Raw genomic sequence first — 72,089 nt, forward strand, 5'->3', positions numbered from 1 at the left:
CTAATTAATTATTATTTTATATTTTCTAATAATTACGCCTACCAGTTAATAATTATTATAGTTCCTTCATTTAGTCGTGTCCCAGGTAGTTATCATTTATTTTTTCCATTAATCATGTCTTAATTAATTCTCACTTCTGCATTTTATATTCTCTTTAAAAATCAACTAGTCATTTACCATAAATTATATCTACTAGTTAACAGTAATTGTAGGTTCTTCAGTATTTATGTTTTAGCAATTATGCATTCCTGTACCATATTAATTCCCCGGTTAATCATAATTTAAATGTTACATATACGACACCATAATTAATCCGTATCAGTTTCTTTATTAGTTATATATTAATTAATTACCTTAGTTCCCAGTTATCTATATTCGTATATTATATCTTATATCCAAGGTATTTTAATATTGTATGCTAATCATGTCCTTTTAATTAACATTACAATCAATTTGTGTTAATATCTCAATGTCATTCATTGTTGATTATTATTTAAATCTTCATGTATGATACCAGAAGTTGAATACAGTGAATGCTGGTGTTATCGAATTTCTTTTATGTAATATTTTGTGTTCTTACCAGACTTAGATAATTTACAGCCTAGCAATCTGCGGGTCGCGGGTTCGAGCTCCCTTCACCAAACATGTTTGCCCTTTCAGCTGTGAAGGCATTATAAAATTACATTCAAACCCACTGTTCTCTAATAAAAAAAAGTAGCCCAAGCGTTGGCAGTGGTGATGTTGATTGGCTGCTCTCGCTCTAGTGTTTTACTGCTAAATTAAGGACGGCTAACGTGGATAGCCCGCGTGTAACTTTACGCGATATTCAAAACAAACCAAACCAGAGAACCTGCTTCATTTAGTACAACAAAATTCAGTAGAATAATAAAAAAATGTTTGTCACCAAAGAAAAAAAGGTTGTTGACATTTGTTGCTTTCTCAAAAGCAGCACTTTATACAACAAACATATTACACAGCCAGGTTAAAGATCTATAAGGTTCAGGCATAGAGGTCCTTTATTTTTAACAACTAACCAGAAGAAAGGTAACCAGTCAGCAGCACTTGTCACTTGAACGAATACGTTTAACCGAATAGCAGGATCCAGTGTCACTTTTGTAATACCCCACGACTTACAGTGCTCAGCAATATATTGCTGGCTCGAACTTCGGAGTTTTCGATAAACAGTACTCTAACTAGTAAGCCATACCCAGCCCAAAGCTGTTGGATTTCTTTTAGTGGAGGAAAACCCAGAATTCTCTGACTTAAAACAGCTTAAAGCAAGAAATATGAGCGATACATTGCTATGACGGCCCGGCATGGCCACGTGGGGTAAGGCGTTCGACTCCTAACGTGAGGGTCGCGGGCTCGAATCCCCGTCACACTAAACATGCTCGCCCTTTCAGCCGTGAGGGCGTTATAGTGTGACGGCCAATCCCACTATTCGTTGGTAAAAGAGTAGCTCAAGAGTTGGTGTTGGGTGGTGATGACAAGCTGCCTTTCCTCTAGTCTTACACTGCTAAATTAGGGACGGCTAGCGCAGATAGCCCTCGAGTATCTTTGCGCGAAATTCAAAACAAACAAACCAATCATAATAATCGGTGTCGCAGAAAGTCGCCTGACCGTACTATTACATAACACTTACTGTTAATTGTCTTGGCGATGAGATCGCTTAACTCCAAATCTGCGGACCCCGTGTTCGAATTCCATTATCGAACATGGTCGCTCAACCCCACTTTTTGCTAGAAAAAAGACTAGCCCGAGAGATAGTGAAAGTTGACGTTGACTAGCTGCCTTCCCTCTAGTTTATCTTTTCTAAATGAAAAGTGGATACCTGAGATAACCCTCAACCAGCTTTGCGCGGAATTCAACAGACAAACTCTCAATAATTATCTCCTGTGTGCATTCCTTTATTTAATTTCGGTTCGAATTGCTTCTCACCTTTAGTACTGATATCTGTTAAGAGCATTTTCGGTTTTTGTCCTTTTAAATAATCTTACATTTGATTTGGTTGACACAAACCGTATCTACAGTATATTCTTACTTCACTTTCAGCTGAAACTCATCAAAATAGAAAATCTTTACTCGAGAACTAGTTTGAACGTTTTACAGTGTGTAATTCAGTGTACTGATCGTGTAACAAAAGTAAGACTACATGAAAGAATTGTCAGTTAAAAGGTTTGATTTAAAAACGAATTTTGATAAATATTTATTGATAAGTGACCTGTATGATTGTGTGAAAAACAGAAAAGAGCGTGGAGAATTTTATTATTAATTCCACATTGACTATTCAACTTTTGGATACCTTTGTTTTTAAATAATGGCTGTTCTCACGTTTTTAATACTCTCCAAAGAAAATTTTCTCTTCTGTATTAAATTATGAAATAGTTTAAGTATTGCCGCATGCCAGAAAGCCATCTAGTGCTTAAGATGAGATTTAATTATTGTTTGCTTAAGAATCGCTGGTCATATTAAATAGAATATTTTATTATTGAGCTTTAAATGCACTCTAGATAAGATTTAAAATTATAAGGTATTTAATATTTTAATAATTGATTAATGTTATAGTTTAGAAGGAAATGTTTTTATCTCGATGTTTTGTAGCACCTTATTTAAATTTCTAAAAGCCGTTTTTGTATGTGTGTAAAATTATTTTATAACATAATTGTGAGGAAACAATTATGAAGCTAGTTTTTGTTGGATTTAAGCAACAAACTAAATCTAATAGATGAATTAAGCTTAACCACATTTACGCTAGACAAATTCAGTCTCTATATAAGTTTATACATTTTGAAGATTTTCTATTGTTCCAGCGTGTTTTCCCTCTCAGCTATCCTATTCTCCACCCTACTGCTTTGCACGCGCTCCCACGCCTCCCAGCGTCCTGTAGTGTTTCCGACTCCCAGATTCTTTGTGGTAGGGGAGTTGGAAAGACTATGATTTAAGAGCTGTCAAAATACTGGCGTCGCACCCTTGTTTCAGAAAAGTGACGCTTTAGAGAAACATGCTGGGGTTTTGGATAGTTTATGGTATCTTTATGCAGATGCTAGTTGAAGGCAGACACCTGTGAAATAAAAGACTGTGGAAAATCTGGCGAGTGGGCATTGTTCGAGCTAGAATAACATCCTGGTACAAGTTCCTTCTTCCTGCCGTTTTATCACTAAAGACACATCATAAACTGATGCTCTGTTGTATACAGAGTGGTCATACGATGCTTAAACTATACGGAATAAATATTATTTCGGTAGATACTGAAGGCGTAACTAGTGGGGTGTCAGGCTGCAACATTCCGCACACATTGTTGTGTATTCTAGATACTCTCTAAGAAGCCCTTGTATTGTTGATTTTAGGGCTACAATAACTCATTAAAAATCACTGTGTTAGACGTAATGGCATGTATTACTTTATTTTAAGGAGTTAGTCTGTTTTTGTCTGAAAGAATTTGTGTATGCCGTAAAGAGCAGGTCTTTACTGACTGTTTTCATTCTGTTTTTCAGGGGAAGATGGAGATGGCGGGAAAATGGAGGTTGCTGGAGATGATAGTTCTTCCTCCGGATGTGATATAGCTGAAGAGCACGACACTGACGAGGATCTCATCAAACAACCCGTCAGAGGGAGCCAGTCCACGCACACCAATGACGTCACTCTTCCTCCCGTACAGGCAGGCCGGAACACTCCTTATGAGCTTAGTCAGAATGAATCCAACATTGTTGCATACTCGTCCACAACAAGAAATCTAGATCGCACTCCGCCCTTGAATAGTGAGTCCAAAATTTCCACTATTGACGGAAACTGTTTGGAGACTGAGCCAATGGCAGAAGACGGACCGATTGACTTTAGTCTCCGAAGTCAAAACCAATATCATACTTTATCTTCAAGTTTATCTCCTGGCCTCCCAATCAATGGAGTTTCCTCTGGGTCACAAAATGAACCTCTTGATCTGTCCGTCCCTAATAGGAGAAAGAGCACAGAAAACTGTGTAAGAGAAATTAAATTGGCTCGTGTAGAAACCCCCTCCCCAATATCTCCTTCAGCGTGGAGTTATTCGCCACGGACATCATCTTCAGAAGTTATAACTTGGAATGGAAAAATGTCATCTTTAGAAAGTTCAAAAAATGTAGGGATTAGTTCTGCAAGATCTTACAGTCAACTATCCAGTTCTTTGCAACAAAAAACAACTGTTCAAAACCAGTTACTTAATTCTAGCCTCGTTACTTCCAATATGATCACTGCTCTTGATAAAATGAACACGTTGTCTCATACAGTAACCAAAATGCAAGGGTATAGAACAGGAAGCAGGCAGAATCCCTGGCAGAACCAGTGGATTAATAAAAGTGGGGAACAAGCAAAAGACGTCTTCACTTGTGTTTGGTGTAAGGAATCTTTCAAAAGTCTTGCTGATATGACAATCCATATGCAGCAGAGTCCTAAGTGTGGTATGGCAGGGATGCAATCATCTGTGTCATCGTCGTCCACGAACACCAACGTTCTTTCAGAATCTTCACCTTCAGTCTCCAAATGCTCAACATCTAACAGTGGCAGCAACGTGTTAATGAAAGAAAGTGTACCGCTTCCACGAAAACTGGTGAGAGGACAAGATGTTTGGTTAGGTAAAGGGGCGGAACAAACTCGTCAGATTTTGAAGTGTATGTGGTGTGGACAGTCTTTCAAGACGTTGGCAGATATGACTAATCATATGCGCGTTACTCAGCACTACAATAATATCATTAGTCAAGAACAAATCATATCCTGGAAAGTACCAGTTGATAAGATGACTTCACAGTCACAGATAAATGCCGTCTTGACTTGCAAAGTTTGCAACCAGGTATTTGGTAGTCTCAAAGAACTTAGTTATCATATGATGAAGAATGCTCATTACAAGGAACATATCTTACGTTCCATCACTGAAAGTGGTGGAAGACGCAGACAAACTAGGGAAAGAAGGAAAAAATCCTTACCAGTTAGAAAACTTCTTGAGTTAGAAAGAATGGAAATGAGTAAATTAAGCGTATCAAAAGAACGAGCTGAGCGATCCATGTCCAAAACTGAAAACGTTGGTGGCAAGATCACGTGTGAAGAATGTGCTGAGAAAGTAGAAGCCAAAGATTTCGTAACACATATAAAAAATTGTACTCAGAACCCCAAATCTCAGTACATTCTGAAAAATACTCTTCTTGCAGAGTCGTTTGAGAATGATATGAAAAAAGAATCAAAATTAGAATGTGTTGTAAAAGCTGAGCCAGATGAAGCTACACCTAAAGCTAGAAAGTCAAAGGTAACTGAATCACCAACATCTGAAACTTCTAGACAAGAATTTTCTAAAGAACGAGCTCTTGATGTTCATTCAAATAATGGAATGGATAAAGGAAACGAGGCTACATCTGTTTTAAGTGCAATTGAGAAACTGATCGAAAAAAGTTTCGAAAGTAGAAGTAAAAGTGGCAAAAATGGTTCTACAGGTATTTTGCAAAGATTAGGTATCGATGAAGAAGTCTATCCACCGTGGCATCCTCCTGGAAAAAATGAGCAAAGTTCGGCAACTAAATCTCGAGCGTCAACCATGGGAAGCTCGTCAACTGGTTATACGGTCAAGAATATGATTGACATAAAAGATGGTTCTGTCAGATCACAATCTATTCCTGGTTTTAACGTTATAAATAATACCTTGCGAAAAAATAGGTTTTCGGTAAAACAATCTGAGCTTACCCCTTCCAACAACAGAGAACACGCATCTCCCCACTCTTTTACGACAGAAACTAAAATTAATTCAAGTGTAACAAATGTCTCCAAACTAGGATCAACGTCATTTCAAGAGTCATTAGACGAAGATGTTCCAGACGATTTAAGTCGTTGTTCAACAAGGGGACAAACTGAAAGTCCTTTGGGTTCTGCAAGATCAAAAAGTCCTATCACCGATCATGCTGAAGATTCTTTTGAGGCTTATTCTGAAGTAGATGAATCAAATGGTGAATATAGTGGTCATGAAATGGTCGAAGAATTGTGTGATGAAGGCCATTTTCAGTGCCAAATTGGCAATGCCACCTGGTCAAGAGAAGCCGAGTCACCAAATGATTCCCTTGAAGACAAGGGTAAATTAAGTCCTTCTTCTTTAAGCAATTCATCAAAATTCTCTTTGACAGATCTTAATCAAGAAACAGAAAAAAGTCACACGCAGAATTCCGAAGATGTTGAAAAGCCAACTGCAGGCCATCCTCTTCGAGAACTTCAAAAACTGTTGGATAAAACAGACGTTAAGGTTTCACGTTCCGGTGTCCAGACGCCACCAGGATCCATTTTGGCTTTTAGTTGGGCATGCAGTGATGCCACAACATCAGACTCCTTAATGAAGTGTGCCTTTTGTGACACTCATTTCATTTCTAAAGGTGCTTACAGACACCATTTAAGTAAAATGCACTTTGTGAAAGACTCAAATATCCCCGATAATTCCACTTTGAAAGCTTCTTCGCCTTCTGGTGGAAAATTAGCAAATGAACCTGGTTCAATGACGAAAGAATCGCCACCACTTACAGGAATAGCTGCAGAAGAAAGTCCTCATTCGAAGTTCTTAAAATACACTGAACTAGCTAAACAGTTATCTAGTAAATACGTGTGACGTGAAGGCTTGTCATTCCTTCTGTAAATAGAACCATGTTCAGAAATATTTAAATCATATAAATACGTAATGTAAATGTTTGGGGGTTTTCCAGTTCCTTGAAACTGCTAATATGATAGTATTTAGTTAAATCGTCTCTTGATATTTATGATGATATGCTTTTCAAACCTCTTTTCTTTTTCATTTTATAAAATATGTACAAAAACTAACTAAATGTAAGCGTCACTAAAGTTTCTCGAGAAGTATACTCAAAGTTTTTCTCTTTTTTCTTGTAAATTTATGGATCTGTGTTGCCGATATTTTTTCTGATAAAAGCATTTCCCAGGCGTATTTTATGTATTTTGATTTTTGAGAAAGAGAAATTGTCTTAAGTCGGTGAATTATTTGTTAAGGCAAAAACGTTTAGAAACCTAAACTAAGCGAAGATGTTAATAATAAGTTGATTGTTGGTAGTTTTCTGCAATACGTTGTTGAAGCAAAACTTAACAAATGTTTGATTTTTCCAAGATAAATTTTTACTTGAACTCAGGTTTACTGAATACAGTGTTAAAAGTAATTCAGTATTCTATTCAGTGTGTATGAGAATGTAAAAGTTGTTTGAAGCCTTAAAGAAGGCTTCATTTTTAGTTCACATGTTACGTATATTCAGAAGTCATTATACTGGCTTCTCAGGAAATTCAAACAGGCTCAATTACTGTGAATAGATGTAATTTCTTCCCATTAAGCCAAATACTGTGCCTTTCTTTACCCTTATGGCTAATCAGTGGAAATTAGCATGACTTCCATAATAATAAACATATAACAAATAAATTATAAAAAATATTCTTTTTTTTACCTTCTCTATAAATTGTGAAGAACAAAGAGCTAGAAGTATCCATTTAGTTTCTAAATTAACGAGTCTGGCATTCAACATTAAAATATTTATGTTAAATAATAGTTGTTACTAGTCAATAGAGGTTTCATTCGTAACTTTTATCATGTTTCGTTTATGTTTTGATTGCTCTTAAACACATTTAGAACTTATATCGACGTTCTTTAATTCAAAATGTGCGTAGTTTGTTCAAACTTGTCAAAATTATCAGTCCCTCAATAACTAGTGTAACAACACATGTACTATAAAATAGAATAACTCCTTATTTCTACTGAAAAACCGTATGATGTCAAAGATGCATGTTGTTTTATCACGTATTAGTTTCTGTATTGCAAGAGGTAAAAGCTTTAGAACCAGTCCTTCAAACTATATTTCAGTGTGTCGAATGTTAAGCTACTGTTTTGGTATTTTACCAACTTGCTGAAGGAAAAAAAATTACTTTCGTATATTGATTACCGCTTCTCTCTACAGATATAAGCATTCTAGCCTGTATGCTAACACTATGTAAAACAAATTTTGTTCCTGGATAGTATGTGTTATTTCGTAATTGCTTATGTTGTAAAAGTACAGAAAATGGCCATTATTCCCTTCAAACTTTGCTTTTGTGACCTGGATAATGAAATTTAGAAATTAACTTATTTTCTATGTAAAAACGGGCAAATTTTACTTTTTTACTTAGATAAGGTCAATATAAAACAACATATGAATCAAGATTTTACAAAAATGCACAACAATGTTTAGAAGTTAGTAGTTTTTCGAGATTTGTGACTGTAATGTAAATCACTTTCATGTATCAGCCCCCAAATATGGTTTCCCATCATGTTTTCGTTATACGCTCCTTGGTAGCGGCGTTCTATATCCAGTATATCTTGGTGGAAGTGCTCACCTTGCTCCTCTGAGTATGCTCTGATGTTCTCCTTGAATTTATCAAGATGAGCGTCAAGGATATGGACTTTCAAGGACATCTTGCAGCCCATTTTGCCGTACTTCTTCACTAGAGCCTCAACCAATTTCACATAAGCTTCGACCGTGTGATTGCCCAAGAAGCCTCGAACCACTGCGACAAAGCTGCCCCAAGCTCTTTTTTTTCTTTCCTACCGAGGTTCTTGGGGAATTCTATGCAATCCAGGATCTTCTTTATTTGTGGTCCAACGAAGACACCAGCTTTGACCTTTGCCTCAGACAGCTTATGGAAGAAGTCTCGAAGGCACTTAAAGGCTGCAGACTCCTTATCAAGAGCTCTGACAAATTGTTTCATAAAACCAAATTTTATGTGCAATGGTGGGAACAACACCTTCTGGAGGTCACCTAGTGGCTCACACTTGACATTGTGCCACCCCGTTGTGGCCAGTGCTTCCTGTTGTAGTGCGCTGCGGTAAATCTGCTGTCCCAAAGTCAAAGATAACAGAAAAACTTGGTAAAGCCTAATGTGTAAGAGGGTCATGCAAAATATTTTATATGTGATATTTTTTCTATACTATTGGAAATTAAAGAAAAATAGATTAAACGATATTTAAATTTTACAAGGTCTAAAATTTGTATAATATAAAATATTACTATTCAAGCAAGCAAAAATTGTCCGTCTTACCTTCTAGAGTTTTTTTGCAGTGCTCAAGGTAAAATGAGGTGCCCAGAGTTTGTCTTGATCCCCGACAGATATACTGAAATATGCATTGTAGGCTTCACACATTTTAGCAGATACTGTCACAGAGTACTTTTTCGCTTTGTCTTGATAAATTGGCCACATACATAGCAGAATGCGTCTGGAGAATGCTTGCAGCTTTTTGATGCCATCTCTGATAAAATCAGATAGGTCTATGTGTTCACTTAGGCAGCTAGAACTAAACTGAAGTGGCGAGTGGTGAGCCCCTATATATATATTACTATGGAAGGTTTTAGAAAATTCTAAAAGGTTCTTGAAAATTCTCGTAAGTTCTACAACATTCTACAAAGTTCTTGAAAATTCTAGCAAGTTCGAGAAAATTCTCTATCAGCTATTCGGCATTGAATCTACCTGGAATGTTCTGGAAAATGGGTAAATTTGAAAATTTCGTTACCCATGTCACAAAAGCAAAGTTTGAAGAAAAAAAAAGGTATTTTCCATTTACCTTAGGCATAAGCAATTGGGAAATAACACTTTCTGCCCTGGAACAATGAAAAGTAAACATTTTGTTACACACTGTAATAAACAATAAATATAGAGATATGTGAAGAAAATAAGGAATATTTTGTTTTCGAAATGTTGAATAGCAAGTATATATTTACGGTCGTTCGGAATTTAATAGCTTTCGAATTTTTCCAGACTGTTCGAGGTTAGATCAGATATTAACATACAGTTTTCAATTTTTTATATATCATGTTTGTTTTTTTATAAATATTTTGTAAGCTCAGATAAATTCGCATTTCGTGTCTATGGACACTTCTATTTCTTATAACCACATCTAGTTAATTATATATTCTTAATTTGAAAAAAATAATAATGAGGTTTAGAATTCTCATGTTTTTTATGGTTCTTCTACCTAGTATAATTATACGTTAACTTTGTTATGCCTTTCGTGCAGCCCTATTTCTAGTATTGTTATATTTAATTTCCGGTTGGTAAGGGAGTGTGTGAGAGAAAAGGTAATATTGTTGGAAAGTTTTCGTCGTCAAGGAAACAGGAATTTCTTATTTTAGTAAGTAGACGATTTCGGTTAGTTCATTAACTTATCCGATCTTTCAACAAGATAGTACTTTATTTTGCATTAAAGTTTGATATCAGTTGTTCGACTCATCACGTAAGAGGTGTTTTGTTTCTGCAAAAACTGTGTAGTTGTATCATTAAAGTGAATGAAGAAACGCGATAAGAATATTTATAAAGTATGAAGTATGCATAACGATTTTTGATGAAGTGAGACGTCTTTTATAGTTTTCACAGTATAGCTTTAGTTTGTCTTAATATATCTTGAATTTCTGGCTCAATTTTATGTTCATTATTAAAACTACTTTTCCTTTCACTCTTTTTTATTACAATGTTCTTGGTTGTTTAATGATCTCGTACCGAAAATACCCTTGAGTATGCTCCACTTTTACAGTTTACATTATAACACAGTAGTAGGGAAAAGCCTTCTGTGTATTTGTTTGTTTGTTTGTTTTGAATTTCGCGCAAATCTACACGAGGGCTATCTGCGCTAGCCGTCCCTAATTTAGCAGTGTAAGACTAGAGGGAAGGCAGCTAGTCATCACCACCCACCGCCAACTCTTGGGCTATTCTTGTACCAACGAATAATGGGATTGACCGTCACATTATAACGCCCCCACGGCTGAAAGGGCGAGCATGTTTGGCGCGAAGGGGATTCGAACCCGCAACCCTCAGACTACGAGTCGCACGCCTTAACACGCTTGGCCATGCCGGGCCGTTCCTTCTGTGTATGGATTAAATAATTTGCAGAACTGAACATAAACAATAGTGTAAACGTTTAGACTGTATCTTCACGTGGAGATTTATGCAGTAAGCCTTTCGTTTTGTTGACCTTGTTGAATACCCTACAGAATTAATTCAAAGAATCTTTCCAATTTCTCTGTACTTTACTTGTTTTATTTTGTCTGATCCTGAAATATGTTTGGTGTAATACTGAAATGAATATGAGCAAGGATATCGAGTTATATATGTAATTGAAATACTTTATATATATGTAATTTGTTCGTGAATATAAGATTAAAACCAACACGGAAACTTCTGATTTACGACCGAAATAGTTTCTTTACAACGCTTAGATTCTTGAGATGCTAAATGTTTTAGGAAAATATCATTAAGTTTTAATTTTTTCTGTAAATGTCTGTTTGTTTCTTATGAGGTATAAAGCAACACAATGGGCTGTCTGTGCTGTGCCCACCACGAGTGTGGAAACTGGTTTTTTAGCGATGTGAGTCCGTAGGATTGCCGCTGAGCCACTACTGGGTTTCTGTAAATGCAAAAATATCTAGATTTAATTCTGAATGTATAAGCCTTGAATATAAGCTTTGAAAAATATCACACCGCAATTTAATCTAACACTGACATCTAGCGCTTTCCTCGAACTGTTCCGACTATTTACTAAATCACGTGCACTTGTTTTTGTAATCTTTTCAAGGCATTGTTATTGGGAATTTGTCTTTTAACATAGTTTTAAATCACCAATTTCCTATTGTAGACTTAACTTACTGACATTTAAGTGGATACACTTTTAATCTCTTAGTTGTATCTAAAATGGAGTGATTCTTTTTATCGAAGATATTTTTTAACATTGTGTTTTATATTTTATCATTATACAAGCAATACCAAGCACGATAAAGTTAATACAACAAAAGTGTAGGTACTGAAAATTCGTCTACTCAAAAAAAGGTAAGTTGTTCACCCTCATGAACGTCATAAACAATTATAATACTGTTTCTTTATTGCAATTATATATTCGTTACAGTATGATCACTAACTTGTTTAATCCAAGTTATTGTAATAGCATTAGTTCGTCGACTGAAGTCGTTTATCTTTCTTAAATCCGAAAAATATTCTCTATCTGCAGATCCAGCCCATAATATAAATGTTACTTTATTAAAAATTCACGATTTTTTTGTACTTAAGGTTATTTGTAAGTATATAAGATGTCAATCACTAAACTTTTTAAATTGGATCTAAAATTGTTATTTTATATCTGGAATTCTTTTATTGAAATACAGACGCATCTATCAAACCAAACCATTAAAATTAACATAAGAAGTATATTTTTAGCGTTTCAAAATGTTCAGTTTCACATTTTTATTAACGAAAGCAATATTAGGCTACTTTAATGTGTCACCATGAAGAATCGAACCCCTAATTTTAACATTGTAAGTGTGTAAACTTGACGCTATCCCACCTGTGGATCTAAGTTGATAAAGCCGAAATTTTGGACTTTTCTCTATTGACTTGTAAAATTTGCGTTGTGATAATGTTGTTACCTATTGTTCGGATGTTCACCCTGTCGCCATTTAAGAAACTATACGTTGATATGTGACCTACTGAAAAAAAGTATTTTTTATTTATATTAATATTTCTTCAAACAAACAGAACGTTAAAATTTGTTATGATGCTACTTGTTAGAAAAACAATAAGTTAGTTTCTAAACGTAAAATAAAATTTTCAAAACATTTATTTGTTTAAACTTATGGCGCAAAGCCGTCCCTAATATTTAACTGATAGATTAGAGGGAAGGCAGCTAGTCAAAAGCACCCACCGCCAACTTTTGGGCCACTCTTGTTTCGCCAAGTAATGGGATCTGACTGTTTCTCTTATAACGCACCCACAACCTCAAATAATATAACTGATATGCATAACCTATATTGGAATTTGTATGATTTATTGTTGAGGGATTCGTATTTCAATAAAACCTTCAGTCGTATAGTTCTTCGTGATAAAAATTATCTCTTTAAATTTACATCTTTCGAAATATTTATTACAACTTTTTCTTATTTTGTGAGATAACACATTCAACTACTTAACGAAAATTTCAGAAATAAAACAAGTAGTTGCTGACTTAGTGATATCCTTGTGTGTGAAATGGCTTGATTTTTTTATGAGTATCATGGAATATATGATTTTCTGGTAACGTTCTATTGGTTTTGGAGTATAGGATGTACTATAATGTCAACGTAGCTTAAGTACATAATATAAAAGTAGTATAAGTTTGTAGTACTACATGGTATACCGGTAATACTAGTGTTTTTTCGAGTACATCATATAAAGTTAGTCCCTTTTTATTCTGGAATGTAAGACGTACTAGGTGTATCAATTTACTAGTACGTGACATATAGGTCTTACATATATTTCCTAGAACAAATCACTCATAAGTATTACCAACATATCTATGAGTTTATAAAGTACTGGCAGTTCCTATTTATGCTTGAGTACTTAATATACCAAAAGTATTTATATGCCCTGGACTACATGTTACACACAGATTGCGAGTGTACCCTTGCGTGTATATGTTGTACCTGTAACACCAGTTTAGCGTATAATTTACAATCAGTGTAAAAAGGGTCCTGTAAAGAACAATGTATCCTGAAGCATATGATATACCAGTAGTAGTAATATTTTCTGGAATGTTGATATACTGGTATCGTTTTTGTGTTCTGGAGTATATGACATCATACCAAGGTATTGTGAGTAATGTACAAACAGTATCAACGTGTATATAAACTTCAAAGCACATTAATACTATCAGTATATTATACATATTGGTAGTTCCTTTGTATCCTAAATTATACAATGTAATGTACCAATTTATTCTGGATTTACAAAATATACCAGTAGTCCTAATGATACCGGTAGTATTAATATGTACATGAATACGTGGTATGTTGGTATTATTATTTTGTCCTTTAATACCTTTATATCAGTACTCTGAAGTCAGCCTCAGCATATGGAAAACCTCCAAAGTGCTTCCATCTTAATATTTTGTTTATCATTGTAAATAGTCATGGTTTTCAAAATGTATATCTTGATACAGTTGTTATTTATTGTTCACTGGCTTTGTCCGGATGTAATTCTTTTCGTATATACATATACATATATATATATATATCAATTCCGTAAATAAAAGATATTTCTTTGCTTCTGGTGATATGCCTGTCGAGTGCTGTGAAATTCTGCTGATTTTTGTTTTCTAATGAAATAAAAATATGGAAAATCTTTATGTAAATCAGCATACTCCATGGAGACAAAATACACACCTTATAGTATATACACTTATTTCAAAGTCAACCAACAGTAAGTTTCAAAACAACTGACTGGAACATTATTCCAAATTAATCCTTTTCCGTAACACAGTAACTTCTTACAAATATTATCAACTTGAAACACGTTATGTCAAATAGACACTGACTGGACCAAAGGTCAATTAAAACCTTTAATCTTCATCATAAAGAAACATATAGCAAATCCTAGCAAATTAAGCATTTATGTGAAACTTATTTTTCTAAGAAACAATAACATTTTCTGATTCATCTTTTTCATTTCATCTGAAAATTCCAAAATTCATCATATAGCCACGAAATTTGGCTCTTTTAACGATATAGCCAATATACTTTCCAAAGTTCCAACTTAAATGGCACAAGTCTTTTTTCCAGTTAACACTGCTACAGAAAACCCTAATAATAATTTGGAACGAACAGAAAATCCTGTTATTATCTCATTTCGAAATCTAGCAAATTGTAATAAAACACAAATCAATAAAACCAGAAATAAGTGTTATTATGAGCTAGAGATAAATAATAGGGTTTTTTTTTCATCTGTCAAGTTAAAATTTAAGTAAGACAAGTAAATCTGGTCATTTCTACAACGATATTACGTTACATGTAGGAAGAAATAATGTTTGTAGTTCTTATTTTTATTTATGGCAAAGCTACCCAGAATGTTATCAACCCTTATTTTGAGCTACGAGTCATTGGAAAGACAGTCAGTGCTATAGTAAATGAGAGGGCACAGCTGACTTACTGTCTTTCCTATAGCTCGCTATCGATGTCAATGGATTAACTATTACTTTCATAATGCACTCGCAACCAAAAGTACGAGGATTTTTTTTAGTATTGCATGGATTCGAATGCGGTTCACCAGCACCGAACCCCTACCCAGGGAAAGAAAAACGTGTAGCCAGCAACACATGTATCTTAATATCTTACAAGTTATTAATGAATGAATTCATTTTAACGCCTTTTCAGATGTCAATTTCTATGCTAAATTAAAGGAAAGAAACTTTGTGAAATTACATCTATTAACCCAATTTCCGTAATGATGCAATTATATTGTTGGACGTTTTCACAAAACATTTAACCCATTTTTACCTGATTTTACACCAGTTTTCGTTTTTAATACATTTTTTTTTCAAAGACAAGTTTACTGAAGAATTTTTGTAAACAGTTATTATACCGCGCTATGAAATTTTAAAAAATAAGTTTTTACAGCTCATCATAAGAAAAATATAAATTTAATAATGTTATCTGTCTTAAGTGTATTTTTGATATGATAACTGCACAGTAGTACAAGTGCCTCAGTTTAAATCTTGAGGTTTAATATGTTATTCCACCAGAAAATATAAGCTAGAACACATGCCTCTCGCTATATATATATATATATATATATATATCACGCAAAAAAATCAATTTCAATGGCTAACGTGTCAGACTTGGATTTGAGGATCAATGGTTCGCGTTCCGCACTACGAAGCCGTGGGTGTGCTATACCTAAGTATTCGGCATTGCGTGGTGTTGGTTAGGTACTTGCCCTCTATTCTACCACTTCAGAATAAGGAACAGATAGCGCAGCTTTACCTGAAAGTCTCACAAAGAACGTGATACACTTCCCGAAAGAGGGTATCGCTTTTTAATATCGAAACCTGCAATCTTATTCACTCGCTATTTTAACCATTGGGCGGCGCTCGCGCCACCTAGTAAGGCCTCGCTTCACTTGTATATTACTTCTCTGATTTGAATACATATTGATATACAACTAGTTTGAATCATTTTATTTGTTTTTTATATTTTACAAAATAATAATAATAACGTCAAAACTACTATACCACCGTAATGCTACAAAAAATTCGGATATTATACATTGTTATCTCGTTATTTCAGTCCATTTGAGTTTAACATACAGTGATGATGATCTTTGAAAAAAACAGAAGTAAAGATTTCAGATTCTAGTAATTAAGTAGTCTTATAAAAGCGTTTTCTTTTTTTTCATTCGCGGCATAGCGGCTTATAAAACAACTCTGAGTTATTTTTTTCCCAAGTACAAACTTTTAGTTCATAGCGTCGTCGTTTTTTGACCAATTTGAGATCTAATTACAGTTTTGAATTTAAGAGGTTAAACTATTGTGACTGATGTACTTGACCACGCCCAAGATCTCAAATAATAATTTGCTCTAATCCTGCCTAAAATAATTTCAGTTTGAGGGTAACCTAGTGGAGATCCTGATAAGTAATAAAACCTTATGGGGTATACATGCTCCAACAAGCTTGGTATTACTGGCGCACACAGAAAATATAGCTGATAAAAAAGAACAAAAGGTTTAATAAATTCATTTACTCTAATCCTACCAAACATTTTTCAGGTGCCGCAACTATTGATAATTCCCTCTTGTTTTTCTATTTGTGTTTTATAAATTAATGAGAAACTTGCAAGCAATTTGTCGATAAACTCACGCTATCTGCAAATAACTTTATCGGCATTGAATCGTCAAAAGCATTCTGCTTATGGATAAAATAAATACAAATTTTACCTAGAAAATAGAAGAGCCAAGATAGCACAAAGACACTCCACTGTTTAACATCTCAGATTGCACAAGAAAACTCTACTGTTTAACATCTCAGATCGCACAAGGAAACTCTACTGTTCAACATCTCAAATTGCACAAGGAAACTCTACTGTTCAACATCTCAGATCGCACAAGAAAACTCTACTGTTTAACATCTCAGATTGCACAAAGAAACTCTACTGTTTAACATCTCAAATTGCACAATAAAACTTTGCTGTTTAACATCCCCAAATTAAACGAAAACTTCATTTAGAGTTTTTATCTTATCGTTTCCTCCTTCATCAGCTGTATCTACCCCATGTTTACGAAACTTGTAGTAAAGTTTTACTTTTAATTTAGCATGACCAGGTGACTAAGGCATTCGACTCGTAATCTGAGAGTCGCGGGTTCGAATCCCCGTCCCACCAAACATTCTCGCCCTTTCAGCCGCGGGAACGATATAATGTTCGATCAGTCCCACTATTCGTAAGAGTTATCGTTGGATGGTGATGACTAGCTGACTTACTGCTTCTCTTATATTGCTAAATTACGGACGGCTAGCGCAGATAGCCCTCGTGTAGCTTTGTGCGGAACTCACAAACAAATTTTCAATTAGTTTTTTCCCTCTATCTCTGTATTTCTCACTTTCTTCTTTTCTCCCATTTTTTCAAAAAATTATGTCACTCCCATGCTAATCTTTGTTCAGCATTTATATCAGTTCTTTTTCTGTATTTTACGAAATTTGTCTTTCTGTCACTTTCTCTATGATATCCCCCCAAGTCACTTCTCAACTTCCGTTACTTTATTTAATTATATTTCTCTTTTTTTCATTAATTACCATCTTCGCACATTTCCCTGTTTTTTTTTATCTTCCCTATAAAGTTCTTTATAACAGTAAAAGAAAATCATCCCAGCATAAAATGTCTATTAAAATACATAACAAATACATAGTCTAGTCTGAATACAAAAGAGAGCACTCATAACAATCAGGCAGTATGTTCCAAACCATACTTTAATATTTTCAACACTGTAAACGGAATACTGTTTTTTCTGTACTTTTCCTTTTCTACCTAGTTTACACTGCATGTAATATCTTAGATGTTACGAGTGACTATATTCATCATGCAAATCAAATGTTTAGCAAAATTATACACTCTACTCGCATGGGAAATTACTGACGCGGGTAATTTCTCACTTCGTATTATGCAAATTTGTTTAAGTAGCTTCTATTTTTTTTTCTCTTCATCACTTCGATGATTTCATGTAATTTGTTGGAAAAGGAAGATAGTCAAAGATGCAGTAAACCTTGGTTGGGTTGAAGCTTAAACATTATTTCCAAACTCGTTTGTCGCGAAGGTGTTTTCAACTCTACTGGAAATTTCCTGCTTAGGACAGCAACTTTAGAAAACCTTATCACGTGATACTATCATACATTATTAAGTCGAAATAATCGAATATGACTTTAATTCTTTTATCGTTGAAATAAAATGTATCGAATATATATCAATGTTTGAAATTCTGTATAGCACGTGGTGATTAGAATAAGGTCATTATTCAGCTTTAGATCTTTCAGAAAAAATTCGAAATTTACTAAATTGTTCGCAACCAGTTTTCTCTTGAAATTCACTCAAAGCAGAAGGTTTATATTGCGCTGTGTTTTAGTTTACTGTGATACCAATTAATTAAACCAAAATGTAAGCCTTTTAAAGCTTAGATTATCAGAGTAAATATTCATCGACACAGGGAACCATATACAAGGCAAATAATTTAACGATAGTCTATGTACAAAATTTTAGTATCAAATGAATTGTTTGTTTAAAATATTTGTGCAAAGCTACACAAGGATTATCATTGCTAGTAGTCTTTTAAATTTGAAGTGATAGAATACAGGAAAAGTACCTTGTTAAAAGTACCCACCGCCAAGTTTTGGGTTGCTCTGAACTTCATCTTCTTCGCAACAGTACTTGAAACTGTGGTAAATAATAAATTCGTAATATTTTGTTTCCGAACACGATTTCAAGGTTCACACTAAAAATATTAATCAGTAAAGTCTAATGACACATGATTACATATTCGTCGTAACTAATTTTGTCTCAATATAATCTTCGGTGTGTGTGTCTGTTTTCTTATAGCAAAGCCACATCAGGCTATCTGCTGAGTCCCCCGAGAGGAATCGAACGCCTGATTTTAACGTTGTAAGTCCAAAGTCATACTGTTGTACCAGCGGGAGACTAATCTTTGGTGAATTATGAGACAATTATCTTGGTAGCAGTTTTCTTGGTTTTGCTATTCAATACTGTTCTTAATTTTCTAGAAATGATGAGAAATGTTAAAAGTCTTTTTGAACATGCAGTTTGTAGTGTCGTATTAAATATGATAAGCAGCTTCTCACAAATATATAACTCGTTTTATAGCTGCTCCACCCCAGTGGCACAGCGGTATGTGTGCAGACTTACAACGCTAGGAAACGGGATTAGATACCCGTGCACCCATTGTTTAGTTTTATACAATCAAAGGTGCTTCAACTTAAAACAATTTTCGTTCAATTTTTAGAATATCAAAAAACACTAAATTTCCAATAAAGAATAAACGAGAAAAAAAAATTAAATCATAAACAGAAACGTGTCAGCGATAGAACTAGAAAATGCAACTATACAATGAAAACCTTACAAAACCTGTGATTCTTTCTGTTAAGAAATGACTTATCACCAGAGGTTAAAACAAAATACACACATTTAATCTATAAAGAATGTTATCAAAAATACAAACACCAATATATAAGATAAAGAGATGGAAAGCAAAATAATGTATATAAGTACACGTGTATCAATTCTTTGGTTTTTAAGAGAGAGTGAACACCGAAATGACACAATTCTACACAATCAATCATTTAAGTATCAAGCGAAGACAACAAAAGTAAGATAATTTACGAGGTAACTGGCCAACCAGAAATATTTAGACTGTGTTGTCAACTTCAGTTCCAATTAGAAACGTAAAGAACTGATAGTTTTCGTCTTCTCTTTATGTTTTAAATAACGTAAGATCTGTCTAGAAAAGCTTCAAAACCATTGTACTTTGAGAAACGTGACGCTGATACAAATATCTATGATAGATTTATTCAGACATGCTTCGAAACGTGACTAACTTTCTTGGAGTTCAATAATGATGCTATTAACCCCGTCACTTTTCCATTTCTTGAGCAACCAAATTCTATGCTATTTAACGAACTTTGTTTTAATTAAAATAATTCACTTTTATAATAAAACGTCCATTTAAATATTATAATCTCCAGTAAAAAAAAAAATATTATATTTTGTTTTAATTGCTGTTGACGTCATACTTCATTAAGTTTCTATATTCAGTTATTTTTATCCTTTGGTAATGAGTTATCCCTCTTCATCCTATCAGTTTACAACAACATAAACCTATAATTCTGTCACTGAACTTATAAAATCATATAACCCATATTTCTGATATCCCGAAATTGACAAGTTTTTAGGTCAACAAGTTTTAGAAATGAAAGGACTTGGGTGCTAATAATTTGATTTAAAGATGTGATGTTAGACATGGGTTTTTCCTTCGGATCAAATGTCAGTTAAACAAACCATATTTATTAAAACTTGATATTGTAATGAAACTGAGAAGAATAGAAAGTCCATACTACAAGTACTTCAAAATCATAAAATAACGATAATATTTCGTTTCGCAACTACACTTTTAATGCCAAAATAAAATAAAAATAAGTTCAACAACTGTATTTATTGAAACCAATACAATAGATGACACCTATATGATGGTGGTCAGTAACTGTCTATTCTCTTTTGTTTTCCTTATTTTTTTCTTTGGACGAGGAGATGTTTCAGTTTTGTCCAATTTTTCTATAACGTCTGAATGACTGCAACATCATGATAATTTTTGTAGAAACCTTGAGTCCTTACAAAAGACTCAGGGATCCAAAAATTATGTTGACAGTCAGAATAGTTAAGAATTTAAATCAGAAGATTAAAAGGTAATCCGAGAACGTCTGTGTAAAAATTACAATTGTGTTGGATTTGCAATGAGCACGAGGTTGTTTTCACCTTTTCGTGAATTGGATAGTCATACTGAGATTCGAAGAAAACCTTATTAGAAACGTGTTTTTTTTTCTAGCAAACTATAACTGCCTTAACACTCGGTAGAAAATAGACTATTATACCGCGCTATGGAGCTTTCCTACAAAAGAGTTGTTAAAATAAAGAAATATGTGTATAAAATCTGCAGGTTATGTTGTTGTCTTTTTAGAAATTTCAGGCTTCTTAGAATTCATTTACCTTGTTTCTCTGAAAGAAATTACGTCTTTGATTTTTCTCAGGTATTGTGTTTCTGTTCTTCCCAAAAGAACTCGTTTGAAAGCTTTGTACGTAACTTTTATGTACCTTAAAATGCTCAAGAAACTTTTATGACAATCAGAAAGTGTTCCTCTTATCTGTGTTAATATTGACCAATACTCGGTCATTTTTATCTAATTATGCTTAACCTGAAACTGTTTAACTTATTTATCGCTTTTTTTTCTAATTTTCACCCAATAGATGCTTGATTGAAGTAAAAATGCGGCTTGAGTGTAGCTGAAAGGTATCTAATGAGTTAAATTTGTTACAACTCAGAATATTGTGTTTGTTTGTTGTCAAATCCAAAGATACACCATGAGCTGTCTGTACCGAGTCTACATCTGGCATCGAAACCTAGTGTTTAGCGTTATAAGTCTTCAGGCTTATCGCTAAGCCACTAGGACACGACTCAGAAAATGAATATTTTAACGTATTTCTTTTAACATTTCAACACATGTTCTGTGTATTTAGTGAATAGGATGCGTACAGCTTTAAACTCCGCTATATTTTATACTCAGGTGGTCATTCATGGTGTGCCCGTTATTCTATTTGTGATGAATGTTTAATATTCTTGTCATAAGAAGATATGTTGAAAACTCCGTTTTCCAATTTTAAAAAGAAAATTGGCCTATTACATTGTGGAAATTAATGATAGACTTTAAATTTTAATTAAGCTCCAATCGAGGCTAGTTCTTTTCCATAATTCATGTACAACAAAATTATCTTGATGGTCTTCTGATGCTGTTATCAAGCCTACTTGACGTTGAGTTACTGACCGGAGGAAAGAGTACCAGATATCCTTTTGTTTACCTTTAATGAAATACTACTGATGCTATATTTAATTAACTGTATTTAATATGTTTTATCTAGTTGCATTTCATTTATTTACGCTCATCATACAAACCTGCAAATTCCCCACTGCCTGCGGATTTACAACGCTAAAATCATGGGTTCGATTCCCCTCTGTGAACTCAGCAGATAGCCCGATGTGTCTTTACTACAAAAAAAAATTTTGTGAATTTCACACTTGCTTTGATCAGAAGGTACCAGTAACCATTCTTTAAATGTCAATTCCACTCTTGGCCCGGCATGGCCAAGCGTATTAAGGCGTGCGACTCGTAATTTGAGGGTCGCTGGTTCGCATCCCCGTCGCGCCAAACATGCTCGCCCTCCCAGCCGTGGGGGCGTTATAATGTGACGGTCAATCCCACTATGCGTTGGTAAAAGAGTAGCCCAAGAGTTTGCGGTGGGTGGTGATGACTAGTTGCCTTCCCTCTAGTCTTACACTGCTAAATTAGGGACGGCTAGCACAGATAACTCTCGAGTAGCTTAGTGCGAAATTCAAAACTAATCCAGTCTTACCTGAAAATATCACACGCAAAAGTTTATTGTTAAAATTGAAAAAAGTAACTTATAACCTTTGATAATCTTTTTTCATTATATAGCTAGTAGCCTGTAATTTAGAAATGTGTAGTTTCTATAAGTATACAAAGTGACTAGCTGCCTTCCCTCTAGTTTTACACTGCAAAATTAGGGACGGCTAGCGCAGATAGCTCTCTTGTAACTTTGCGCGAAATTAAAAAAAACAAGCAAACAAACAATATGGGTTGGTGATTAACTGGGAGCTCGTTAAGGCGCTACGGATTAAACACATTAAAAATTAAAGATGCAATGTAACCGTGCCAGTTTTTTATTTTACTTATTTTATATATTTTTTTTGCTCAACGGAGATTATTTTAATTTCTTCAACCATTAAATCGATTTCATCGTTAGCTCTTGTAACAGCTGCTTCCGTGATGTCAAATATAAGAAATTTTCTGACTCGTGAACAACGTTCTTCTTTTTCGAATATAGTTGTTTATATTCGTATATAACCTTCATTTTGAATATACATAAAATATTTTAAACATTTCCAGATGATCCTCTGTAATGGAACATTGTTTGGCTTATTTAATAGTTGTGAAAATAAATATTACATCGGTATGGGTACTATGACGAAAATGTCAGTAGAAAAACTGCAACTATATCTTAAGAGCAGAGTTAAAACTAATAAGGAACAATGGTACTCAAACTAGAAGGCGCAAAATGTATCTTTATCCTTCATGAAGTTTCCCAAAAAGTAAAGGATTACCGCAATTTTTTCACCTACGCTTATAATACAAAAGAATGTTTATACCGAGCACCTTCCCTGTACCAGTGGCTCAGCGGCAGGTCTCAAAATCAGGTTTTGATATTCGCAGTGGGCACAGCACAAATATTCCATTATGTAGCTTTGGAATTAGCAACAAACAAACTGTTCTTGTCATATCAAAACTTCTAGATGGGGTAGTGTGTCTAATCGGTGTCTTCTTTTTTAGCTCTTATATTATTAGAGGAAATTCTCTTCTCCTGGTGGTGTAAGTCATTTACAAAATATCGGACAGAACTGCTCTGTTTTGATAAAGGGACATAATCTTCTTATAAAAGTATGAGTGGATGGATTCAAATAACACACATACAAAAGGAAGGGTCATTGTTTAAAAAGTTTGCGAACTACTGCTATATAGTAGTGCACCACCATAGGAAATATATTTACGTATGGACTCACATATGTGTCTTCTATAGAGTAAACCAAACTGTAGGTCTTCAGGTTCAATGTTTTCGTCCCATTATCTTTGGAGTCGCATGTGCGTCATAGGGGTGATGAATAAATTCCTCTATTCGGCCAAGCAAGTGTATCCTATAAGTTAGCCGTGGGTGTTGTTTATTAGTTGCTTTTATTCTCGTCTTCTGATCGGATTTAGGGACTGCTAACGCAAATATCTCTTGAGTAGCTTGCGTAGATATCCGAAAAACAAGACTGTATGATTTAATCAGATGTGACTTTTATCAGTTACTGCTGGAACTTGTTTTCATGTTATTATTTACAACATTACGCATCTGTTTATCATAAATTTTAATTAAACACTAAAATTACAAAATATGGAGCTCGCTGTGACCGCTGGCAGCTCATTTTTGAATTTTACTTCATTACAATTCATCTAATTTTCACACAGAGCACCTTTCGAATTGGTAAACAAGACACTCTTTACCACATATTACTGGAGGTGTGCACCGTAGTACACCCCATGCTGCTTGCTGCAATTTATACTGTACCTTTAAACTGGGCGCTCTGATACTCGTGCCTTGCAGTACCAGATTTGATGCTATGTTGCATTTTTATTGTATAATTAAACAAAACACGACCTGCCATGAAACTTTCACAAAACGCTGACTTGTTTATCGGGAATTTAACGTAATGTTTGAAAAAATACTATCATGCTCATGGTGAATGAGTCATAAAATACTTAGCACAAAAATTCAATTTTTTTCTCTTCATTTGTCACTTTAATGTGATCATAAAAATTCAAGTTATATGCATAAATAAAACTGGAAAAGAGAAGAAGAGACTGAGGGAATTAGAATAAAATAGAATTATTTGAATTTAAAGAAGTGTAGGAAATATTGTGAGGATTTTAGCTATAATTTAATTGCATTTAACTAAAATATTCACATAAAATAAGCCATTTATCCACAACGTGAACAAAAATGGAAAGGACTAATGATGCTTTCAAATCCTTATACGTCAAGCCAGCAGGAAGTCTCTCAAAATATGACTCATATAAAATAACTAACTAGCACTAACCCTATTCATGGTAACTACCTGTACACTCTCAGGCATTGACAGGAAAGTGTGGTAAAAGTGACAGAGATTTTACAAATTATTAATGTGAAGAATTCGAAACTTTCTGTTTATAAAAGGCAAGCTTCATATTTCACATAATCATATCTGAGGTTAATAGCCGTTCTGAAAAGTTAAAAGTACATTTTGTATCGTACAATAAACAGTAAGATCCCGGTAAACACAATTCACTTTTTGAAATATGCACATGGTACGCAAATATCATAACTTAAGTCACAATATAACACAGCACTTAATTTACTTCACTAAAAGTAATTATGAATCCCAGTCCATCATACAATTCGCCAGTTGTCACTCGGTTTCGGAGAATGACAACCTTTATCAGTAACCCTGGGCAAGAGCATGTCGAAATGGATAAGATTAGGTTGTTTCTCATAGTTGTGAAGTGTATAATACATTTATGGTGTTTTGAGTTAACGCTTCACTTCACACTGAGCACGTATTCATATATGATATAAACAATATGTATCGTTAATGTTGCTAATGCATTCTTTTCAGTTATTCAGCAGATGAACTTTTTAGAATACTGAAAAATGTGAAGTCCTATCTATCATTCAATTCACAACTAGTCACCGAGGTATACTGATTTCAAGGAACTCCACCTATCATCAGTAACCCTATATAAATATAGGTTCCCTGTGATGAATACAAGACAACTTAACACACTAAACATGTGTTACGAAGTTATTAGCATCTTATTACAGATTAGCGGAGTTAGTTACATGTTCTAAACGAATAGAACGTACACAGCCTGGAATGTGTTAATCACGACCTTTATATTCCAGTAATCATGCCTTTAGATCCTAGTAAGCTTCGCCGAAGACACGTCAGTCCTGACAAATGACCATCTTGTTGGATACGATGACAAATTGATCTTACTTATTTTTTGCATGTTATTCGTAATCGTGGGTAAATGTTAATGATACTTTTTTCAATGCCATAGACGGTTTGGCATTCTGGTATTCTGATATCAGAACTGTGGTGAAGTTCGTATAATGATATTGTGTTTCAAATATCACCTTGTTATTACTTCTCATAGAGTAGCCAGTAAAATAAATGACCAACCTGTTGCACATAGAAACAATGTGCAGGTTTTATTAAACCAAGCGTTGTTTATTTTTAAAACAATTGTTTCGTAAGTATTTTATTTTAGGATTGGTTAAGAATTATTCAAATTTTGCATCACATGAGTCACTTTGAATCTCTATTTTCTTTATCTCATAATTTATAAGTGCTACTGATTCCTTTATTAAGAATAGTTTTAGCACTGTGACTAAAGGTTTTTACTTCTGGAGTTTGCGTTTGACATGCTTTTCTGTAAATTACTTATGTTTTCTATTCTGATGACATGAAAATAAAATTTTCATCATGAAAACCTCATAACCAACAGGAGGAAATGACTGTTGAAATGGTGTTTTAGTCTTAAAACTTACAGAAAAATAAAGGTGGTACTCTTCTGAATTATGAATTTGGAACGCTCTCCTGAATTGTATTAGATAGAATATGCAAAGATTCACGATCCAGAAAATAAGAGAATGGCCAACGCACTAGGCTCCCTTCAAGATGACCCAAAAACGTGTCCCGGCCAGTATCAACACGAAAAATTGACCTTCTCTGTACATCTTTGAAGACAGCAGCCCAACTTCTGGGATAAAAAATCTAGTTGGTAATTATTATGTAGTTATAAAAGTAACTAATAAGTAAAAATTAAAGAAATAAATAATTAGTTACTGATTAACAATTAGACTTATGTGATTGTATAGGGTGCTGATCATAACAACAAGCAAAACATCTTGTGTTCTAGGATTTTCAAAGGAGTTACGCGTTAATTTTGCGTATGAGGTTACTTGAGATCCATTCAACGACAATATTTTAAACGAAGATGTATATATTAAAATAATTGGTCCAGCATAACCAGGTGGTTAAGGCGCTCGACTATTAACATAAGAGTCGCGAGTTCGAATCCCCATCACACCAAACATGCTCACCCTTTCAGCCATATGAGTTGGTAAAAGAGTAGCCTAAGAGTTGGTGGTGGGTGTTGATGATTAGCTACCTTCCCTCTAGTCTTACATCACTAAATTAGAGATGGCTAGCGCACATAGCCATCGTGCAGTTTTGCACAGATAGTTTAGAACAAACAAGTAAACAAAATGATAAAATAAGGTGGTGGTGAGACCTGAAAACCAAAACTCTTTCTGAATTACGGTAAAGGCAATTTCGTGGATATTTTTGTTAGAATATCGTGTAACACAACTCAACACCTTGACAGCTAGAAACCACCTACGATACTGATAGTATGGCTAAGAATGATAGCTGGACGGTCTAATACATCTGAAAACTGAAAGAGCTTTGCAACCATTGTTTCCTAAGCTCTGAGGATGAAAATTATTGGCGAAGTAGATTTAATTAATTTTTGAAATGTAACCTGAGAAATCCTATCTATTTCTGTATATGGAAGAGAAGGGATATTCAGGTGCACTATATTATAAGTTTTCATTCATTTGTTTCGTTTTTGGAGGGTTTTAACATAACACGTATGCATGTTGTGATCAAATATATCAACATCTAACAGATTATTTTAAAGCATCTGAAAGAAAGTAGCTTCAAGAAAGGCTGTGAAGAAATTAAATTAAATTCGGAAGCAAAGAAATGAAAGTCACACGAATGAACAAGTAAAACAAATTATTTGTGATGAATATTCATATCTTTAATTCATAAAGTGAGTGACCTAATTTTTGTTATGCCCAGCATGGCCAGGTGGTTAAGGTATTCGACTCGTAATCTGAGGGTCGCGGGTTCAAATCCCTGTCACACCAAACATGCTAGCCCTTTCAGCCGTGGAGATGTTTATGTGATGGTTAATCCCACTATTCGTTGGTAAAAGAGTAGTCCAAGAATTTGCAGTGAGTGGTAATGACTCGCTCCCTTCCCTCTAGTCTTACACTGCTAATTTAGGTATGGCTAGCACAGATAGCCCTCGAGTAGCTTTGCGCGAAATTCAAACTAAACTCAATTTTTGTATTGATTTTAAATGATACCTGATGTTAAGAGGAGTCTTTCGTTTGTATTTCGTAGTTGTGCATTTTACTTTCTTCCCTCTGTTTTTAAGATATTGCGCACCGAAGTACGAAACTTTACTTTTAATCATCCTGCATAACGTATAAAAATTATAATTTTTTCCGTGTAAATTTTTAGTGAGCAGTTTATAGGAGTGAAATTCATCACTTCTTAATTTAAACAACATCGTATGTTGCTAAGCAGCCAGGTCAGAGACCTTAAAGTTTAGGCAATAGAATTCTTAATTTAAAACTATTCATAAAAGAGAAAGTGCAACCCGTCGGAGCACATACTATCTTCTTAATCGAATAGCGAGATTTATTTTCAAGCAATGAAAAACGTTTTCAGCACAATATCGCGGACTTATACCTCGAACCTTCTGATATGCATTTTGGAACGTCAAACACTATACCACGCCCAGTTCTTCTATGAGTGAGAATTATGCTTTTTAGTTTTTTTAGTTTCACATTTATTTTCTGAAGGTACATTTTATTAAAGGATATTTCTTATGTTATATTGATTATTGTATAATTTATATATCGTTACACTGTCACGCTATTGATTCTGTTTAGTTATTTTTTATAAGGATATGCGTGTGTTATACATTGTCCTACAATTTATTTTTGATTTGATATTAGAGGATGACTAGGATGGCCTTATATTAATAAAATAGAGTCATGGAATGCAATATCATAAACTAAATCACCTTTTGACATAACATATCACTGCATTGTTACTTTTTTTTACTTGTATTGTAGCTTTCCAAATTTAATTATACGTTTTAGATGACTAGTCTCGAGCTCCACACTAATCCTGTTGTTAGGAGCTGTTACAATGGCCAAGAGCTTCACCGCATACTTATGTATATTTTGAACCCTAGTCGAATAGTTGGATAATTTATTAAGAAAATCTTAATTCATTTGTGACATACAATGATATATCTTAAAAGTGTCAGAAAATATGGTTTGCCCATTTTGTTAATGGAACTTGCATAACTAATTTCGTGACTTGGAATTCTTCGAAATATAGAGAACTATTCCTTGCAAAAAACGGACATTCAAAATTGCCTTTGTGTTCAGTGAGTGAAACTGGTCAGAATTTATTCGGTGTTCATCTTGCTAGGTTGTCTCTCAGTTCTTTTTTTAACTCGCTGCCTTTTTCTCACCACAAATTACCAGCCTGTTAATTAATATTAGAGGCTGTCTACAGATCACAAACTTTATTTACATACAGTTATTGTACGCGTTATTGAATAAAGTGTTGTTTAATTTTGAAACTGCATTTTGTCAGTATCTTCATTTCTGAGTGATCGGTTCGGTTTAGTTTGAATTTCGCGTAAATCTACACGAGGGCTATCTGCGCTAGCCGTCTCTAATTTAGCAGTGTAAGACTAGAGAGAGGCAGATAGTAATCACCACTCACTGCCAACTCTCGGACCCTACTCTTTTGCCAACGAATAGTGGGATTGACCGTACATTATAACGTCCTAATGGCTGAAAGGGCGAGCATGTTTGATTTCTAAGTGAAGTCACATTTATTCACACTGTTTAAACAAATCCATTTATTTAATTTCCAGTTTTTTGGTTTAATAACTTAAATCATATAAGAATGCCGCATGAACATGATAACTATGAAATCGGTTTAGAATAAAACTTAGATATAAAGTAGTTGATATTATTTATTCTGCTAATCACAGCCTATCGTTATTTTCCTGGTGCCTTAGACAGGTATTTTGACCCATCGTTAACTTAACTCATATGTTTTACCGTTGTTTTTTTAAAAAAGCTTTACTAACCATGATTTTCTTTTCTCCAAATAAAACCATAATTATATTATTTCTTCCATAAAATGTTATTTTGTTATTCTTAACACTAATTGTGCTATAAGTTCGTTGTCACTTACGGTTTATACATGTACTGTTGAAAAATTAGAGTTACCTTAATGATATTATATAGTTCTGGTAGTATTAACGAAAACCGTAGAAATGGACGAAAAAGAACATAAGCAAAGGTTATTGTCCATAAAAGTAAAGAAAAACAACAAAAATGTGTTAGAAAGAAACATGGTGTAAAAAAGAATTAAGATACATGTATTACGAAACAAGCCAAACGAGAAATGAAAAAGTGTAAGTAGAAAACCCAGAGTCACCATTCATCAGGTGTATAAATATAAACTTCGGTGTAGCTTTGACCGCTGTGTTAGCTCAAATCCCTTAAGTATTGTTGGTCTGGAGAAGAGACTATGTGGATGAGGTCCCACATGTACCTTTAACGGCACTACAGTACCATATCCAACTGTTACGTTCATCTTCTTTATTCCCCAAAGTATCATTCCACCTTCAGTGATTATCACCAGTAGGTGACGAAAGCGAAGCATCTGCCCCCGTGATGCCAGATATGTACAATAGTGTACAATGGCTATTGTTCCTGTTAATCCTTTTGAGAGTTCGCTTAGATAGCACTCGGAAATAATACTTTTCTCTCTCCATCTACGTCCCTGTAGTTTGATGTGATTGGATTTTCTCTAATATAAGGTATAATCAAGTGCAGTGTCTGACTTATCGAAGAACTCCTGTTAATAAAAAAGAGAAATGTGAAACAGTGAAGGATATTATCATAATTCAGAAACCAATGGAAGGTTTCAAGGGTTTTAAGTGAAAGTTTGTATATGAAGTGTATAAACTATGTAAAGTAACGTCGATATTAGCATGCTCTAAATTTTACTTCTTATAGTAAAAATAGTGATCTCGGAATCCTACAAACCAAAGTACGTTTTACAGTATAGAACAAATGTGAAAATCAATTTAAAACACATCACATTTAGCCACAGATACTTATAAGTGTGTGTGCTATTTTATAGCAAAGCCACATCGCGCTATCTACTAAGTCCACCGAGGGAAATAGAACCCCTGATTTTAGCGTTTCAAATCCGTAGATTTACCGCTGTACCAGCGAGGGACAGATACCAATGTACAGCAGCATAAATATTGACTATTTAATGGTAATATTTTACCATTTCTACATCCTCTGTATATTTAACATAAAAAGATTCAACTGCAATAGGTGATAATAGATTAGATCACTGAAAATTACTCATAGCAAGACCTATAGAAAGATAAAACTTTGGGGGAAAAAAAGTAAAAAAAAATCATAATTTTAGCTAATGGCCGATTCGATATCCATGAAATACGTTTTGTTTATCTCTATTTCCGACGGTAAAAGTGGCTGAAAGACTCTATAAATCTTTCCGAAATAAGCATGGAGTGGTAAGTCTGAGTCTGGGAAGTAGAAAGTCATGCATCCGGCTGGCGTATGACTTGTTTTGTCAGCCATAATCATGAATCATTGAAGCTAACTTCTGTTTTCTATGCATTACCTTATTAAAGCTCTCTACTTCTTCTGCAATGTATCCAAACACACTCACCGAAAGCTGGTAGATATATCCATACAAACAAACAACACACTGGTCAATTTCCATTTTCCTTCAACCATTTAACATACGTCTCTTAATACAGTACACAAAAGTGAGTAGTTAGGATATGTACACTTGGTATATTCCCATTTCATTCCATACCTGATGATGTACAATGTATTTTCCAAATGTATGCGGACCAGACAGGTGTGTGTGTGTTTTCTTACTGCAAAGCCACATTTAGCTGTCTGCTGAGTCCACTGAGGGGAATCGAACCTCTGATTTTAGTGTTATAAATCCGTAGACTTCTCAGACAGCTCGAATTGATATCTTTTTACACACCCATTTTCTCAAAAATTGTAGTTGATTATGCTTGATGTATACATAAAAGGAAGAAATATTTATATATTATCTCGTGTTTGAACAAAATAATCATACCCAAAATAATCTTTTTGTTTCTGAAGAACAAAAAAGTACTTGTTCAGCAAAGTTTATTTCAACTTCAAATTGTTCAAAGTGTGCGAATAAGAGAAGAATGTGATTTGAATTATTTTTATATGTGTTTAAATGAAATAAGAAAGTCAAGCTTTCGGTAAGCCAATAAGTCACAAGAAACTTCACTTTAATCATACATACGTTCTTGTCACTTTGCATACTTGTTCAGGTAATTACAATTTAAAATTCTGTTTTGATGCTGCAGAATTACGTATAATAGCAAGAAGAAAATTAGCAAGTAATAAAAACAGTAATTAAACGTGTAGTATCTTGTTTGTAGCTAAGTTGTAATATAGGTTTGTTTGTCATCAATCATCCTTCAAGGGAAGATTGAAGGATGTCGCTTATTTGAACGACAGCCCAGAAGATGGACTGACAACATTAAGGAGTGGACAGCATTGTCATTGATCCAATGCACCAACAGGGTGAGAAACAGGAACCTATAAATGGTTATTATGATGTCACAGACCATGGTCTTTGAACCTCAGCAATGAGAAAGAAAGCATACGAGATTGTATTTTATCCTAAGATGCTCTTTTTATACTAAAACAGTTCGTAAAATTAACGAACTAGGTTAAACAATTTTTAAGGGCACGCGAGAGCATTTGAGTTCAAGCCAAATAATCTTCAGTTCGTTAAAAGAAGGGTAGGAATAACGAGGACTCGAATCCCACATGGACGCTTATCTATTTAGTGACAGGTTTCATTTAGTATACCTTAGTTCACAAGCGTTCTCCACCTGTATCGTCTATGACTCGATTATGTAGTGCAAGTTGTGCAGCAAAATATAACATTGTACTAATATTCAAGCCATGAGGCTAGATGCAATTTTGCGCTAAGACACGTTTAACAAAAAGTAATGAACTACTTAGAAAATTGTAAGAAGCATTTATAGTTAAAATCGTTTAATAAAATTAAACATTTGTGCAGCAAAAAAGTTGAAACATAAAAAGTAAATATGACATAACTGTTGTATTTTTTATGCCCTTTCATAACCAAAGTATATGTGTTTGTAAATAAAACCAACATTTAAATATACGAGGGCTGTTCAAAAAATACGCGGACTGTTTGAATTGCGCGGCTCCAGTTGGTTCCAGGGGAATCCGCTTGGTGTCGCTAGGTTCCCACAGATCAGCTGATTACGACGCCATTTCCCGATTGCAGATATCTTCATTTGTGTATTAGCTACGCGGTTTTAAGTGAAGTGCGATTTTTTCGTTTGGCGGATTTCAGAATGAATGACCTGAAGGAGCAACGACTTGCTGTGAAATTTTGTGTTAAACTTGGAAAATCTGCGACTGAAACTTTTGCTATGTTTAACACGGCTTACGGTGATGTTGCTATGAAGCGTACGGCATGTTTCAAGTGGCATAACCTTTTAAGGATGGTCGACAGTTCATTGAAGATGATGAGCGTTCTGGACGTCCTTCCACGTCAACTGACGACCCACACGTCGACAAAATCAACACCCTGGTGCGGACAAATCGACGTCTGACTGTCAGGGAGCTTGCTGAAGAGTGTGGGATATCAGTTGGATCTTGTTACGGGATTTTGACCGAAAACTTGAAGATGCACCGCGTTGCTGCGAAATTTGTGCCTCAGAACTCGTGCGTTTTTGGCCAAACACTCGATCACTGTTCTTCCCTCCCCTACTCACCTGACCTTGCTCCTTGCGATTTTTTCTTGTTCCTCAAACTCAAAAGACCCTTGAAAGGAAGAAGATTTGAGACGATTCCCGAGATTAAGGCAAATGCGACGAAGGAGCTGGAGGACATTACAAAAGAAGCGTACCAGGACTGTTTCAACAAGTGGAAACACCGTTGGATAAGTGTGTGCGTTGGGGAAGAGAGTACTTTGAAGGGGTCCCAGACCTGTAACTTCTAAATAAAGTACATTTTGTTTTATGACGTCAGTCCGCGTATTTTTTGAACAGACCTCGTATTTACATGACATTCCTCTATCATCGTGGCCCGGCATGGCCATGTGTGTTAAGGCGTTCGACTCGTAATCCGAGGGCCGTGGGTTCGAATCCCGGTCGCACCAAACATGCTCACCCCTTCAGCCGTGGGGGCGTTATAATGTAACGGTCAATCCCATAGCCCAAGAGTTGGCGGTGGATGGTAAGACCCTAGTCTTACACTGCTAAATTAGGAACAGCTAGCGTAGATAGCCCTCGAGTAGCTTTGCGCGAAATTAAAAAAAAACACAAAAACATCTATCATCGACGAAGATTAGCTCATGCAGTTCGATAGTTTAGGTGTAAGCTTATTATGACATGAAATTTATTAATTAGGCATGATATTTCATTCGGTTACTAAAGCTTTTCCAGTCAACCAGATCATTACACATGACCAGGAAGATAAGACAGTTAATTTGCTATATTAAAAATATGGTGTTATGTATGACACAGCAAGACAGTAGTGTTGATTCGCTAGATTAGGATTACGACACACCTCTAAGATTACATGTGCTGACGATTTAGGTATTATATACGGTTAATAACCGTTCATTTTTAATCACAGTCTCCTATCAAAAATTTCCATCACAAGTATTACACATAATGTTTAATTAATATGCTCAAACAACCTCTAGAAGTTAATTTATTTTATGTCGCCAGTTATTTGGAAATTACATTCAAATTTATGATGTCTTTGTCGGTGTTCTGACAAAGTTTTATATGTGAAGCATGGTTACATAAATATAAGCTTATTTATTACTAAGATGGCCCGGCATGGTCAGATGGGTTAAGACGTTCGACTCGAAATCTGTGGGTTGCTGGTTCGAATCCCCTCGCACCAAACATGCTCGCCCTTTCAGCCGTGGGGGCGTTATACTGTGACGATTAATCCCAATATTTCTTGGTGAAATAGTAGCTCAATAGTTGGCGATGAGTGGTGATGACGAGCTGATTTCCATCTAAAATTATCTTACTAAGTTAGGGACGGCAAGCGCATATAGCCCTCGTGTAGCTTTGCCTGAAATTTCAAACAAATAAAAAATACCAAGCCTTTTATCACAAGCTAATTCTAGCAGCTACTTGACTTTCACAGCTCCCAAGATTTATGGTTCTATTATTTCTGTTTATTTATCCAGCGTTCTGCCCTTACCGATCCACGCCATAAAGTTTACTCTTTTTTTTTCCTTAGACGTTTACTACTTTATTTTTTCTTTAATTCACGTCCAGTTTCTTACCCAGTTATTTCTTGTTATAATTACCCAACTTCTATTTCTAGGATTTTATGACATACGTATTATGTTATTATCATATACATATATTTTGTTGTATATATTGTGCATGCAAAACGATTTCCTTGTTTAAAAAGTAAATTTTAATACGTTGTTTCTTGTCACTGACACTATCGCCATGTCCTGTTTAATCATTCACCAGACACTAGCGTTGCAATTATGGTATCGAAAGATAGCTGTATCGTTGACGATCTTCGTTAAGACAACTTCATGAATATTCAAGACTAGATCATTCTAGAATAGTCTACCTTTCTATAATTTAGAGAACATGCATCTTGGTGTGTATTGTACGTGGTGTGTGTGTGCGTGTAACTTTTTGATGGCTATTTAACATTTTCTTTATAGCCTAAGTACCCTAATTAAGGTTGAAATGAAAAACAGGTAGCTTGAAACCTCCTTCACGTCTACTGGGAGAAAATGCAAATAGGAAGACAACTATTAAATGACCGCCGGTATGTTTAGTTACACACGACATTTTTTGTCTTGAAAGTCGCTCAATTTTAGTTTGGAATTTTTCTGTGTAGAAATATGCAATAGGATGTATTGCTTACCTGTGTCAAACTGGGAGGGGGGCGTTTTTATGTCAACCATCACATAACTACTGAAATTGCTGGTCTATAATTAGACAGTTTTACTTTGGCACAAAAAAAATAATTAAGACAATACAACACTGATAAGTAACGAGAAAATTCTCCTCTGTGTAACCTCTACATTATATCCCCTAAAGTAGAGGGGGGGTAGCCTAATGGAGTGCAAAGATTTAATGTTTGCATCCTGTTGTCCCAAAACTGTACTCCATACAGTGTGGCCAAGGGTTTGCGTTATAAGAGTGATTGTCAAGTCACAATATTAGCTCAGATAAGATTATCTCAAGTGTTTTTTTTTTCTCTAACTTGAAATCAGATACAACTAGGTGTAGATAGCCCTTTCTTTATCTTTGCGCGAAAATTTCCAAAAATAAAAGTTTTTTTGATTTTTCGGTATTACTTTTTGTAAAGAATTTATAGTAAAGAGATTCACAGATACTTCATATGGCGTTTAATTTATCTGCTGGCATAGCCAAACAATCTCGCATTTTATTCATAAGCGTTTCAGAAAAAAAAAAAAAGTGAAACTCTGAGAAATAACAGAACAAAATAATGAAACGAAGATGTCTGTACACACGAGTTTAATTTAGGATGTTTTAGCGCGATAGGAAGATGCGATCATTGTTAAGTGGTTTAGACTCTCATAAAAGTGTCTACAAAGATTAATCATTTGGGGTAAGTTTTTGTCTACTTACGCCCTACAAAAAAAACAACAAAAAATTTACCAGATTTGTACGAGATTATAGTCAGTGCCAAATATGAACGTGATAATTTCAATTTTTATAGTCTGATAATCATTCCCCAAACCTCATTATAACACCATCAACTGGTATATCAAAGTTCCCGCCAAACTGTCAAGTCTTCAAAGAAAGCTAAAATAATTGTCTGACTTTTTACCTTCTCCTCTCCTTTAGATATAATTCCTACGACCGGCGGCGCCGAACTCGTTTGCCACAAAATACTGTTGGCTATCATGTTGATCACGAACAGCTAAACACCCGTAATTAACACCTTTTCTGAAGAGTATATTTCTTTTGTAGTGGAAACCAAATGTAAACAATCAAGATCCTGTTCTGCTGATAATGAAAGCCAAAGGTTAGGCCTACCCACTACTATCGTAATAGAGTAAGATTTGACGTTGCCAGTTATTTATTTTCCTACAGACCTTGGCAAAGCATCCAGAAGCAAATAACAAATGAATCTGTATAGTTTCTGAACCAAAATAATGATGGAAAATGGGAGATGAACAAACTTCACAATACAGTTTTTGTTTACGAATAACCTAAAATAGTTTATAGAAGATATAATACAATATTTATATAATACAATAAACTATTTAAAAACTAGTTTCAATAATATTTGACACTTAAGTAATAATTTAAAGATGTGCGAAAGTTATATTTAAGTTGTTTTTTCTTGCGTTTGCCCATGTTGTCCAGTTATTCAAATAACTTCAAAATGAAGAAAACTAATTTGATGACCCCACCAAATGAAAACTCATTCTTTTATTCGTATTACTGTTTTGCATATTTCTCAACCAGGTGATAGTCCCTGGAAAAAGTCCATATTGAACCAAGAGTGAAGAAGCAAAATGTCAAGAACTTCATATGTCCAGGTGGTTAAGGCACTCGACTCGTAATGTGAGGGTCGAGGGTTCAAATCCTCGTCACACCAAACATGCTCACTTTTTCAGCCATGACAGCATTATGATGTGACGGTCAATCCCACTCTTTTTGGTAAAAGAGTACCCCAAGAGTTGGCGGTGGATGGTGATGACTAGCTACCTTCCCTCTAGTCTTACACTGCTAAATTAGGTATGGCTAGCGCAAATAGACCTCGTGTAGGTTTCCGCGAAATTAAAAAAAAACAAAAAACAAATCAAGAACTTCAAAGTCAAACTAGCGAGAAAATGTTTTGAAAGTAAGTAATACGTTACCTAACATAAAGTCAGAGATTATTATATATCAACACATACACTCTTCTGAGCCTTATTGTGGATTAACACGGTTTTTATCTGTGAGATATTTAAAAATGGGAATGTATATACGCAAATACAAATATCATATTTATTTCCCAAAATGAATGTTGCATTGCTTATCTCAGGAATATTTATATCTCAAGCATAACGCCACCTAGGAAAAATGTAACCCGTCTTTCTGAATTCCACTTTTGACATAGTAACTGCATACCACTATATGAATTAGTATAGACATATATACATTCAAAAAGAATAAAAAAATATTTCATTGGAAATCTTGAACAAATGAGGTTCCAGGCATCCTTTATACGTATGAAATGTATTGTGCAAACCTAAGGCACAACAAATGAAAAACAACTCATTATTGTTCTTCTGAAATTACTAGTAGTTTGAGAAAGGTTGATGATACTTTAGATTTTTTACGTTTTTCTCAGTTTAGTCTAATTTTTAATTAAAGTTAATTTGAATAACATAAAGTAAAATCAAATGAAATGAATATGAATAACGTTAAAACATCCCGATTGAATATTTGAAAAACATTTGTTTTCGAGGATGTTAATAATAGAGAGGCAACATTTCATGCAATGAGAAGGCAATAGCTAATGTATACTTGTTTTAATTACTTGAGAATATGTGCATCTGGATCGAATCCTAAACTAATGTGAACATGATTGAGACATTTATATGTTTTTGCCGATTTTCCTTAGACACGAACAATGCAGAATTAAGAGCCGCTGTTTCGTTTGCTATTGAAATTAAGTTTCTTATTTTAACCTATTTCTAGGACTAAGGCTAATAGGTTTTTACATAGTGTTCTGTGTGTCATGATCATCAAGTATGAAAGTATTAAACAACTTAAACTGGTATGCTCACCTCACTTTTAGAAGATGAAAGATCAAACGTATCATCGCAATCTCACTTTATAAAGTAATTATTAATTTAATTGAATCCAAAATGATTTTTAACATCTTCTTCTTGGTTATACGTACCCACCAATAGAGTAACTTGTATGCAATGATCCATGCATAAGTTTGTTACCACTTAATCCCTTTTAAAATATCCTCCTTACTTTTATTGCTTTCCTTTCTCTCTTTTTGCTTCGATAAAATGACTAGGTTTATCTTTAATATAATAACCAGTATATTATAAGGCAACTAACTACCTCCAATTACTTATTTAGAGAATGATTTACACAACTAGTTAATTGGCTTAACAGCGCCATACAGCGGCAAATTTGAAGAGACCCGCCCACTTGGTCAAACCTGCTGGGAACAGCAGGGGAAAGTTTGTTTGCTTAGGTGGGAGTTAACGCCAAGTTTTGTGGATGGATCATTATGCGTAAGACGACGGGAACCCCTGTGGTAAGGGTTTTCTGTAAACGGCCTAAGACATTCTCTTCTGTTTTAAGAGACTGACGTACGTGGATGAGTCGGACGTTCCTTTAGTCTGAAGCACACTCACGTGTCTCGTCTGGTTTAAGGTTCAACTGGGTGATTATGCATTTGTTTTAAATGTGTTATTTGTTTGGGAATTAAAAAATCGGGAAACATCTCGAACAGTCACGGTTTTAATATTTACGAAGTTAAAAATTATCTTATTTTGAAACATTTATAATTTTAAAAAAGTCTCTTTGAAATTAAAAATATAGTAACATCACCATCGCCGGAAATATTATAATATTATAAAGTTTTGATCGTGAAAAAAACTCGTATGTGGTGGTAAAATACATCATAATAACCATACAGTACAAACCAAGAAGCTCTGTTTCTGCAGTTTATAAAAGACAATATGCTTAAAATTTTTGTATAGTAACAAATTTTGAAAAGGAGAATTCAATATACATAAAAATATAAATATCAAATATTCATAGTCAGACTAAGGAATCCACAGTTAGAAATACAAGCAGTGTTATAAAACATAACCAGAATTTCAACAATACACTAGGTTTTGCGTTATGTAATTGACCTGGCATGGTCACGTGAGTTAAGGCGTTTGACTGGTAAACTGCGGCTCTCGGGTTCGACACCCCGTCGCAAAGTAAAAGTGAATTACAAATTTTGAATTTAAACGATAGTCGTCTGATCACATAAATGAATTAAACCTCATAATAATTAGCTATTTTTAGCTCAACTTTAACAATGACCTTTAATCTAATTGAGTCTTCTTTGATTCTATCTCGAGAAGGGTTGTGTTTGTTTGTTGTTTAAAACCCTAGTCGTTTGGGAGGGTCATTTACAATAGTCTTAGATACAAGTACAGTTTAATAAAAACAAATGGGATGAGACTTATGCAGTGGAATGCTGCTAAATCCTCTCGAAGGAAACAAAAATAATGATTTTGAAAACCACAACACGAAACAAATATGTAAAGTGATTCCTGACATATAGTGTAAGTTGAAAAACAGGTTGTAAAAAGTTTTCAAAGCGAAGTGGATTGAACATTATTTTCTGAGTACAGTTAAAGAAAGTATGAAACGTGCGAAGTGATGCTGAGATGTGAGATGAATGGAGAAAATATGTGTTATTCAACACTTGAACAGAAACAAAATTTAATTTTGCATATCCTGAGTCATTAAATTGTCTGCAGCATCAAAGGACTATGAATGTTTGAAATATCATTCTACGAATTAAATAGATAAATTTCAGTTCAACATTATCGCTGCACATCAGAAACGTGTTATTATTGTCCCCCATTTTACATATTCGTCGTATTAAAAACTACTAAAATCACATACCTTTCTTTGGCTAAAGGTTTTATGCAATCTTGATTACTGCAATATGTAGCATCCCAAGTTAAAGAAATTTGTAAAGTAAGAATTAAAATAAATACTGAATTAAACAGGAAGTTTATTTGTTAAAATACAATAAATTATATACTAAGTGGTTTTTCTACACTTTTCCTTAAAATAAAGCAGCTTCAAAATCTTATGAAATATTTATGTCATAAAAACGGTTTGATTGCATGAGCCTAGCATCGATTGTTTTTATCAATAGGAAAACAAACCACCTGGATTGTCAAGGTGTCTTTCCATCGAAGTAACTTTACTAACATGGGAAGAAAGTTGATCAAACAGGAAATTAGAACATTATAAGAATCTATGAAAAGGGTTGTCTGAAAATACAAACATTATCAGTAAGATTTTTTTTACCTATATTACGAGTAAACGAAATGTTAAGATTGGGTTAGGACCCTTGAGGGACGATAATTAAGAAAGGCTCTTATCTGATTGTTAATAGATGGCTTTGTTATTAAATTCCACATTTTTCAGTTTATATTAACAAAGATTTAAACAATATTCCTCATAATGAACAGTTGATAGATGGAAACAAGGTCGAAGAGGATGATCACATTAATTCTGAGCTTGTTAAGAAAAAATTGTAAACTTTAAAGAAAGATAAAGATACTGAGTAATATAACATTTGCCCAACTGTTTTGAAGGACGTTTGGGATTGGATATGTGATCCACTTGCTACAATTTTGTAAGTCCTTACATAGTGGACAGGTAACAGAGGATTGGAAGTTACCTGATGTTACTCCTATTTTTAAAGGTGGTGATAAATTTTTTCCTGTTGACTATAAGCTTACTAATCATACATCAGTCGCGGTAACAGTTTTGAAGAGTTTGAAAAAATATACTTTGTTAAGTCATTTAACAATGTTTACAGTTTTATTGGATAACCAACATGGTTTCACTTAGGAAAAATCTTGCCTTACAAATATTTTGATATTCTGACATTCTTTGAAAAGGTTGCTGCTAATGTAAATGATGGTAATGTTGTAGAGTTTCTGCATTTAGATTATCAGAAAGCATTTGACAGGGTGCCACATAAAAGTCTCGTGAAAAAATATTTCTTTAAATAAGAGGTATAAGTTAATTAATTGGATAGGAGAGGGGCTGGATGTAAGAAAACAGAATATTATTATAAATGGAGTTCAACCAAACTGGATTAATGTTGCAAGTGCGGTACCTCAGGGCTCAGTCTCAGAACCATCCTTCTTTTTGATTTACATCAATGACATAGATGAAAGAATGATTAATATATTACTTACATTGGCTGATGATATTTAGGTCTTGGGTGTTGCTGGCTGTGAGAAAGATGCTGCTGACTTATTAAAGGATTCAAATCACTTAGTGAGTTAGGCAAATAAATGGTAGATGGCTTTTTATTATAATAAATTCAAGGTAATGCATAAAGATTATGATAATTTCAATTATAAGTATAATTTGGATGGGAATAACCTTAGTAGTGTTGCAAAAGAAAGGGATATTTGTGTGTTGGTTGATCAGTCTGTTAAACCAATCAAGTAGTGTGCTGTTTCTAGTGGTAGGGCAAATAGGATTTTAGATTGTGTCAAAAGAAATAGTGAATACAAGTCTAAAAACTTTATAATTTCGTTGTATAGCTCACTGGTTAGACCACATTTGAAGTATTGTGTTCAGTCTTGAGTTCCTTAACTTAGGAAGAACATTGAACTGTTGGAAAGGACTCAGAGAATAGCTATTACAATGATCCTTGAAAATGGAGCAGTTTTCATATAAGGAGAGGGTAAGATTTCTGAAATTTGTTGTTTTTTTAAAAAAAGAAAAGGTAGAGGGGATCTCATTGAGGTGTTTAAGATTCTAAAATTAATTTATAGTTTTGATGTGTATCTTTTTGTCATACTTAGTTGTGAGAATGGTAGGACTAGAAACACAAATATAAATCTTAGCAGCGTAGAATTCATTTTCGGATTAGACATTTTTTTATTTTCTAATAGGGTAGTTAATCTTTGGAATAGTTTGCCATTAGATGTTGTGGAAGCAATAAATATAAATGAGTTAAATTAAACTAAAACTATTTAAAGAACCCTTAAAACTATATGAATGATAAGGGTTAGTTTTAAGGGTTTTTTAAATAGTTTTAGTTTAATTTAGAGAATGTAACAGCCTAGATTGATCAGTAGGTCCCTTGTTGTCCCTAAATATCATGTTATATACTTTTCAAAACAAGAAACGCAAAAGGGATATTTTTGTGATTTTAAAGAGAAATATATGTAATAACGTTACAAGCTCAGAGTATGTGATGTTACACGTGTTAAGGCACTGATTGTCAGACCAAAATGACAATAAAAGTTGTGCACTTTCAAAACGGAGGAAAACATCGGATTTTTCGCCAAAACGCATGCGTGTCCAATAAATTTGTTTGAGAGATTTGCATGTTCTGCAAGTGCAACATGTGCAAAATCCCCTATAAAAGTGACGGGTTCTCGGTTTCCATAGCTCAGTGTTAAGCCACCGACACGCAATACAGTTACGCCAAGACTGACTGAAGCACAACGCAACAACGCCATTGGTCGCTTGGAAGCAGGCGAATCCCGATCAGATGTTGCCAGAGCTGTGAATGTCCACCCAAGCACCATCACAAGGCTATGGAATCGTCACCAGTAACATGGATCAACTCGTGACCGTCCACGATCTGGCAGACCTCGTGTGACTACGCCCGCACAAGATCGCTACATCCGATTACGTCACCTTCGGGATAGGACCACCACTGCGACGTCTACTGCCTCAACCATACCAGGGCTGCGTAGAATTTCCGATCAGACCGTACGCAACCGTCGACGAGATTCTTAGGCCCCATGTGCAACCCATCATGGTGAACGTCAACGACGTTTTTCAACATGACAACGCCCGTCCTCACACAGCCCAACTCACCACTGTCTTCTTGAGACACCACAACATCGACGTTCTTCCATGGCCCTCCAGATCACCAGATTTAAACCCCATCGAACATCTTTGGGACGAGTTGGACCGACGTCTGCGACGGCGACAACCTCAATCGTAGACTCTACCTCAGCTTGCAGCAGCATTGCAGGCTAAGTGTACAGTGATTCCACAGGATGTGATTCGTCATCTCATCGCTTCCAAGGGCAGGAGATGCCAAGCAGTTATTGATGCTCACGGGGGGGCATACTCGTTATTGACGTTGAGTGACGTTAAACTTCACCTAGTGAACGTGGACTACGCCTTTGCAGACTTTGGATGTTCAGCAGTGAATGTGCAAAGTTTCACACATGTCATAAAGAACTACCCGGAATAAACTTGTTAACAATTTGTCTCATATTTTGCCTTTTGCGTTTCTTTTTTTGAAGAGTATATATTATGTAATGCTAAGTAAAACAAGAGTTTTTTGTATTACAAGTCATTCACAAACATACAAAATGTAGCTTCAAAACTCATTTTATGATGCCAAATGACCGGAATTACCACATTTAAACCAGACAGAAGAAACAAATTATCACAAAAATTAAAAATAAACAACATCAACATGTTTCAATTCAATTAAGTTTCGCATTTATGAAAAGGTATAATATTAAATTCAATAGTTTTGTGCACTTTCCGTGCTCCAACTACTGTCACATAAACTTTGTTAAGTTTTTTAGATGAGTAGTTATTGAATTTTGGATATGGTATAAGCTTTTACCAATATATTCAGAAATGACATAAAATTCGAGAATTTTAGAATAATGGAATATCGATTGATATCTACACAAAAACTTGTCAGGCAATTTTGAACTAATAAACAAACAAACTGATTGTTTTATGAAATGTTTGTGGTATTATATTATCAATCCATTTGTTCAGATATATTTTATCATTATTTTAGCCATGAAACACGCCTTCTTGGCCGGTGCAAAGGTATTTGGTACCCTGGGCAAACCTTCAACCTGAGTACACCCTGCTCCTGTATATAGCAAAATATGCAATTATCAAAATAAAAGTTAAAAATCCAAATATTTAAGTTTATTTGACCTGAATGAAAACAATAACAGTTGTAAGTATCCGTTATTCTTCAGTTTTTTATTGACTGTAGATATAAAGCATGATCAACGAAGTTTTATTAAACTATGTAATAAGTGTAATAAGACAAAACTGAGAATCAAACCTTTACTTTTCCGAAAAGTACTTGTAAAACCTCAAATGGCAAATATGGCGGATGGCAACTGTCTTCGTTTTGTTTTTTGGTTTTTTGAATTTCGCACAAAGCTACTCGAGGGCTATCTGTGCTAGCCGTCCCTAATTTAGCAGTGTGAAACTAGAGGGAAGGCAGCTAGTCATCACCACCCGTCGCCAACTCTTGGGCTATCTTTTACTAACAAATAGTGGGATTGACAGTCACATTATAACGCCCCCACGGCTGAAAGGGCGAGCATGTCGCACGCCTTAACACGCTTGGCCATGCCGGGCCCGGCAACTGTCTTCATGGATAGTTTTGTTGTTACTGCCCAAATAGTATAATTTTCTCCTGCAATACTTGTGGTGTTTCACAGCTTTTGTGCCACCCCCTTGTTTTTGCTTCCATAGGCAACTGCCTAGTTTGACTAGTGCTGGCCTCAGCCTGCATTTTTTCAGAGCAATCATAGTTGTATTGTTGTATTGTACTGTGTGCTAGTTACATTGTTATTCAACTCTTTCAGTTTTCAATTCTCTCTTTAATAACAATAACTTATACGATGAGAAACATGATCAGCAATCTATATATAATCAACTATCTCGCTGAGAAAGCTTTGATCAAAAGTTTAAAAATACTTAACATATACCGTAAAATTTTGTACAGCAGCCAGATCTAAAACAACATTTTTAAAATCATATTATTGATAATCGAAGAGAACAAGCTGGACAAATTCTTCAAGATTCATATTATGCTATTAATACCAAAAACCTAAACTGCGATCCTTTACCACTCTCGTCCCCAAACTCATCATAGACTAAAAACAAAAAGTAATAATAATTTAGACTGCTATTGAACCCAGATTTTGTACAGGTATACCTGGATCAGTAAAGATTAGGTTTATATGGAGACTTATTACTTATTCGAGTAATTCTAATTAACCTACAGTTATCACCACTTAAAAAGGACTGTTCTTAAGTGTAACAGTTCCAAGTAATAAGCCTCTTGCTAGTACAGCGGTATGTCTTCAGATTTACAACGCTGAAATCAGGGGTTCGATTCCCCTTGATGGGCTCAGTAGATAGCCCCATGTGACTTTGCAATAAGAAAACATACTCCAAGCAATAAATCTAAAAAAATATTTAGTGAACTCTTTCTTTAGTAGTACTCTAAGAATTTGCGATCAGTTAGTTTATGGTAGATAAAAATTACAATATAAAAAAATACTTCAGACGTATTGATTTGTATCTGTACATTTAAACTGTTTTCATGAGATGGAAGAAAATATTATACAGAATAGAAAGTATATAGTTGAGAAAAGTTGGTTGCAAGTCTAAAGTGTATGGGTTTGTCCATACAATGTAAATATAGTGATTTACTTGTATTTTGTTGTTGTTGTTTTATAAGAGTTTGGAAAGAACTAAAACTAACCATATACACACGTCGTAGTTTTAACACAAAGATTATATGGCTCAACGTTCATCATCGTAGCTGACAACAGAGGCCCCAGTTGAACGAAATAAAGGCCATGTCAGATAAAAGACATATTTCAAATTAGTCATCATGTTCCTGACAGACCCAAGTCGTATTTTATCTATTGTCGTAACATGGACTTGACATGTGAAAGCTAGACTGCTTTCTTTCCAGCCCTCGGTGACAATCTAGAAGCTTGGTGCTGGCATTTTTACAAAACTCTTGACGAACGGGCTAGCATATAAGGTATTCACAGTGTATATTTATATCTATCTATCTGTCTATCTATCCGTTCATAGTCCGTTAGAAAAAAAATTACCTCCGTTCGGCTGTATAACTTACGTGTCGTATAGAGCGCGCAGGGTTCAAAGAGATATATGGTTTTGGACACTTTGTTGTATTGTGACGAGTTGGCACGGTGTAGGTGATTTATTTCCTGCGAAGAAAAGCCTAAACGAACTAAGAATTTAGAACACTTTGTTGAAGTAATAAAATAGAAAATAATACCAAAAAACACACACACACACATAATTTTAGTAATAGATATCATGTTTGAAAATCTTAGAGACAAGCTGGAACAAGTGCTTTAGAAAAGTGCGCAATAAAATTATCAGATAATTTAATCTTTACACGCGGTTACTTCACAACATATAGAATACTTTACGTGCATGTCTAACTATTTGATTCAACTATATGTACTTATAGAGAACACAACCCCGCAACTGATGTAGATCCACATTAAATCATAAAACATATCTAAAATGATGGAAATATTTCCATAAAAATTACACGAACTCATTTAATGGATGACGAGATTATAAAGCTTTGTTTTGTTTCTTTGGTTGTTGTATAGCACAAAGCTACACGACTGGCTATCTGTGGCTTGCGCACCATGGGTATCTAATCTAGTTTTTAGCGTTAAAACACTGAATAACCAGGTGTAACTAGGAGTGGCAAAGTTTTGGTATGGCTATAAACTTGTGTGGCAAAGTTTTGGTATGCCTATAAACTTGTGTGGCAAAGTTTTGGTATGGCTATAAACATGTGTGGCAAAGTTTTGGTATGCCTATAAACATGTGTGGTAAAGTTTTGGTATGGCTATAAACTTGTGTGGCAAAGTTTTGGTATGGCTATAAACATGTGTGGCAAAGTTTTGGTATGCCTATAAACTTGTGTGGCAAAGTTTTGGTATGCCTATAAACGTGTGTGGCAAAGTTATGGTATGCCTATAAACTTGTGTGGTAAAGTTTTGGTAGGGCTATAAACGTGTGTGGCAAAGTTTTGGTATGGCTATATACGTGCCTGGCAAACTAAGTGTATGGCTATAAACTTGTGTGTGCGAGTTATATGATTGACAGTCTGCATTAATTCAAGTTTGCATATTTAAATGTACATATATTTACATTCGTAAATTAATGTAATTCTGTAAGAATGTCTTGTAATATAAATTATAATCAACTGACCATTTGGGGGTAGTTCGAACTGCTTCAATATATATATATATATATACAATGTCGATGTTATGATTGGCTACTGACTAAAACTTGACTGTGAAATAATTTTTCTTCCTGGTGTTAAAATAAAATACTGGTTATACGTATTTATGCATATATATCTAAACGCAGAACTTCATGGACATCAAGGAATATTTAGGGTGGCTGTTGATGGAACTTTCCTTACTTTTTTACTAGAATTAGTAAATAGTTATGTTGTTCTTTCTAGTGAATGGAGAAATGATGTGTAGGAACCAACAGTAATTAACGTTTTCTCCTTCGACAGCAGTCTTTCTCTCTCTCTTATGGTCATTGGATGGGATTTTGTAGAATTAGGTTTAGCTTTGTAAAACGACCAAAACTGAGGCTGCACGAAGTCGTTACTTTGTAGAATTAAGCTTAACTTGCCAGAATTAGTCATTTCAATAAGTGTAATTTTTTAACTCGATGCAATTCCAAGAGCTAATTTAATTTGATAAAAGTTGATAGGTCAAGCTTGGTTGTTTCAGTGAATTAGATGATCCCACATAGGACGTTCATAGATTTCAAATAATTTAGATGGAGATAAATTAAAATCGTTAAATATTGTAATGAATATTCACATATTAAGAATGTTATATATGGGTAAATGGTGTAACTGCTACTTAAAGAATTCTAAAGATAAAATGAAAAAATAGATAAAATCAAAATTTTCAATCTGAACAACAACTTTTGAGCACGTTAGCTAAACGGGCCTGGTCGGAATCACCTGAAGTTCAGATATAGTGGTCGGTAATTTTGGACTACTGACCAAAGGAAAGTCAACAAGCCAACCAATATTACAGCTTTTTTCTACCTTCTGAATGGAGAAGTGAAGTTGACTGTCATCATCATGATACTACTGCAGAAGAACACATGAAATATGTTTAGCAGTATCATGTCTCGAATCCTGGACTTTATTATAAGCAGCCCTATATGCTAGTCACTGGGTTAAACTCAAACCTTAGCGTTGTTTAAAGAGCTAAATTTGTATAAGTTTCTTATTAAAGAGAAATTGAATATAGCAACGTATTAAACAAAGAGAAATTGAATGTAGCAACGTATTAAACAAAACAAAATTGTATTTATAGTAAAAAAACATTGTGTCGTGCGTAAAATGTTTGAAGGGGAAAAATGATTTTATGTAATTGTTTACAGCGTATTGTTTGTTTAAACGGTTACGTATAATTGTGTTTCATATCTAAATAGTTAACTTTAATCTATTATAAACAATACCAAATTAACACCGAATACAACAGCTTTAACTGCCTGTTTTTTTATGTAAATATGTCTGTAAATGTAAGAAAAACTAACAACAATATTAACAAAACTTTGACCAGGCGCACCACAACACTACGTTTAACACTGTGTGTTAAAAAAAACACTAAAGTGCTCGAAGATATTTAATGAAGGAAAAGCATACAATATTTCTACCTCGGTAGAAGGTATAGATATATGGCTCACATACTGTAAGAAGTTGTTTACGGGTATATAGAGCGCTATAGTTTGTTATTAAGCACAAAACTACACAATAGACTGTCTGTGATCTCTCCATCGCGGGTATCGAACCCATATTTTTAGCGTTATAAAGTCCCCAGATCTTCCACTGTGCCACTCTGGGAGTCTCTCATAAGTAAAAAGTTACGTTTGTTTTTGTCTGTTAAATGATACATTTTAAAATTTCTCTGAGTTGGTTCGGTCTTGTTTACTCAATCACCATATAAACCTCCTGAAACTATGTTGATTTAGTCCTCATGATTATCATGTAATGTTTAATGTTTATAAAACAACAAATAGGGTAAGAGTCATGCGTGTAGTGTATGAGTGCGTCAAATGCTCCTCCCACGAAGAGTGGTTGGGGTAATAAAATATTCTCCAATTCCGAAACTGATGACTCGGGTACCAGATGCACATGGTCATGGGTAATACTGCCACACAAAGTTGGAGACGAAAACAGTGGGAAACTTGATTGATAAGCTCTTTAGTGAAGAAGTTTCTTGCATCCAGCATTTGAGCAATAGTCTATTCTTATTACCCACGGGCTTTAATTTGGATATTCAGCCATGCAAGTCACGTGATCGTTGCATAATCTTGAGTATATATATATACATGTAATAATCCAGAGCACAGGAAAAATTATCACTGAGCTCTTTTGGGACAAGTACGTTATTTTTAACCTATTCATTTTATAGTTGAATCATATAAAGACGAAGACTCTTTTATTTCTCTTTAATATGGTTTCATTTCGAAACTTGACCTTACCACATAAACAAATACAATATAAACAAACGTATGTCTTCTATTTTGCGCATAAAGTTGTTTTCATTTCCCTTAGCGACCACGTTGAGCAGAATTTATAAGTTTTATGTGCTGCACAGCTCCAAAAATCACCTACTAAGATTATGCAGAGGTCATATTTTACATTGTTGTCGTGTGTTAAAACCAAATGTTGTCGATAAGACGAGAAAAGCAGTTTCCAGAGAAACATAAAATGGTAATATTCATACAGAATTATCACTATATACAACACTTCTTCTCTGCTATCTTAAGAGCAAAAAAGGCTGGGGTTTAAGTATCCGAGAATTGCAATGTAGATATATATGCGCACATATATATTTAAATATATTGACCAAGCCTTTCACTTTTCATTTGGCCTGACAATTCACATTCTGCTATTATTGCTAACTACTAGACGCTCTCGCGCCACAAGCTCCAAATGAACGCTCACTTGCTGCTGTCGTAATTCAACGTAAATGCAAATGAACGAACTGTAGTAAGATCATATCTATCCCGAGCGCGTTAAGAACTAGAGCAATTTCGCTCCAAAGTGACGTCCGCGAATCATACAGAATGTTTCTTTTCTCGTAAATACTGCCGTTGCTCCAACCGACTGCCAAGTTAATGTTGAAATATCTGTCTTGGGAGTAAAATACACAGAACATTAACAGCAAGCTGAACGGATTCCATCAAAGTAGCAGAACGTTCTTCAAGGCTTGCTTGAGCACTTCTCAGACTTCAGGCAACTTCAAAGACACAGATATTATGCTGAAACACGAAACAGAGTTTGAAAGTGTTAAGAAAATCCGTTTAAAATGGCATTATAATTTGATTAAAGAACAATTTATGAAACGTAATAAAAATTTAAGGTTTCACTGAAAACGGTTTGGAATGATTAGCCAAAGGTTTGTAGTGTCACAATGTCACACTTTTACTCGAGGCGACAACTAATAATATTTGAACAAACCATTATCTTTAGAATATGTTAAACTTATCTATATTAAAAAAAAACGATAAAATATGCTATAAACGGAACCTAAACAGAGCACGAATACTAAGTTATTACTTTCTTATGAACCAACGATGCTAATAAGTCACTGATTATTGAAGAATTAAGACAAAAAACAAACAAACTAGTTTTCATTCGGGCAAACTTTAAAAAAAAAACAAGAAAAGAGTTCCATTCGAGTACAGATGATACATTTAACATTTTTCAAATTTACCATGAAAATAAACTTAGTCTTTAAATTCTTTTCAAAATACATAATGAATTTAAAAAAAAACTTTCTTAAGGACTGATTAATTATTTTTTTGCAAACAAAAAGAAACATTAAATATATATTTTTGGACTAATTGCGTGAGATTTTATGATACCGTGAAAATGATGTTCATGAAGTCAAACCTTAAAGCGAAGAAAAAAATCGTTATCGTGAAAGAGTGGGTGAGAGGCCAAAAAAATGTATTGTTCATTCGAAGTATCATTGGGCAAACTGGGGAGATTTTGAAGACAAAAAGTCCATAATTATTCAATCACTTCAGTAGGTTTGTTTTGAATTCCGCGCAAAGCTACTCTAGGGCTATCTGCCCTAGCCGTCCCTAATTTAGCAGTGTAAGACAAGAGGGAAGGCAGCTAATCATCACCACATACCGCTAACTCTTAGGGTACTCTTTTACCAACGAATAGCTGGGTTGACCGTAACATTATAAAGTCCCCACAGTTGAAAGGGCAAGCATGTTTGGGGCGACGGAATTCGAACCCGCGACCCTTAGATTACGAGTCGAGTGCCTTAATTGCCGGGCCACACTTCAGAAGAATTGCACACCTAAATTTAATGAAATGTTCTTGTTTTTTTCGTCTTGTGAATACAATTTTCTGATGTTTCGCACATTTTAAGTTTCTAATAATAAGAACACTTTAAAAACATTAAGTGTTGAAATATGTTATTACTAATAATTATTTAAAGTGAAACCTGAATGTATTGTTTTTATTTCGTTTTGCACAACATTATACAGATGCTTAAAAATCGTGCATGAACATTGTCTTGTCCAAATTAAAAAGAAACCTTGATTCAAATTAAGTTCTTAAAAATAACCTATTTGAGCAATGATTGTGGTGGCGTGATCGCAGTGGCAGCGCGAAGAGGGGGCTTGAGCTCCCCCCCAAATGAGCCAATCCCCCTTCAGCCTCCAGTATTGTTACCTACATATATTCATAAAATATGGAAAACACAATCGTCGTTGTTGCATAACAATTAACATCAAAGAGACATAGATCTGTAGAACTCAACATCTTCATTAAGATGAAAGATAGTTAGCCTGATAGTGACCTTACTTTTCCTCAGAGTGTATTAACTTCACATGGGATAATTCGTTTCTGCTATGTAAACTATGTCTTTATGTTATATTTCTTTTGATTTCTAGCTTTACTCTTAATGGTATATTAAATATTCAATCTAAGCTGATTTTGATTTTCTTTATTATTATGTATTACCTTGAGTGGAATTTGGGTGAGCTTCCTCTTTTACATATACACATATTTTCATAAACAGATTATTTCTAATTTGTAATAATGAATTATTAATCAGAGTATGAGTTTCCAATGAAAACTGCATTGAAAAACCAGTTCAAAATAGCACACCTTTCTGAAATATACCTTGGTATTTACATTATTATAATTTACCATCTATACTTCATATTATGGTATTTTGGGAAGCCCCTCCACAGTCTACCTCAGCCCCCCCCCCAAACAAAAATATCCTGGCGCTGCCAATGCATGATTGTCAACTTCTTTTTAGTTTATTTCTCTGCATCTCTGGCTGCAAGATAAATTCATGTAGATAAGTAGTGTCGTCATAGAAGTTGGATTTTTTTTTGTACATGGTAAAGAACGTGACTACAGACATTATCATATTTGCTAACACAACTAATATAGTTTTATTCACAGATTTCGTAAATGAGATGTCCTCTTGCTCTCAACGTATCCCCCGGTAGGACAGTGGTAATTCTCTGGACTTATAATGCTGAACAAAGAAACTCTAGGCGTTGGGCTGTGTATGGTCCAGTGCTTTGCTTAGAGTGCCAGACAATGGATCAGGGGTTTTATGGTTCGTACCTCGTCAATGAAAAAAACAAGTGAGTTGCGATTCATTTTTCGGGGCTGTGGGTGTGTTAAAAGATTTACAAAGAAATATCGCTATTCAGTAAGGGTATAACTCACGAGTTGTTGGTGTGTGGCCTTCCATCTAGTATATTACTTCAAAATTAAGACTGGCTAGTGTATATAGCCCTTGAGTAGCTTAACAAAAAACTTCTAGAGTTTCCGTGTTGTTTTTTGATCAAAAGGCAAATTTCCGCCTATAAACATCGGGTGTAAATAATCTTTAAACTTCATACCAGCATGTTTCATGTTGTGCCCTCAGTGCACAGCGGCGTGTCTGCAAAAATACAACGCCATAAATGGAGTTTTCATACTCGTAGTGGGCTGAGCACAGATAGCCTATTATGTTACTTTGTGTTTAATTACAAACAAACAAACTGCTTCACGTTTTACATACGGTATAGACAAAGTAATGGAAATTAAAAGCGTTTGTTTAAAACACAAAATAAGTAACAACGCTACTTATTTTGTGTTTTAAATATTTTTTTAATATCCATATCAGCCATCTTTACTGTACACATAGGTACTTCAACTGAGCTTGTCGTCAAGTGGTGGAAACCAATAAAAAAGTAAGAATATAAACAATAATCTGTATTGTTTCCACTTGCCATGATTGTTGCAAATGAAATAGAGTTGAGTTTAACAGAATGAATATATTTACTGACAGCCTGAGGATACGTTCAAGTAAGAAATTCAATGGCACATTTTTACATGGTAAGGAATGCTGACGTAGTAACATTGTCTCTACACCTACGTTGTACCGGTTTACTATCTAATCTTACACATGCCAGTTGCTTACCGGTTTAGTAAAATTTTCAACTCAAAACTTAATAGGTTTAAACTTGTTCATGCGAATTTAGGATGCAGCACCTTTGGTCATTTGTCTCTTTTTTTTTTTTTTTCTCTATTAATAATTATTTCCTTTCTGAATATAGGCCGCCGAACTGAAGAGGTGGATTCGAAACTGTGCGATACCACAAAATGTTCTCCCTGCATTTTAAACTGTGGGTGCATTATAAAAGTGCCAGTCTAGCCCATGGCCTGGATGATGGGTGTTAGGTTGTTGCTGACTGACCGCCTTCTCTCTGATCAGTAGTTCAAAATTAGAGACGGTAGCAAATATAGCCTTAGTAGGTCTGCCATAACAACAAAAATACAAATGTTTCGTTAAAAATTCATTTGTACCAAATTGATTAATATGCTACCAATAAATGTATAAACAACACTTGCATCTTGTAAATTGTTTAAAAATAAGATTACATATTGAGGATTTGTAAAAATAAACAGTCAGAAATGAATCTACTTCTCAGTTTGTTTATTAATAAAGCGATTTTAAAACTCATTCTTCACCAGGTGTTAAGGTTGTTTTTTATCAACCAAGAAAAGACAACGAGTGCTCTCCATTTTCTCTGAAAAACGTTCGATAAAATAATAATTGATATTTTCGTTCCAGATATATTAACAGCAAATATACTTGAAAAAGAAAACATATTCTATATGAAGACATACTTCGGTTACTACAAGCGTTTTTAGCTTGCAGAGTAGCATTGCTACCGAGATAGATATTCATTACCATTAACTTAGAAAAAAGGAGATCAAACATGCCAAGAAAGACGTATGGATCGCTTACTTAACGATTTCCTTCAGTATTCTTACATCTTATTGCACTTTCCAATATTTCTCTAAACTATTTCCTCCAGATGCATTTGTTTAACTGAGCATCCCGTTTTGTTTTCTTTCGAGTTTGTAAAGCCAGAAAGTTTAAAAAGTTTTATATATATATATTACCGTTTATTTGTTTTACTTAAAATAATATTTCAGCAGTTTTAAAAATCGCACATTTTTTTATTCTATTTCAGTTCAGTCCCAGCTTTCCTTTCCTACAACTGATACTCCACTTTTTTTATCAGTTTTGTAGTAAGTAAGAAGGTTCGAAGGAACAACGTAATAGGTTCGTAAAATAAAATTCACTTGGCAGATACATAATTCATTGCGAAGTCTTGAAAGACATAACGTTATTACCCTGGAAACAAATGTTAAGTTAGATTCTCACAAAAGATTACCCAAATATAGCGTTTTGCTACTGTATATAGAGCAAGACTTTACAATACAATAACAATGTAAAATAAATCACTTTGGGAAGTATTTCATCACAAAAACTCGCATAAATGTAGTCCTTCCTCCATTAGTTTACTGTGGTAAAACATCCCATAGAAAATACGTTTACTTTATTATGATTAGCGTGCTGGACTGGATCTTAGATTCTCTGATACACCTTCTGCCTCCCCTCATCGCCCAAAACATTCCAATCCGAAGATTTAGGCTGTTGAAATGTTATGAATGTGTCAGCCGAATCCTATAATTCAGTCTGATATGAGTTGTTCAAGACTTAACTGTGAGTGCATGGTGTTGATTAATTGCATTCCTTATTGTCTGTCGCTTCAAAATTCGTGTAGCTTTATGCGAATTTCGACAAAAGAAACCAATGTACTTATAATAGTAGTTGTGTTGTATGCTACCAGAGAGAGAGAGAGAAAAAAAGATTTGTAATTTTCAGCTGAAACAACTCCTTATAAACACATGAATGGTCACATTAGAAATCCCAGAGTTTTAGCATAGTTCCTTTTAATTTAGAGTTCCTGCCAGAAGTAGAGCAACCACACAATGGCAGAAACCGCCTATAACGCTACTCTTAGCGAGGATAACTGTCCTTTCATAACGCCCATTGATAAGGAGACGGAGTATTCAGGACACATCGTGAGCTTAAGTCTACGAGTTCCCAACTAGTCAGGAACACTATTAATTTGACCACACACAGTCGTGCAATTAAACTGCATGTATTCGAACCAAGGTCCTTTTAACCGGGCAGAAGCTCTAATCAACTGATTTGAGAAAGTAAGTTCGAATCTGGACCAGTTCTTACTACTTTAATAGAAATCTAAATCACTGTATTTCTCTACTTGATAACCAAGAACAAGGAGAGCTGGAGTGCCAGAGAAACCATCTTCGACAAGGAGAACCAGTTTGTCTACCCCTAACTCCCATCCGTTTCGACAAGTTTACGATTTTTACAAATTGAATTGAGGTATTATATTCCAAAATAATGATTTATTATATAAATAAATAACTTTTCTAAAATGAGATTAACAGCTGGAAGTAAAAAAAAAAAATAAGTTAGAAATCAAGGGAAAGCGTAGAAGACGATGCAAAACTTCTGTCATGTTTCAGAATATCCTTCTTTAAATTTTTCGAAACTTCCCAGTTTCTGCTGTCTTTGGACTTGACAGGCTTTATTCACTTATAAATTTGCCCCTCCCTCAAACACACGTTTTGTTTCCGATGTGCATATTTGTCTCTAGTTGAATTAATGAAGGGGGAAAATTAAGCCAATTTGATTGTTAATCTTTCCCCATAAAAATATATTGTACTAAATAAAATATTGTGTGCTAAAATATGGGATTCCTCAAAGACAGAAATTAGCCAATCATCCTGTTGTTTTTGTGTAGAAATATTTAAATCAATGGACCACGCCCTATTATAGTAAAGAGTCACATATTTAGAGATGTTGGAAGACAGTAGGCACAATGAATAAAGATAACTGCCTTTTTATTTTAGTACAAAGTTATACAATGGGCTATTTGCGCTCTGCCCACCCATGAGAAACGAAACACCGGATTTTAGCATTGTAATTAGGTAACTTTACTAATGACTCACTGGGAAGAACAAATGCAAACAGTCAAATATTTTGATTTAGATAAACAAAACAGTTACATACAGATAAATCTTTCTTATTCATCGGTGTATTTTATTTCTATATTGTAAGGAGGAAGACAGGTGACACATGAATGAATGAAACATTACAAACAGATTTTGAAATTATGGCAGCACTTATGGAAACAAAGAAGTTTTTGGATCGTGTGTTAAAGACATTTCATTAAACTCTGACATTCTGCAATGGTCGTTTCTCATGTTACTTTATTGACAGAGGCTCTCTTGATACCAAACTTGAGGAACTGAAACTTTCTTCAAGAAAATGTCTCTCCAACAATTGCTCCCGATAGCAAAACTTATACCGAAAGGCGAAAAATATATCAAATTAATCATCATTTCTCGGCGCATTTAATTAGGCTTTGTCAGAACTAGTAAGTAGAAGGCACTGACGCGCGAGAGCAGCAGAGCGTGGAGCTCGCGTCCTCGTGGTACTCAATGTCTTAGAAAAACCGACAACTGTCACTTTCATCCGCGACTTGCACGAGCGAAATGTCAGTGTGATGGTAGCTGGGGGAACAGAAGCGTCAGTCGCACGTTGTACTGAAGGATTAGACGCGCATGGCAAATGACAGCCCTCTTCAAAGTAAGCAGCTAAGTTGTGAGATTGTATTGGAGAACAGTATAGTTACCACTTTCAGTCACTTGGTGCCTAACAACATACATGCCCGATAATCTGACAAGCTATTTGGAAAGGGGTGGGGGTAGTGTGAAGAAAGGGCGAAACAGCGATAATAGAAGAATCTTAACCTGATACTAATGTTAAATTATTTTATATACAATTCTACTTCTGTCAAACACTTCGATGGTGTCTATTTTTGGACACTTTCAACAAGACAATTTTAACAGTAGTCAACTTCTTTGAGCATACATAATTACTAGTTTTTCGTAAAGAATTAAGACTGAAGACACCTTATCATGCTTGCGAATTATTTTTTTCTTAAATGAACAAACCTGTGGAAGATCGATTGAGATGAGTATCGTTCTCGAAACCTCTATAGTCTTTCACAGTCAGTTTAAGAAGCGACATCTAGTTTAAGGTGGTTACGTCACGTTTGATCGATCATTTAACAGTTTTATGTGTATAAGTATTCACACAATACTTAACGTTTGATTCGCGATTTTTAAGGGTAATTAACTTAGATGGATTTTAGTTTAGTCACTGTTGTTCTAGAGTGAAAAGGAAGGACCAAAAACAAAACAACAGCTATACCGTTAATGTAGCTTTGTGAAAAAGTTATATTAGTGCAACGTTTCAACTAAAAAAAATGTTTTAACTGAAAAAAACACACTTGGATATATGTTAACTGCATGACGTAAACTAGGGAAACCGTTTTTGATGCAAATGTATCAGATTTCCTTATGCTGTGTTAAGATTCATTAAGCATATACATTTATTCAGATCGAAGTCAACAAAGCAAAAATGTTTTAAGAAACATTATGAGCAGCTGATACCATTTTAAAAAAGTTACGGATTAAGAACATTATAAGAACACTTGTCTTTACGCGTTAACTGGTAGTACTTTTACATCACTGATTAGTGAAAGGTTTGATTGTTAGAATTTCGCACAAAGCTACTCGAGGGCTATCTGTGCTAGCTATCCCTAATTTAGCAGTGTAAGACAAGAGAGAACGTAGCTAGTCATCACCACCCACCGCCAACTCTTGGGCTACTCTTTTACCAACGAACAGTGGGATTGACCATCACATTATAACGCCCCCACGACTGAAAGGGTGAGCATGTTTAACACTTTTACTAATAAAACAGAGAACAACGTTTCATCAGAACAGCTGTTATAGGTATTAAAACTTTTACTAATAAAACTGAGAACAACGTTTCATCAGAACAGCTGGTATAGGTATAAACACTTTTACTAATAAAACAGAGAACAACGTTTCATCAGAACAGCTGTTATAGGTATTACCACTTTTACTAATAAAACAGAGAACAACGTTTCATCAGAACAGCTAGTATAGGTATTAACACGTTTACTAATAAAACAGAGAACAACGTTTCATCAGAACAGCTGTTATAGGTATTAACAATTTTTTCTAATAAAGCTGCGAACAACGTTTCATCAGAACAGCTGGTATAGGTATTAATACTTTTACTAATAAAACAGAGAACAACATTTCATCAGAACAGCTGTTATAGGTATTAACACTTTTACTAATAAAACAGAGAGCAACGTTTCATCATAACAACTGGTATAGGTATTAACACTTTTACTAATAAAACTGAGAACAACGTTTCGACCTTACTGGGTTAACCTGAAGATGACTAGACTGAAACAAGCATAGTTGTTAAAATAAAAATATAACGGTAAATCCGTTACACGCATTATAACAGTGACGGTCAAATCGCACTATTTGGTCATATAATTGTAGCTCAAAAGATATTAATTGATGCAAATTTGCTTAAATTTCTAAAACAAAGCCTGTATATGTGTGTGTTTTCTTATAGCAAAGCCACATCGGGATAGCTGCTGAGCTCACCGAGGGGAATCGCACCCCTGATTTTAGCGTTGTAAATCCGTAGAATTGCTTCTGTATACCAAGGTAAACGTATCCAGACATTTAGTAAACAGGAATAAGTGTTATGGTTATCACCGTGAAAGACTACAATCTCAGTAAGTGTGACGAATGTTCCGAAGTATAATTTCCGGCGGTTTTATGGCAAAATGTTTTTCTATCATTATTTGAAATTATCAAGCACTTGTTGAAAATCTTTAAAATTTACCCCTTCATATTATTTTTTTTAATTATGTGTAGGTCGTACGTGTTTTGTGGTAGATGCTGTAATATCAAGCAACAGAAGTAAACTTTCACCACACCCTCTAGGAAACGTTCCTTTCAGTTTTCTTAATTTCTACAGGTATTTAGTCGTGCAAATGCTTCACAGACAGGCCACATGTCTAATGCTCAGAACAACTCCACTAGAACAGATGTGGCATAAAGCACATATGGTTGGGTTGTACTTGCCTCTGGACGCAGAAGGTGACTGAAGCAACTCATACCAGAAAATTCGCCTCCGCTAGTACAGCGGTATGTCTACGGATTTACAACACGAAATTCAAGGGTTCGATTCCCCTCGGGGGATTCAAAAATTATAAAGCTCGGCATTGCCAGGTGGGTTGAGGCTTTCGACTCGTAATCTGAGGGTCGCGGCTTCCAATCTCCGTCTCGCCAAACATGCTCGCCCTTTCAGCTGTGAGGTCATTATAATGTGCGGTCAATCTCACTATTTGTTGGTATAAGAATAGCCCAAGATTTGGCGGTGAGTGGTGATGACTAGCTGCCTTCCCTCTAGTCTTACACTGCTAAACTAGGGACGGCTAGCGCAGACAGCCCTCGAGTAGCTTTGCGCGAAATTCAAAACAAACAAACAAACCAGAAAATTCGCAATGAGTCACCAAACTTTAGTGCTGACGGACTTTACTATAAGCATACTTATGTTAAGCACTCTAGAAGAAATGTTAGGTTTTCTTATCCAAGGCTCTCCAAGGTGTTTGCACTCATGAAAATTATTCTAAAAAACATTACAGATAACGTCTATTCAACTATGTTCGTATTAGAAACAGCAAACTCATTGTGAAGCTTTTGTAAATATGATTCACAGACATTTTCCACAGACCGAAATATTAACGTTTGTCATGCACCAACACTTTCTACCAGCCTAAATGTTCTTAGGTATTAAACTATATCATATGCACACAGTAGTTTGCTTGCAACAGAATATTTTAGCTGTTTCTTACACTCGTTTTTCACACATTCAACATTCTGTAATTTCTTCTTTTGTATAATTAATTTCAATGACGGCAGTTTGTAATCCTAAACTTAAACTGTTTGGCATGTATACTTCACTCATTGAATCCTCTTCCAGACGAACCATGAACCTTATAGGAGTGTCTTAATCTGATGATTAAAATAGCCGTCCCTCGATGGCTTAATAGTCTGAAGTCTTATAATGTTAAGAATCACGTATCGATGCCTACAATAGGCAGAGCACAGAAAGCTCATTTTATAGATTTATCTTTAACAAAAAATCTTACAAAACATACACACATACAAATAGTTTTGATATTGAAAAAAACATGCAATATGGCAACTCCGTTGGTGACACTCAGTTTACTGTAAATGTGGCTGCAGCAATTTTTTCTTTTAAAATAAAATTACTGTATAAACACAATGTTGAAAAAGGAAAAAAAATATCCAATAACGATTCGAGCACACATTTTCTAAGACTTAATGTAAAACTGAAATTAAGCCTAACAAGAATGATAGTTCTAATACTTATTAGCGTCTTTGAATTTGGAATGTGTATTTGTTTGTTTGTAATTTCGCGCAAAGCTAAACGAGGATTATTTGCGCTAGTCGTCCCTAATTTAGTAGTGTAAGACTAAAGAGAAGGCAGCTAGTTATTACTACCCACCGACAACACTTAGGTTCCTCTTTTACTAACGAATAGTGAGGTTGACCATCATTTTATAGCGCCCTACTGCTGAAGGGGCAAGTATGTTTGATGTGACTGGGATTCAAACCCACGACCTTCAGATTACGAGTCGAGCGCTTTAATCACCTGACCATGCCGGGCCGTTTTTGGAATATACCCATTGCTTTTAAACAGATGTTTAGAGATCATAAAAAGTAGCAATCCTTTTACATATGCCAAAGTTTAAATATTCATTTTTTTTTCTGTTTCTTAGGTTCTTGTTGAGAGATGAATCCATCTCAAGGGACGTTTCAGATACTTGTACAAACTAGTATGCATTAGTGGTTTTCATCTCTACAGAGAACTTTTACCCACGTGATAGTATAACATCTATCAAAGTTTAAACGCCATGTTAAACGTCGTATCAGCAACTTTAAACATGCTACTTTTTACAGTAAGAACACTATCCTATTTGATCTACTACAACAATTAAATTCAAGTAAACACTATTATATCATATCTCGTCTAGTACTGTTACAAGTAAAACCATTTATATCCTATATTATCTGGGAAGAACGTTTATAATTTATTCCATATAGTGCTGTCACAAATAAAATATTTTATATCCTATATAATCTAGGACTGTTACAAGTAAAGGAACTTATATTCTATATCATCTAGGCAAAGTTTAGACAAGTAAAACACTAATATTCTCTACAATTTAGTACTGCTAATATTTGGTTGTCCAAAAATAAATGTTGGAATTCTCACGATGACATTTAGAAGCTGAATATTAAGTAACTTATCATTGGTTGGTTGGTTGGTTTAATCCAACGTTTGTCGCTTACAAGGTGTTTTAATTGTCTGCTGTTTCAACTCTACTGAGAGTAAGTTTCGCAACTCCCAAGGCAGCATGGACAAGAAGGACTTTAGTCTGATTTTCCTCTACGACTTCAAACTTGGACGAAAAGCTTCCAAAACTACACGGAACATCAACCAAGCATTCGGCCATAGATCTGTTACTGAACGTATAGTTCAGTGTTAGTTCAAAAAAGTTTCGACATGGAGATGAAAATCTTGAAGACCCCGAAGATTGTGAAAGGAAGCCATCCTTAGATAAAAACACATTAAGGGAAACAATTGAGACAGACCTTTGCACAACAGAACATGAGCTTGTAGAAAGACTAGACACAAGCAAATCAAACATTGACAATCATATGAGTGCGATTATAAAGACAAAAAATTTGGATAAGTGAGTTCTGCTTGAGCTGACTGAAGATCAACAAAAAATCAGAGTTATGAGACCTGTCAAGGATGACTCACCAAAAATTGAAGGAATTGAGAATCGAGGTTCTGCCTCATCCACCTAGTCCTTTACCCTACAGATTTTCATTTTTTTTCAAACACTTTGAAAACTTTTTGAACAACAAACGCTTTGAAAACCAGGCAGCTGCAGAAGAAGCTTTCAAGGAGTTTATTGACCGTAGAAAATCTGATTTCTACAGCAGGAACTTAAACAGCATCGTTACATGTTGCCACAAATGTGTTGAGCCAAAATGGTGCTTACTTTGATTAAAGCATGTTTTACAACACTGGTTTATACTTTTCCAAACTTAGCATTTCAAAAATGACATTTATTTCTGGCCAGCTTAACAGTATATATAGTTACATGAAAAAGTTAGAACACCCTATGAAAGCCTGTGTATTTTTCTAACATTTTTGGATATATAGATATTTAACCTCAATTTTAACAATACTGAGAGATTATAGGAATATAACTAAACAATTAAAACTGAAGAAAAGACTTTTCAAGATATTCTGAAAATGTAACTCTACAAAAATGCATATTCTAACTGAGGAAAAAGTTAGGACACTCCGACATTTATTCCCACTTAAAATGGCTCAACTCACACACAGGTGTGTCACACCAGGTGCGCATGATTAAAAGATCTTTACTCAGCATTTTGAATGAGGCTTGCCCCTATTTAAACCTCAGACATTTAGTTTTGTGTGCTTCTGATTGTTGAAGTGAGAATGAGCACCATGGTGAGAGCAGAAGAGCTGTCTGAGGCCTTCAGAAAGAAAATTGTAGCAGCTTATGAGTCCAGTAAGGGATTTAAAATGATCCCAAAAGATTTTGAAATCAGCCATTCCACTGTCTGGAAAATAGTTAACAAGTGGAGGGCTTTCAAAACAACTGCCAACATGCCCAGGTCTGGTCGTCAAAGCACGTTCACCCCGAGAGCAGACCGCAAGACGCTAAAAGAGGTCTCCAAAAACCCTAACATGTCATCACGGGACCTACAGCAGGCTCTGGCTACTGTTGATGTGAAAGTGCATGCCTCTACAATCAGAAAGAGACTGCACAAGTTTAATTTTCATGGGAGGTGTCCGAGGAAGAAACCTTTACTCTCTAAGAGAAACACCAAGGCCAGACTGAATTTTGCCAGAGAGAATGAAGACAAAGACAAGGACTTCTGGAATAATGTTCTTTGGACAGATGAGTCCAAAATTGAATTATTTGGACACCAGAACAGAGGACATGTTTGGCGTAAACCAAATATAGCATTCCAGGAAAAGAACCTCATACCAACTGTAAAGCATGGGTTTGGGGTTGCTTTTCTGCAGCAGGACCTGGACGGCTCACAATCATAGAATCCACCATGAATTCTACTGTGCATCAGAGGGTGCTTTAGGATCATGTGAGATCATCTGTATGAAAAGTAAAGCTGAAGCGGAAGTGGACCCTGCAACACGACAATGACCCAAAACATACCAGTAAATCCATCAAGGACTGGCTGAAAACTAAGAAATGGAGAGTTCTGGAATGGCCAAGTCAAAGCCCAGATCTTAATCCCATTGAGATGCTGTGGGGTGACTTGAAACGGGCTGCACATGCAAGAAACCCCTCAAACATGTCACAGCTGAAAGAATTCTGCATTGAGGAGTGGGGCAAACATTCTTCAGGCCAATGTCAGAGAATGGTAGATGGCTACAAGAAGTGTCTCACTGCAGTTATTTCAGCCAAAGGAGGTAACACTAGCTATTAGGGGGTAGGGTGTTCTAACTTTTTTATCAGTTAGAATATGCATTTTTGTAGAATTACATTTACAGAAGATCTTAAAGTCTTCTCTTAAGTTTTAATTGTTTAGTTATATTTCAATAATCTTCTAGTATTGTTGAAATTGAGATTAAATATCCAAAAATGTCACAAAAATACACAGGCTTTCATAGGGTGTCCTAACTCTTTCAATGACTGTATATTAAATCTCAGCTGGTACAAAGTTAAATATCATATTGCAGATCAAATCGGCGAGTCTAAAATTAACATAGTAGTATTAACATTCCTACTGGTACTAGTACAAATACTTAGATCATATATCATCTCCCACTGCTACAAGTAAAATCATTTCTATTTTATCTCATATACCATCTATTATAAAATTTAGATACTTGATCCATACATTTACCATAAATGTTATTTTCTATACAGTATAACTGCTAGACCAATATACTGCCAATCCTTCAATAATCACATATGTTTATATATATAATTAATTACACAACGGTCCATCCCAGTACATAGGGAATCATTTAAAACTATGTAAGTTTGAACGCATATACATCTTTTAATAATGCTGTGATAAAATTGGAAATTTCACGGAAGAAGAAATTCGTCATTCTATCCTAAGTGAGTACCTCCATCACTTTATATTACACCTTGCACTATGCATAAACTTACCGTATATGTAACATAACTAAATTAATTGAATATAAAACATATATATTTGTATTTATTTGCACATAAAATTAGGGATCTTCCAATAAGTGGTACCATTCCCAGACCTGTAATATTCCAACAATGAATAAATAGCAAGATCAGTACAACTAGTAATGAAAGGTATGTGACCTAAAACAAATACATGTAATTTTGAAATAAATCCAAAGCTTAAAATTTAAAAAGATAAGCACTATACTAATAACGAAAATCCTACTATTACCTGATTTTCATCAAATAAGAAGGCATCACCGTAGAAACGTGAGAGAAGGTACCCCAAAATTTTGGGAATAGACATTCAGTTAGATTTCAATAAAAATACCAATTATGTTCTAACTTTAAAGTACTGATTTAATAGGAATGTAATTAACTTACCTCTAATTTCCATTTCTATTGATACAAAAGTATTGAATGCCAAAATATTTGCAGGCCTCTTTTAACCAATTGTGTGACCATGGGTTCTACTTCCTGGAAAGTTGATGGAAAGGTTTATGAAGAGCTGAAAATTATGAAGGTTCGAGAAGAGATGCACCAGCCAGTCTTCCTTACGTAAACACTACGGTTTGCCAGTGTATAATGTGTGAGTGGCATCTCATGAAATTCTATATTATATGTGTTGTTTAAAATAGTCGGTGATATGCAGCACTTTTAACCTTTCTGGAATTCGGCGGTAAACTGGTACCCGTTTTCTTTGTCCGGTGTTGACGTTTCAAAGTGAGACCTGTTTTCAACCCCATCAGCCAGTTGACTAAAAGGCAGACCAGTAAGCTGTAGCAGCCAGTAAGTACAATTATCTGACGACATATCATTCTTTATGGATAAATGCATTATTTATTTGTTTGCTTCCATTTCTGTGTTTCTTTCCTCATTTGTCAGAATTTGATTTATTCTCTGTTTATCAGTCCTGAATTTGCGTTTTGCGAATACTTTGAATCATTTCTGCTGGACATCAGAGAATCTGAATACCATATCCGCGTTTGTTTATTAACAGTAAACCCATTATTAAGGCTTATAATTCGTTCAGAGGCGTCAGTGATTTGACTTAAATTTATATAGAGATTTCTCAGAATAATATTTGTTTCCACTCTGTTGCCCCCGCTAAAAAAAGCGGTATGTCTACGGATTTACAACGCTAAAATCAGGGGTTCGATTCCCCTAGGTGGGCTCGGCAGATAGCCCAATGTGGCTTTGCTATAAGAAAACACACACACACTCCACTCTGTCTTTGTACATTAACGATCTCAGTAAAATTGTATGTATTATTTTCATGGCGTGAACGACTTTTGCAAGCTGTTGAAACATGATTATATTTAATTATACTCGTAACAGGGCATTAGTATTAGGCTTATTATATTTTTAACACTGTTTATGTATTCTCTTAGGGATTTTCAAGAATCAGATGAATGATAGTATTACAGCCATATTACATTCGTAATAATTTCGTATGACAGGTATAATTAATTATAATCATGTTTCACCATCTTGGAAAAAGGCGTTCACACCATAACAATTGTTGTTGTAACAAATGGCTTATGCAAATAATATTTCGACTACTGCTGTGTTCGTTCTGTCCTAGCCCTAGAAAGAAACGCGTCGCCATGAATGAATATGGCGAACATGGTATAGCTGGAATACTATTATTATACAATCTTTTAATTTTTGAAAATCTCTAAGGGAATAGATAAGCAATGCAATGTTAAAAAATAGAAATAAAGCTAATGTTGTATGACAAGTATAATTAGCTATACGTTATTTTTGACATTTTCCTTTCAGAAGCATTTTATTAGGTAATAATTTTATTTTGTATTCCTACATACAAATAAGTTGTTATTCACTTTTGTCAACGAAAATTGAAGTTAATTCTATGTTGTTGTTTTTCTACATAAATCGGGTGTTATCTCAACAAGTTGCTACCACAATTTTGTTTTAGCATATAATAACGTTTGAAGGGTGCTGTTTACCATGTACCTTTATTAAAGATTGAAATGAGCTATTTATTGGACGTCACTCTTACAATTAAAAAAAACTTTTAAATTACTGATTAATCCACATAAAAAGTTGTTTTACCTTGTATCTCGAATGCTTTTCAGTGTAATTCCGCAAAGCAACACATTTTAAATAATGTAAAATCCGCTGCAAAGTAGCTTTGCGTCAAACAACGAACAAAATAGGGTCATCTATTAGTTCAGCGGCACGTTTACGGACCTATAACACTAAACTCCCAGGGCTCAATCCCCACACCACAGTGAACAGATGGTAACTAACACATAACATAGTCTTGTGCTAAACCAAATTATTTATTTCGGTTAGTACCTTTACTGCTCTGTACTAATCGAAAATGAAGACTTTAAAGTATTACAATTTCCTATATTTGTAAAACGCATTTATGAAATGTTTGTTTGTTTTTGAATTTCGCGCAAAGCTACACGAGGGCTATCTGTGCTAGCTGTCCCTAATTTAGCAGTGTAAGACTAGAGGGAAGGCAGCTAGTCATCACCACTCACTGCCAGCTCTTGGGCTACTCTTTTACCAACGAATAGTGGGATTGACCGTAATATTATATCGCCCCCACGGCTGAAAGGGCGAGCATGTTTGGTTTGATGGGGATTCGAACCCGCGACCCTCAGATTACGAGTCGAGTGCCTTAACCACCTGGTCATGCCGGGCCTCTGTGAAATGAAAATATGCTCTTGTGACCTAGGAATTTGTGGTGGTGAAAATGTAAATGATTGGTGATGGTTAAACACGAAAATATTTAACCAGACGAGGCCACAGTAACACACGGAACATATATATGTGTAACTTGATTTAATGTTTATTAAGTTTATATTTTTTATTTGCACGATAAAAAGTAGGGCTGGTTGATCTGTAATGTTTTAACTTTGTACGTATAACAAAGCTACTAAGACTATTTATACTACTGACTAGAGGAGAAGCAACAAGTCAACTCCATATAATCTACGTTAAGGGAACAACTGTTACTGACATAACACACCCACAACTGAAATTGCTAAGAACGAATATTTTGTCGCGATTTACATTTGCGAACCCGACTCGGCCAGGAACTTAATAATACAGATCTCTACCATATGTCAACCCGATCCCCAATCTTTTAACAGACTTTTAACACACGTGAATGAAATTCTTTAAAAGAATGTTTGGTTGAAGGATTGTCATTCGTCAACCAACAAATTATTTTTTTTACTTAGTCTCTTATCAATGAAGAATTTCCCCTAGTCTCTTATCAAACAAGAAGTACATTTATCTAAATGTTTTAGCTATCACATGTAGTTCTCTAGAGAAAATAGAATGCATAATCTCGTTAAATTCTTCGTTGTCATGTACGCAAAACAATCTAAGCATTACTAATGATTTGCTGTCAAAATTATTTCAAGTATTAGTGAAATTTCCATAAAAATATGTTTTTTTTCATTAAAAATATGAGATAGTAGGCATTTCGAGAGTTTACGAAACCTACCAATTCCAGTATTTTTAAGTAAATATATTTTAAAGGTATAAGAATCTATAAATTAAAAAAAACAAAAACCACCAACACAAACTTATTTTCAGCACTTTTCTTAACACTTAAATAAGGAACATTAAAATATATTTTCTTAGAAGTTCATAATTCGTTGCTTTTTGAAACATGTACTGTAAGTATAGTAGAAGTGTGGTGGAAGTAATTACCACCACGACATGAAACAATTTCACATATTCACTCTAGACAACAGCTGAAAAGTGTCTTTTTGTGCGAACGTAAATTTCGAAACATAGCGAAGTGATCCGTTTGTGAAATACTGTATACGACCGAAGGAAATGACGACACACATGGAGCAAGTGATTTACGCACGAGAACCTCGGGTATAGCAAGTGCATGAAGAAGATCTAAATTGTTGGCGTGTAACATTAACGACAATACCAAATCAGGGTTTATTGTGACGTTGAGAGACGAGAGAAACGTTCCAACTGCAACCTGGCGGCTGGGAAGAGAAGATATCTGGACATTGTATGTTTACAGTCGCTTCATTTGGTTGGTGTTTTATCTTTTCTGTCCAAAAGCTAGCCTTCTGTCAACGAAAACCATAAATCAAGCTAAGTTCTAAACAGGATCTGCACCTAAACTAAAACCACCTACCCCAAGGAAAGAAAAATCACTTCACCGCTTGAATGATCCTTTAAAAGAGGTCTGAAATAGAACGACCCTGGTAAACACGGAATACATAACATGCTTTACTTTAAAAGTAAAGAGATCTTTTTTAATCTTATCTTCGATCAGTATGGTATCTTAACACACGAACCTGGTACATATTGTTTATTATCATATTACTAACACATAATGGCAGTCATAGAAAGATAACACTGAGGACAAAAATGGATGACATGGTCTCAAAAGTTTCTAACAAACTAGAAGTAAAGTATTTTCAAATACGTTTTATAAGTAATTTTATATATTTTAGCTGAAGTCGTTATGGATCGATAACATTAAGAAAAACGTATTATACTTTTGTGATCTGAAGTCTTTGCTCTTATATAGGCCGACAGTGAATTCATTAACGTACTCAGCACTCCGGTTCTTTGTGAATTAACGTTTTTTGTTACTATTGTGAATTTTTGCAGCATTATGATATCTTAATCTAATTAATTAAAATATGCTGATATATATCCGATGGAAACTAATCATGATATCTGTTTGCCCCTGAATAAGAAAGTCCACCTTTCGAAAGCGCTCGGGTTCTAGGGTTATTTATTTATGTCAAGACTTCTTGAACCTACGTGTTTTTCTAACATCTTGAATTTGATTACCTGAAATTTTCTTATTTAATTTTGAAGCTGTTTATGCATTTAAAGAAAAAATAAGAAAATGAAATACTAACTAATAAAGAAAGTGTTAGAATACAATACTATATCACTATAAGGAAAGTGTTAGAATACAATACTATATCACTATAAGGAAAGTGTTAGTATACGATACTATATCACTATAAGGAAAGCGCTAGAATACAATACTATATCACTATAAGGAAAGTGTTAGTATACAATACTATATCACTATAAGGAAAATGTTAGAATACAATACTATATCACTATAAGGAAAGCGCTAGAATACAATACTATATCACTACTCTAACCGTTCAGCTTTGTGCAGTATGATTATTCTGGTGTAACCATTTTAATTCTGTGAGACAAATTAGTTACATTAAACAGATCACAAAATTATATTTTAATATTAATAGATATAGCTCATGAATGATTTCTATTAATGCTGTATCCATGTTGTTATTTTTATCGCAAAGCTACCAACAGTCTGTCCATTAAAATTCAGATCTCCGGATTCTAGCGCTGCAAGTCCGTAAATTTACCACAGACCCACCAGCAAACTTTTAATTGTGTCCAAATAAGAATCACTTTGATAGGTTTGATTACTCAGACCGAAAATGATAAGCAAACTGTAGCCTAGCATTTATCGTGCCACTTTGTCAACCTTTGGATCCGATGTTTGCGTTCCTTTATCGCAAAAAAAAAAAAAAATGCAGTCAAGGTTTGAAGCTGTTGTGCGTTATAAAGATAACGGTCAAATCCCACTGTTTTGCCTGACCAGAGCAGCCAAAACTTTGTTGGTGAGCGCTGTTGTTTTAGCCATCTCCTCTCTATTTTATAGGGACGGCTGGCGTAGATAGCCGTTGAATACAGCTATGCAAGAATATCTGAAGAAAAACAAAAACAAGAGGAAATTCTTAATAGCTGCAGCACTTGAAATTATTTTAGGCGTGATTAAAATAAATTCAGATGAGACCTTTTTCCCCTTTTTATTATCTATATATTTTATGCATCAAGAATAGCAAACATAGGGAACTCGTATACCCGATTCGATATTATTATTTATCAGGATTTACCGGCTTACTTTCAAATTCAAATTATTTTATGCTGGATTAATAAATATATCAGACCCTAGGCGCGATCAAACACATCAGTCGAAAGGGTTTGACCTCCTGAGTCCAAAACTGTAGTTAGATTTCAAATCAGTCAAAAAGAAAATAAACAAACAAACTCAGAGCTATTCTACGATCTGCTGTGCCACTGCTAAAAAGACCAAAATTATATTTTTTCCAGTTATATCGTAACACCACTTTGTAGGTTTTATTGTCTCAGTAAGTCTTAATGAAAAGCAACATAGAAATGCATTTACACCTCTAAATTTACGATTAAAACCTCTTAAATGGTTTACGTAATTATAAAAAAAATAGAGAGAAACTTTGATAAATTTTGATAAAAACGATGTTCATGTTTAATCAATCCGGGATAACGTTTTACTGTGGAAATTAATATACGTTATAACTATTTACAAGTATCTAAACGCAAATTATAAGAAATAAAATTTAAACGGCTTCAAAAACTAGTTTGGTTGGTGAAAACTAGTGTTAATGACAGTACGGATATTTTAATCAAAAATATTTATATCAAGCCCGTCACTTTTTTTCAAAAGCTGCTTAGATAATTTATTTGTTACTATCAAAGCAACTTAAGTTCTTTGTAAAGCTATATATAAATTATAAAGAGCTAATTATATATTTTTTCCAATAAACTCGAAAAGCCCCTAAGTAATATTTACAGAGTATGAAAGACTTTTTGTTTGCTTATAATGTCTTGAAGCCGCAATCATAAACCTTCCGTCCTCACGGTACTCACGCGGTGTATTTAGTCAAATACCTGGTGCTTATAAACCTAACGAAATATTCGCGTGTAAATGTTTTCTGAAAAATATATTTAGAGTAACGGGTAATGTACAAGTTATTAAAGAGATAAAACGCATATTATACCTTTTCTCATACCGTATTTCTTTTTATTCAGTGCAAAAATAAATACAACACTCAGTAAGACAGGCCGTAGTAATGTCGAAGCTGAGAACACAAACCCTGAAAAACGATGATAAATGACAGCATGGAGTTATATGATATAGATTATCCGTATAGCATTACAAGAAGCCTGAAGTTTAGAAGCCAAACTTTTTGCTCAAACTCATGTTGGAAACTAAAGATTCACGTTCCTTTCCCAGAAGACCATCTTGTCGAGAAACATCATATTTACGACCCTTGTGCTATCAACTTCGGTATTTGGAGCGGTCAACAT

At 34.6% G+C, this 72,089-nt stretch overlaps 1 protein-coding gene and 1 long non-coding RNA gene across 3 annotated transcripts in view; both read left to right on the forward strand.

Moving 5' to 3' along the window:
- LOC143256765 (protein tiptop-like) overlaps window positions 1-14,062 on the forward strand; it is a 132,704-nt gene extending 118,642 nt beyond the window's left edge. For both annotated transcript variants that reach the window (XM_076514419.1, XM_076514421.1), the window contains exon 2: window positions 3,495-14,062. In XM_076514419.1, the coding sequence (XP_076370534.1) occupies window positions 3,495-6,610 (3,116 nt within the window). In that variant the 3' untranslated portion in view covers window positions 6,611-14,062. The remainder of the gene's footprint in view (window positions 1-3,494) is intronic.
- A 24,931-nt stretch (window positions 14,063-38,993) lies between these two features.
- Window positions 38,994-54,272, forward strand: LOC143258142 (uncharacterized). The gene is made up of 4 exons (XR_013032158.1): window positions 38,994-39,123; window positions 42,038-42,180; window positions 44,281-44,448; window positions 53,919-54,272. It is a non-coding gene; the product is annotated as an uncharacterized LOC143258142 (long non-coding RNA).
- Window positions 54,273-72,089: the final 17,817 nt, after the last annotated feature.

This window comes from Tachypleus tridentatus, chromosome 7 (assembly GCF_004210375.1).
Source record: "Tachypleus tridentatus isolate NWPU-2018 chromosome 7, ASM421037v1, whole genome shotgun sequence".
Classification (NCBI taxonomy): Eukaryota; Metazoa; Arthropoda; class Merostomata; order Xiphosura; family Limulidae; genus Tachypleus; species Tachypleus tridentatus.